Source organism: Ranitomeya imitator, chromosome 4, assembly GCF_032444005.1.
Source record: "Ranitomeya imitator isolate aRanImi1 chromosome 4, aRanImi1.pri, whole genome shotgun sequence".
Lineage (NCBI taxonomy): Eukaryota > Metazoa > Chordata > Amphibia > Anura > Dendrobatidae > Ranitomeya > Ranitomeya imitator.
In genome coordinates this window covers 143,092,561-143,164,649 of record NC_091285.1, presented here as the reverse complement: position 1 = coordinate 143,164,649, position 72,089 = coordinate 143,092,561, and the positions used below count along the sequence as shown (strand labels likewise).

General features: G+C 45.6%; 2 long non-coding RNA genes across 2 annotated transcripts; one reads left to right on the top strand and one right to left on the bottom strand.

Moving 5' to 3' along the window:
• Nucleotides 1-30,650: 30,650 nt before the first annotated feature.
• On the bottom strand, nt 30,651-32,086 carry LOC138673985 (uncharacterized). The gene is made up of 3 exons (XR_011320408.1): nt 31,979-32,086; nt 31,834-31,888; nt 30,651-31,451 (listed from the first exon to the last, which is right to left on the bottom strand). It is a non-coding gene; the product is annotated as an uncharacterized lncRNA (long non-coding RNA).
• Nucleotides 32,087-35,080: 2,994 nt separating this feature from the next.
• LOC138673984 (uncharacterized) lies at nt 35,081-35,870 on the top strand. The gene is made up of 3 exons (XR_011320407.1): nt 35,081-35,203; nt 35,294-35,348; nt 35,725-35,870. It is a non-coding gene; the product is annotated as an uncharacterized lncRNA (long non-coding RNA).
• Nucleotides 35,871-72,089: the final 36,219 nt, after the last annotated feature.

Sequence of the window (72,089 nt, the reverse complement as noted above, 5' to 3'; positions counted from 1 at the left end):
TCCAATCTCGGAAGCATCAACCTCAACCTGAAAAGGGAGCGAAACATCTGGCTGACGCAACACAGGAGCAGAAGAAAACCGGCGCTTAAGTTCCTGAAAGGCCTCCACAGCCGCAGGAGACCAATTAGCAACATCAGCACCCTTCTTAGTCAAATCCGTCAAAGGCTTAACAACACTAGAAAAATTAGTTATAAAACGACGATAGAAATTAGCAAAGCCCAAGAACTTCTGTAGACTCTTAAGAGATGTAGGCTGCGTCCAGTCACAAATAGCCTGAACCTTGACGGGATCCATCTCAATAGTAGAAGGGGAAAAAATATACCCCAAGAAAGAAATCTTCTGGACTCCAAAGAGACACTTTGAGCCTTTTACAAACAAGGAATTGGCCCGCAGGACCTGAAACACCTTCCTGACCTGCTGAACATGAGACTCCCAGTCATCAGAAAAAACCAAAATATCATCCAAATACACAATCATAAATTTATCCAGATATTCACGGAAAATATCGTGCATAAAGGACTGGAAGACTGAAGGAGCATTAGAAAGTCCGAAAGGCATTACCAAATACTCAAAATGGCCCTCAGGTGTATTAAATGCGGTTTTCCACTCATCACCTTGCTTTATTCGTATAAGATTATACGCACCCCGAAGATCAATCTTAGTGAACCATTTAGCCCCCTTAATGCGAGCAAACAAATCAGTCAACAATGGCAAAGGATACTGATATTTTACGGTAATCTTATTCAAAAGACGATAATCTATACAAGGCCTCAAGGAACCATCTTTTTTGGCCACGAAAAAAAAACCTGCTCCCAAAGGGGACAAAGATGGACGGATATGTCCCTTTTCCAAGGACTCCTTAACATAATCCCGCATAGCAGTATGCTCTGGCACTGACAGATTGAACAAACGACCTTTAGGAAATTTACTGCCTGGAATTAAATTTATAGCACAATCGCAATCCCTGTGAGGAGGAAGCGAACTGAGCTTAGGCTCCTCAAAAACATCCCGATAGTCAGACAAAAACACAGGAATCTCAGAAGGAGTAGATGAAGCGATAGAAATCGGAGGTGCATCATCATGAACCCCCTGACAACCCCAGCTTAACACAGACATCGATTTCCAGTCAAGGACTGGATTATGAGTTTGTAACCATGGCAGACCAAGCACTAGGACATCATGCAAATTATACAGTACCAGGAAGCGAATCACCTCCTGATGAACAGGAGTCATACGCATGGTCACTTGTGTCCAATACTGAGGTTTATTCATAGCCAAAGGTGTAGAGTCAATTCCCTTCAAAGGAATAGGGACTTCCAGAGGCTCCAGACTAAACCCACAGCGATTGGCAAATGACCAATCCATAAGACTCAGGGCAGCGCCTGAATCCACATAGGCATCGACGGAAATGGATGATAATGAACAAATCAGAGTCACAGACAGAATGAACTTAGACTGTAAAGTACTAATGGCAACAGACTTATCAACCTTTTTTGTGCGTTTAGAGCATGCTGATACAGTGGGGCAAAAAAGTATTTAGTCAGTCAGCAATAGTGCAAGTTCCACCACTTAAAAAGATGAGAGGCGTCTGTAATTTACATCATAGGTAGACCTCAACTATGGGAGACAAACTGAGAAAAAAAAATCCAGAAAATCACATTGTCTGTTTTATTAACATTTTATTTGCATATTATGGTGGAAAATAAGTATTTGGTCAGAAACAAAATTTCATCTCAATACTTTGTAATATATTCTTTGTTGGCAATGACAGAGGTCAAACGTTTTCTGTAAGTCTTCACAAGGTTGCCACACACTGTTGTTGGTGTGTTAGCCCATTCCTCCATGCAGATCTCTTCTAGAGCAGTGATGTTTTTGGCTTTTCGCTTGGCAACACGGACTTTCAACTCCCTCCAAAGGTTTTCTATAGGATTGAGATCTGGAGATTGGCTAGGCCACTCCAGGACCTTGAAATGCTTCTTACGAAGCCACTCCTTCGTTGCCCTGGCAGTGTGCTTTGGATCATTGTCATGTTGAAAGACCCAGCCACGTTTCATCTTCAATGCCCTTGCTGATGGAAGGAGGTTTGCACTCAAAATCTCACGATACATGGCCCCATTCATTCTTTCATGTACCCAGATCAGTCGTCCTGGCCCCTTTGCAGAGAAACAGCCCCAAAGCATGATGTTTCCACCACCATGCTTTACAGTAGGTATGGTGTTTGATGGATGCAACTCAGTATTCTTTTTCCTCCAAACACGACAAGTTGTGTTTCTACCAAACAGTTCCAGTTTGGTTTCATCAGACCATAGGACATTCTCCCAAAACTCCTCTGGATCATCCAAATGCTCCCTAGCAAACTTCAGACGGGCCCGGACATGTACGGGCTTAAGCAGTGGGACACGTCTGGCACTGCAGGATCTGAGTCCATGGTGGCGTAGTGTGTTACTTATGGTAGGCCTTGTTACATTGGTCCCAGCTCTCTGCAGTTCATTCACTAGGTCCCCCCGCGTGGTTCTGGGATTTTTGCTCACCGTTCTTGTGATCATTCTGACCCCACGGGGTGGGATTTTGCGTGGAGCCCCAGATCGAGGGAGATTATCAGTGGTCTTGTATGTCTTCCATTTTCTAATTATTGCTCCCACTGTTGATTTCTTCACTCCAAGCTGGTTGGCTATTGCAGATTCAGTCTTCCCAGCCTGGTGCAGGGCTACAATTTTGTTTCTGGTGTCCTTTGACAGCTCTTTGGTCTTCACCATAGTGGAGTTTGGAGTCAGACTGTTTGAGGGTGTGCACAGGTGTCTTTTTATACTGATAATAAGTTTAAACAGGTGCCATTACTACAGGTAATGAGTGGAGGAAAGAGGAGACTCTTAAAGAAGAAGTTACAGGTCTGTGAGAACCAGTAATCTTGATTGTTTGTTTCTGACCAAATACTTATTTTCCACCATAATATGCAAAAAAAAAAGATAAAAAAACAGACAATGTGATTTTCTGGATTTTTTTTTCTCAGTTTGTCTCCCATAGTTGAGGTCTACCTATTATGTAAATTACAGACGCCTCTCATCTTTTTAAGTGGTGGAACTTGCACTATTGCTGACTGACTAAATACTTTTTTGCCCCACTGTATAACATGAGCTGAATCACCACAATAAAAGCACAACCTTTTTTTCCGCCTATAATTTTGCCGTTCACTTCTGGACTGAATTTTATCACATTGCATTATCTCAGGTGACGGTTCAGACGACACCGCCAAATGGTGCACAGGTTTGCGCTCCCGTAAACACCGATCAATCTGAATAGCCATAGTCATAGACTCATTCAGACCAGTAGGCGCAGGGAACCCAACCATAACATCTTTAATGGCCTCAGAAAGGCCATCTCTGAACCTTGCAGCCAGGGCGCACTCATTCCACTGAGTAAGCACCGACCACTTCCGAAATTTTTGACAATAAATTTCTGCTTCATCTTGCCCCTGAGAGAGGGCCAACAAAGCTTTTTCAGCCTGAATCTCTTGGTTAGGTTCCTCATAGAGCAAACCCAATGCCAGAAAAAACGCAGCCGCATTAAGCAACGCAGGGTCCCCTGGTGCCAATGCAAATGCCCAATCCTGAGGGTCACCCCGCAGGAAAGATATAATAATCTTTACTTGCTGAGCAGGGTCTCCAGAGGAGCGAGATGTCAAAGAAAGAAACAACTTGCAATTGTTCCTAAAATTCAAAAAACGAGATCTATCTCCAGAAAAAAACTCTGGGACAGGAATTCTAGGTTCAGACATAGGAGCATATACAACAAAATCCTGTATATTTTGAACCTTAGCGGCAAGGTTATTCAGGCTGGAAGCCAAACTCTGGACGTCCATGATAAACAGCTGGGATCAGAGCCATTCAAAGATTAAGAGGAGGAGGAAGTAGCCAGGCTGCAATAAGGCTAGGCAGCAAACTCTGAGGGAAAAAAAAAAAAAAAAACTTCCTCAGACTACTTATCCTCCTACTTCAGCCAATACAATTAACACTTTGTGGGCCGGTTATACTGTCATGATCCCAATGGCAGGGGATCACTAAAGGACAAGCACAGATACAAACAAGCTCTAGGGCGATGGAACCTGAGCTGACCGCGACCCTGAACCTAACACACAAATAAAAGTAGCCGGGGAACGTGCCTACGATGATCCTAGACGTCTCGCTCCAGCCGAAGATCTAACTTCCCCTATCAGAAGAAACACAGACCTCTCTTGCCTCCAGAGAAATACCCCACAGAAATAGCAGCCCCCCACATATAATGACGGTGAAATGAGAGGAAAGCACATACGCAGTATGAAAACAGTTTCAGCAAAATGAGGCCCGCTAAAGCTAGATAGCAGAGGATACAAAAGTGAACTGCGCGGTCAGCGAAAAACCCTTCAAAAAACCATCCTGAAATTACTTGAACTCATGTGCCAACTCATGGTACATGAGGAGCAATTTCAGCCCACTAGAGCAACCAGCAGCAATAATCACATATCTGCAGGCTGGACTAAAAACCAAATAAAGCAAAACACCAAAACAGGAAAATCCAAACTTAGCTTGACCAGAAGATTCTAGGAGCAGGGAGCAGAGGTAACAAGACACACTGGATACATTGATAACCGGCGAGGAAATGCCAGCAAAGCCAGGTTAAATAGGAAACTCCCATATCCTGATGGAACAGGTGGAACCCAGAGACCCAGGAAAGACAAGTCACCCAGTACCATCAGTAACCACCAGAGGGAGCCCAAAAACAGAACTCACAACACAACCCACGCCAAGGGTCCTTACGTATTGCCAGTCCTACTCTAACATGAAAAACACCAAAAAAGGACACATTCAAGAAAAAACACCAAAAAACAGGCAAAGATGCTTACCTGTCTAAATAGGCCTCAATACAAATGCACAAGCAGGGTGCAGCGGACCCAAACAAAATAGCAAGTGCACAGGTGCAATACCTAATGAAACAGCCAGCCTTCAATAAGGGTTTGGCCGTGTGGTACACCAATGCACTAAGATAAAATACTCTGTATGTGGCGTGTTCACACAAGGAATACAAAGTGTCTGGTTACAGCCTATTAATGACGCCATACTGGCACTACAGAACCAGCCTTGATTGCCAATTCCCGCAGCCCACATAGGACGCTCCTAAACTGGAGGCACCATGGAGTTGGCTAACCCGACCGCAACACGACGGGGCAACGCATAGGCGTCTCAGTGAGCTTGACACTATCCGGAACCAGCTGACGGTGCTGGAACCAGGCTGGGCACGAGGGAGTACCCGTGACAAAGACACTGCCGAGAACCAGCTGACGGTACTGGAACCCGGATGCGTTGCCCAAGTGTGCAAGGGCCAATGGCACCGAGGACCAGCTGACGGTGCTGGAACCCGGTTACTAAGCTGTAGGTACCCCCGCTTAAAAGCACTACCAAGGACCGCCTGGCGTTGGCGGAACTCGGATACCCAGAAGGAGGCACCAAAGCCAAAGGCTCTGCCCGGAACCAGCTGATGGTGCTGGAACCAGGATGTGGACCAGAAGGTCCACAGGAGAGGAGAGAACAGCTAGGCCGCGAGGCTGCCGCAGTTACCGAACACCAACAGTCCTACAGGGGGAGCTTGGCCTACTGGCACTACAGAACCAGCCTTGATTGCCAATTCCCGCAGCCCACATAGGACGCTCCTAAACTGGAGGCACCATGGAGTTGGCTAACCCGACCGCAACACGACGGGGCAACGTATAGGCGTCTAAGTGACCTTGACACTACCTGGAACCAGCTGACGGTACTGGACCCAGGCTGGGCACGAGGGAGTACCCGTGACAAAGACACTGCCGAGAACCAGCTGACGGTGCTGGAACCTGGATGCGTTGCCTATTCAAGATTGTCTTTCTAGAGCCCCAACTAGCGGTGTTGGAGCAAAGGGTAAGCAGGGGGAGCAGAGTGTAGGCCGAAGCCTGCACTGGAGGCAGCTTTGTGTCTGCGTTGCGTTTGCAGGACACGTTGCCGGCTACAAAGCGGGGGAACAGCTGGCGTTGCTGAACCCCACTGACACAATGGCGGGTGTTTTTCTCTGTGCAGCCTGCACTTCCAGGCACCAACTGGCGGTATTAGAGCCCAGGGTCTGCAGGAGGAGCAGAGTGTAGGCTGAAGCCTAGTAGAACCAATTTCAAAGGTAACCTTTAACCCACCCTCAGGTGTTACAATGTAGAAGAGCCACACCTTGTGCAGCAGTAATGCTCCACAAGTGAAAGGTTGCTCTTTAAATTTTGCTCATTGCACACGCTGAATGAAAGACGTACACAATTTTGCCCATTGTACAGTAAAACTGTATTGGAGGCGTGACTTGTCTTTTTAAGGAGACGCAGCACAGGTGTCCAAAAATTACTCCTTGGTGCTGGGCGCAGCCTCCTGAGCGTTGTTATTTGCTGTACAGGAGTATGCGCTCTTGTTATCCCTTGGCCATGCCCTGTTAGCGCTGCCCGTCTTATGACCTCATTTCATGTTGGCTGGTGCGGTTAACGATGGCCATGAATCCCAGACCAGCAGTGTCTTTTCATAAAGTCACAGTGCGGGGCTGGGATTCGTGGCTTTGTGCAGTAAATATGTTCGCCGCTCACACATGTCCTTACACCTGCTTCAGACTGGGCGGCCTCAGCTGATCCCTTATCGCATGCCACGGCCATGAGGCCGCACAGTCTGAAGAAGGTGGAAGGAGGGGAGTGAAGACAGGCGAAGATATGCACTGCTCGTGCCCATCAATCACACCCTCGCAGTCAAAATAAGTAAGACAACGAGGGGCGTTGTGTCGGGCAGGGCGGACGCACTGGCACAGGCAGCCAACCAACGATGTCAGAAGACGGGCAGCGCTACCAATGGGGGTGCTGCGTGTCATTAAAAAGGAAAGTCACACCTCAGGGACACTGTAATGGTCTCTAATGAGACACATTTTGTACGTGTTTGTTGAGTTCGACGTGGGCAAGGAGAAAAAGTCAGCCACCTTGTACAAAGGCAGCATTACTGCTGTACAAGGTGGCTGTTATACATAAAAACCCCCGGGAGAGCAGGGTTTCTTTAATTTCAGTTCAGGTGCCTGCGTGGCGTTTGCAGGACACGTTGCCGGCTACACAGCAGGGGAACAGCTGGCGGTGCTGAACCCCACTAACACATTGGCTGGTGTTTTTCTCTGTGCAGCTAGCACTTCCGGGCAAAAACTGGCGGTGTTAGAGCCCAGGGTCAGCAGGAGGAGGAGAGGAGCAGAGTGTAGGCCGAAGCCTAATTGAACCAATTTCAAAGGTAACCATTAACCCACCCTCAGGTGTTACAATGTAGAAGAGCCACACCTTGTGCAGCAGTAATGCTCCACAAGTGAAAGGTTGCTCTTTAAATTTTGCTCATTGCACACGCTGAATGAAAGACGTACACAATTTTGCCCATTATACAGTAAAACTGTATTGGAGGCGTGACTTGTCTTTTTAAGGAGACACAGCACAGGTGTCCAAAAATAACGCCTTGGTGCTGGGCGCAGCCTCCTGAGCGTTGTTATTTGCTGTACAGGAGTCTGCGCTCTTGTTAGCCCTTGGCCATGCCCTGTTAGCGCTGCCCGTCTTATGACCTCATTTCATGTTGGCCGGTGCGGTTAACGATGGCCATGAATCCCAGACCAGCAGTGTCTTTTCATAAAGTCACACTGCAGGGCTGGGATTCATTGCCTTGCGCAGTAAATATGTTTGCCGCTCACTCATGTCCTTGCACCTGCTTCAGACTGGGTGGTCTCAGCTGATCCCTTATCGCATGCCGCGGCCATGAGGCCGCACAGTCTGAAGAAGGCGGAAGGAGGGGAGTGAAGACAGGCGAATATATGCACTGCTCGTGCCCATCAATCACACCCTCGCAGTCAAAATAAGTAATACAATGGGGGGCGTTGTGTCGGGCAGGGCGGACGCACAGGCACAGGCAGCCAACCAACGTTGTCAGAAGACGGCCAGCGTTACCAAGGGGGATGCTGCGTGTCATTAAAAAGGAAAGTCACACCTCAGGGACACTGTAATGGTCTCTAATGAGACACATTTTGTACGTGTTTGTTGAGTTCGACGTGGGCAAGGAGAAAGTCAGCCACCTTGTACAAATGCAGCATTACTGCTGTACAAGGTGGCTGTTATACATAAAAACCCCTGGGGGGGCAGGGTCCCGTTAATTTCAGTTCAGGTGCCAGCGTGGCTTGTGCTGGACACGTTGCCGACTACACAGCAGGGGAATAGCTGGCGGTGCTGAACCCCACTAACACATTGGCTGGTGTTTTACTCTGTGCAGCTAGAACATCCGGGCAAAAACTGGCGGTGTTAGAACCCAGGGTCAGCAGGAGGAGGAGAGGAGCAGAGTGTAGGCCGAAGCCTGCACTGGTGGTAGCTTTTGTTCTGTTGTGCCAGCGTGGCTTGTGCTGGACACGTTGCCGACTACACAGCAGGGGAACAGCTGGCGGTGCTGAACCCCACTAACACATTGGCTGGTGTTTTTCTCTGTGCAACTAGCACGTCCGGGCAAAAACTGGCGGTGTTAGAGCCCAGGGTCAGCAGGAGGAGGAGAGAAGCAGAGTGTAGGCCAAAGCCTGCACTGGTGGCAGCCTTTGGTGTGTTGTGCCAGCGTGGCTTGTGCTGGACACATTGCCGACTACACAGCAGGGGAACAGCTGGCGTTGCGGAACCCCACTGACACATCAGCGAGTGTTTTTTCTGTGTAGACAACACTTCCAGGTGACAACTGACAGTGTTGAAACCCAGGGAATCAATGAGGCGCAGAGTATAGGCCGAAGCCTGCACTGGTGGCAGCTTTTGGCCTGTTGTGCCAGCGTGGCTTGTGCTGGACACGTTGCCGGCTACACAGCAGGGGAACAGCTGGCGTTGCTGAACCCCACTGACACAAAGGCGGGTGTTTTTCTCTGTGCAGCCAGCACTTCCGGGCCCCAACTGGCGTAGTTAGAGCCCAGGGTCTGCAGGAGGAGCAGAGTGTAGGCCTAAGCCTAGTAGAACCAATTTCAAAGGTAATCTTTAACCCCCCTCAGGTGTTGCAAAGTACAAGAGCCACACCTTGTGCAGCATTAATGCTGCACAAGTCAAAGGTTGCTCTATGAATTTTTCTACTTGCACACGCTGAATGAAACACGTACACAATTTTGCCCATTATACAGTCAAACTGTATTGGAGGCGTGACTGACTTGCCTTTTTAAGGAGACGCAGCAGAGGTGTCAAAGTTTACACCTAGGTGGTGGGCGCAGACTCATAAGCGTCGTTATTTGCTGTACAGGAGTCTGCGCTCTTGTGTTATCCTTTGGCAATGCCCTGTTAGCGCTGCCCGTCTTCTGACCTCATTTCATGTTGACCATTGCGGTTAGCGATGCCCATGAATCCCAGACCCGCAGTGTCTTTTTAAAAAACTCACACTGCGGGCATTGGAATCACGGCCCTGTGCAGTAAATATTTTCGCCGCTCGCACATGTCCTTACACCTGCTTCAGTACTCAACTTCAGTAACCGTAGACACAATCATAACCGTGAAAACGATTTATTAGTAGCACCAGAAACGTTTCAGTCCCTTAGGACTTTCATCAGTCGCTACAACAAAAAAAGAGTGAAATAACAAAAAAGAAGTACAACCTGTACAAAAATAACTAAAGTATATACAAAAAATACTAATGAATAGACAGACAAGGTACACATGAAGTTCAGGTCAAACATAATATATAGCATAATGCATAGGAGTAATCAGGGAAACTAATATCCAGGCCAAGTGTTACTCCAATGAAAAAGGCGTGATGAAGCCAGTGGACGAGACCAAGGTAAGAATGAGGTGGATCAAGCCGACATGCAAATCATGCTCATGAAGAGACTATCTAGAAAGTCGAATAAATAGTGGCTAAGAGTGGATAAACTAGCCAAGTGTGGTATAGCTATTATGGACAAGCGTGTAGATACGTTGTACCAGGAGGGGATAAAGGGTGGTGTCCGAGTAGATAGAAAGAAGAGAAGAAGAAAAAAGAAAAAACAAGCACAAAATAGATCAAAATTAAGCAGACACACATACCGTGCCTATAAAGATCCAAGCAGGCAAATATAGAATAGCTGGAAAATTATGAGAATAACCAGCGCCTGAATGAGAGGGGAGCAATCAAAAATAGATATGAGACTCCAAGCTCCAGAGAATGAAGGGGCAAAAGAGAATATTACAGATACTCACATATAGGTGAAAGCGCCCCAATGTAAAGGGGATGTACTAGAAAGATAATGTAAAAAGGGGGAGGGAAGATTAGACACGAACAATACACCCCGCCAGTCCCAGAGTGAATAATGAAATAGGTACCTTAAAATGTATATGAAAACGATATATAAGTAGCACCAGATGGTGGAAGCTGTCCACCTGACGGGTGAATCACCCGTGACTATGGGAGAGAAAGAGACCATAATCAAATATATAGGACCAGGGAGAGAGGTATGAAATTCCGGAACAGATACCCCCGAAAACAGATTACCTTGAGAATGCTGGGGAGAGGGAGAGGAGAGCCACCTCTGGACACGGCGTCCACCGCAAGTCTGTGAAGCGGTGGTAAACGCCGGTTTAAATGGCGCCAGACGCCGGCCCTGAGACTAGGGGGCGGAGACGCCAAACCGGAAGTGACGTAGCGTGGCGTCAGCCGAGGTGGAACGGAAACAAGATGGTGAAGCGGTTCACCTAGTCTGTGCGTTCCACCTGGCAGCCATACACATACAGAAAACAGAGGAGCTAACAAAGAATGAGGACTAGATGAAAGAAAAAAGAGAAAAGAGGAAATGGCATAACGAAACGGACATCCCTAGGTGTAATATAAGGGGAACATATGGAGAAATTATAAAAAAAGAAGAAATATATAAGGGAGAAAAAAAAGGGGGGATCTGTCGCATAAGGGTAGGGATCCAGGGCTAACCTGGATAACAAGAGCCATAACCCAAGAGGGTAATATGGTTAGAGAACATCAATGATAAGCCAGAAAAGAAGAGGAAAGGGGATATAGAAATATGCAGATAAATGGGGAGTATAGTAACAAGTGATGTATGTGCCCCTCTTACCCAGGTCAAATTAAGACCAGCATGCAGGCCATAGTAAACTATACAGATATTAACAGTCGTGAGATGAGTGAGCTGTTGAATTATAGAGAGAGCCGTGATGAGGGGTCCTCCGGTGGGTGTTGGTAGTTGACGTGAGAGGTATACAGTGCCCATCATTTAATAGAGACGATTCTATGAGAAATAGAAACACGTGTTAATATGGGATACACTAAATACAGTTAACAAGCAGCATACATATATTTTACTAAGTAAAAACCGACAACTCGTATTCTCTATTAAGACCCTTCGGTGTCAATGTGTCCAGTGTGTGGATCCAGTATGCCTCGCGTTTTTTTAGGGTGAGAATCCTATTTCCACCTCAACGTGGTGGTGGTATCTGTTCAAGAATTAGAAATTTGAGCTGTGAGATGTTATGACCTACAGCAGCAAAATGGTGGGGTACAGGTAGGAGGAGGTTATTGCATCGAATGGTGGATTTATGCTTCGATATTCTGTCACGGATGGGTTGCGACGTTTCACCTACATAGAGAAGGCCACAAGGGCACTTGAGGACATAGACTACATAGGACGAGTTACACGTGAAGAAGCCATGAATTTTGTGGACTTTACCCGAGTGTGGGTGTGCAATGGTGTCACCTTTCTGGACATTATTGCACTGTGCGCAATGAAGGCACGGGAAGGTGCCTTTTCTCGGGGTATTTAAAAAGAGTTGCCGTGTAACAGTGCTAGAACCTATGTCAGCTTTAACCAAGGTATCACGGAGGTTCGGAGCCCGTTTAAAACAGGGTAGGAACGGTTGTTTGAACTCAGGGACATCTGGATGGGCCGTAGTGAGCAATGGCCAATGTCTGCGTATGGCTTTATGTAAGATATATACAGATGGATGAAACCCATGTACAAATGGGATGCGTTTCGTGTTGTCCATCCTAAAGGTGTTGGTTACCGTTCGAGAATTTTCCAGCAGAGCAGGAGGATAGCCCCTAGCCAAAAATTTCTTTGTCATGCCATCAATACGCGACTCTCTAATCTCGGTATTGGATACAATCCTTTGCACTCTTTGGTATTGTGCTCGTGGAATAGATTTTTTGGTTGAGGGAGGGTGTAAGCTGTCATAGTGTAACAGACTATTACGGTCTGTATCCTTAAAGTATAAATCAGTGCTCAACCTGCCATCACTATCCTTAATAACAAGTGTGTCTAGGAAGTTAATCTTGTCTTGACTAGTGTTGATAGTGAATTCAATGCCAGGCCATGAGACATTAAGAATTTTTCAAGAGTGTCAGGTGACCCGTGCCAGATACAAAACACGCTCTAGATCCCTACCTCGGGTTTCCCGTGGTGGTATAGAGAGGAAATCACTGGACAATTTAGACTGGGCGAGGATATTTGCAGTTTCCTCTGCATTATATGAGAAGGTCGGAAGGGTGGACATGACCTAGTGGCGTGCCACACGTATAGGAATACGTATAGGATTTCCTCTCTATACCACCACGGGAAACCCGAGGTAGGGATCTAGAGCGTGAACTTAGATCTCTGGTCAACCTCGAATTACATTGCGCCACCCTAACTGAATATCTTCGGGTGCAACGCATCCCTAGAGGTTTACGGGTTCCTCTGCGCCCCACTTTGTTTAGAGATTCACCTGAATTTTGTGTTAAATTTGAACATATTCTTAACAAGTGTTCTTTGGATCTGATCACGTTGACAGTGGAACATCTCCAGCGGGCTATCTCTGATAACTCAGAGAAAATTAAATCGATAGAGGCCCAGCTATCCACGACAGGCACACCTGAAGAACTCGTCTCCCTGAAAACCGAGATACAGGACCGCATCAATCGACATAAAAGGGACATCGAAACAAGAAAGCGTAATAAATTTGCAAGGGACGCGGAGGACTACAGAAATAACCGAGTGTATCGATGGCAGGACAATTCATGGCGCACCAGCACACGAGGAACTCAACCCATCTCATCAGATGTCTCCACCTCGGGTTCGGACCACGAACTAGGATCCTCCTCTTCTCTTCCTCCTCCTTCTTCTTTTTTAGGCCCTCGCCGTTACCCAAGAAGAAAACTCGACGGGGACAGGGATCCAAGAAGAACTCAAGACCTAAACCGGACAACCAGATCCAAGGTACGGACAATTTGGTGATTAACATCTCTTCCAGGACTTTGAGTGTGGCGGAACATTCCCTCTTACAAAAGGGACTCTCATTTTGTCCGTCTTATCGCTGTCGAACATTTGATCTGGACATGGATCTCCAGCGGTTTTTCCGTCAGATTAGATTAAAAGCCTATTTTGCCACCACACCACCCCTTAGTGAGAAGGGCACTGAAGTTAGTAATCCGAAAGTTTTGTCTTCCACTTCTCTGGGGTTGCGCCAGAAGAGCCACTTTAGGCCCCCACAGTCATCACACGCGGTTGAAACCTTTATCGGGTTCATACAGGACTCATTTTCCTCTTTTAAGGAGGATGTAGTGAGAGGCACTCTGTTCTATCCATCAAACCTTTCAGTGGAGGAGAGACATTCCCTTAGGAACCTACAGGAGGATAAATCCATCATATTTAAACCAGCTGATAAAGGGGGGGGCTTTAGTCATAATGGATAAAACTAAATACCTATCTGAGATAACTCGCCAACTGAGTGACACTTCAATTTATAAGATACTGGATAGGGATCCCTCACACCGTATTTATCAGGAGATTGTTGATATTCTACACAAATATACGAGTCTGGGGGTCCTGGACCAAAAAACGTGCGAGTTTTTGACGAACCCCAACCCTATCACACCGGTCTTCTACACATTACCCAAAATCCATAAAAATCTCGAAAACCCTCCAGGTAGGCCTATTGTGGCCTCCACTGATTCTCTGCTATCCCCCATAGCGAGATATCTTGAAAAAATATTAACACCACTCATCAAGGGATCTAAGTCCTTCCTCCTTGATACAGGTTCTTTTCTCCATCTCATCCGGGAAATACATCAGATACCCTCAGAAGCCCTTTTGGTGACGCTCGACGTTAGGGACCTATACACTTCTATTCCACACATAGAAGGTGTGGACTCCACTCGCCGCCTCTTGGAGGGCGCTGGGATGGACCCAGTCCAAGTATCACTTTGCATTGAATTACTGAGATTAATTCTAACTTCGAATTTTTTCTTATTTCAAGACACCTTCTATCTACAGGTAAGGGGGACAGCCATGGGGTCACACGTAGCGCCTCCATACGCTAACGCCTACATGATAGATTTCGAAGAGAATGTGATTTACAAGAGTTCCCTCTTTCAGGATCATGTAATCATCTGGAAAAGATACATCGACGACGTGTTTTGTATCTGGCACGGGTCACCTGACACTCTTGAAAAATTCTTTGGGTTCCTTAATGTCTCATGGCCTGGCATTGAATTCACTATCAACACTAGTCAAGACAAGATTAACTTCCTAGACACACTTGTTATTAAGGATAGTGATGGCAGGTTGAGCACTGATTTATACTTTAAGGATACAGACCGTAATAGTCTGTTACACTATGACAGCTTACACCCTCCCTCAACCAAAAAATCTATTCCACGAGCACAATACCAAAGAGTGCAAAGGGTTGTATCCAATACCGAGATTAGAGAGTCGCGTATTGATGGCATGACAAAGAAATTTTTGGCTAGGGGCTATCCTCCTGCTCTGCTGGAAAATTCTCGAACGGTAACCAACACCTTTAGGATGGACAACACGAAACGCATCCCATTTGTACATGGGTTTCATCCATCTGTATATATCTTACATAAAGCCATACGCAGACATTGGCCATTGCTCACTACGGCCCATCCAGATGTCCCTGAGTTCAAACAACCGTTCCTACCCTGTTTTAAACGGGCTCCGAACCTCCGTGATACCTTGGTTAAAGCTGACATATGTTCTAGCACTGTTACACGGCAACTCTTTTTAAATACCCCGAGAAAAGGCACCTTCCCGTGCCTTCATTGCGCACAGTGCAATAATGTCCAGAAAGGTGACACCATTGCACACCCACACTCGGGTAAAGTCCACAAAATTCATGGCTTCTTCACGTGTAACTCGTCCTATGTAGTCTATGTCCTCAAGTGCCCTTGTGGCCTTCTCTATGTAGGTGAAACGTCGCAACCCATCCGTGACAGAATATCGAAGCATAAATCCACCATTCGATGCAATAACCTCCTCCTACCTGTACCCCACCATTTTGCTGCTGTAGGTCATAACATCTCACAGCTCAAATTTCTAATTCTTGAACAGATACCACCACCACGTCGAGGTGGAAATAGGATTCTCACCCTAAAAAAACGCGAGGCATACTGGATCCACACACTGGACACATTGACACCGAAGGGTCTTAATAGAGAATACGAGTTGTTGGTTTTTACTTAGTAAAATATATGTATGCTGCTTGTTAACTGTATTTAGTGTATCCCATATTAACACGTGTTTCTATTTCTCATAGAATCGTCCCTATTAAATGATGGGCACTGTATACCTCTCACGTCAACTACCAACACCCACCGGAGGACCCCTCATCACGGCTCTCTCTATAATTCAACAGCTCACTCATCTCACGACTGTTAATATCTGTATAGTTTACTATGGCCTGCATGCTGGTCTTAATTTGACCTGGGTAAGAGGGGCACATACATCACTTGTTACTATACTCCCCATTTATCTGCATATTTCTATATCCCCTTTCCTCTTCTTTTCTGGCTTATCATTGATGTTCTCTAACCATATTACCCTCTTGGGTTATGGCTCTTGTTATCCAGGTTAGCCCTGGATCCCTACCCTTATGCGACAGATCCCCCCTTTTTTTTCTCCCTTATATATTTCTTCTTTTTTTATAATTTCTCCATATGTTCCCCTTATATTACACCTAGGGATGTCCGTTTCGTTATGCCATTTCCTCTTTTCTCTTTTTTCTTTCATCTAGTCCTCATTCTTTGTTAGCTCCTCTGTTTTCTGTATGTGTATGGCTGCCAGGTGGAACGCACAGACTAGGTGAACCGCTTCACCATCTTGTTTCCGTTCCACCTCGGCTGACGCCACGCTACGTCACTTCCGGTTTGGCGTCTCCGCCCCCTAGTCTCAGGGCCGGCGTCTGGCGCCATTTAAACCGGCGTTTACCACCGCTTCACAGACTTGCGGTGGACGCCGTGTCCAGAGGTGGCTCTCCTCTCCCTCTCCCCAGCATTCTCAAGGTAATCTGTTTTCGGGGGTATCTGTTCCGGAATTTCATACCTCTCTCCCTGGTCCTATATATTTGATTATGGTCTCTTTCTCTCCCATAGTCACGGGTGATTCACCCGTCAGGTGGACAGCTTCCACCATCTGGTGCTACTTATATATCGTTTTCATATACATTTTAAGGTACCTATTTCATTATTCACTCTGGGACTGGCGGGGTGTATTGTTCGTGTCTAATCTTCCCTCCCCCTTTTTACATTATCTTTCTAGTACATCCCCTTTACATTGGGGCGCTTTCACCTATATGTGAGTATCTGTAATATTCTCTTTTGCCCCTTCATTCTCTGGAGCTTGGAGTCTCATATCTATTTTTGATTGCTCCCCTCTCATTCAGGCGCTGGTTATTCTCATAATTTTCCAGCTATTCTATATTTGCCTGCTTGGATCTTTATAGGCACGGTATGTGTGTCTGCTTAATTTTGATCTATTTTGTGCTTGTTTTTTCTTTTTTCTTCTTCTCTTCTTTCTATCTACTCGGACACCACCCTTTATCCCCTCCTGGTACAACGTATCTACACGCTTGTCCATAATAGCTATACCACACTTGGCTAGTTTATCCACTCTTAGCCACTATTTATTCGACTTTCTAGATAGTCTCTTCATGAGCATGATTTGCATGTCGGCTTGATCCACCTCATTCTTACCTTGGTCTCGTCCACTGGCTTCATCACGCCTTTTTCATTGGAGCAACACTTGGCCTGGATATTAGTTTCCCTGATTACTCCTATGCATTATGCTATATATTATGTTTGACCTGAACTTCATGTGTACCTTGTCTGTCTATTCATTAGTATTTTTTGGATATACTTTAGTTATTTTTGTACAGGTTGTACTTCTTTTTTGTTATTTCACTCTTTTTTTGTTGTAGCGACTGATGAAAGTCCTAAGGGACTGAAACGTTTCTGGTGCTACTAATAAATCGTTTTCACGGTTATGATTGTGTCTACGGTTACTGAAGTTGAGTGCTAAACTTTTACATTACATGTATTGACGGTTTGGGAACCTAAGTTTTAGCACCAATTTGTGAGCTGTGCACACGGTGTTTTTCTTCTCACGTGTATTCCTATACGTGTGGCACGCCACTAGGTCATGTCCACCCTTCCGACCTTCTCATATAATGCAGAGGAAACTGCAAATATCCTCGCCCAGTCTAAATTGTCCAGTGATTTCCTCTCTATACCACCACGGGAAACCCGAGGTAGGGATCTAGAGCGTGAACTTAGATCTCTGGTCAACCTCGAATTACATTGCGCCACCCTAACTGAATATCTTCGGGTGCAACGCATCCCTAGAGGTTTACGGGTTCCTCTGCGCCCCACTTTGTTTAGAGATTCACCTGAATTTTGTGTTAAATTTGAACATATTCTTAACAAGTGTTCTTTGGATCTGATCACGTTGACAGTGGAACATCTCCAGCGGGCTATCTCTGATAACTCAGAGAAAATTAAATCGATAGAGGCCCAGCTATCCACGACAGGCACACCTGAAGAACTCGTCTCCCTGAAAACCGAGATACAGGACCGCATCAATCGACATGAAAGGGACATCGAAACAAGAAAGCGTAATAAATTTGCAAGGGACGCGGAGGACTACAGAAATAACCGAGTGTATCGATGGCAGGACAATTCATGGCGCACCAGCACACGAGGAACTCAACCCATCTCATCAGATGTCTCCACCTCGGGTTCGGACCACGAACTAGGATCCTCCTCTTCTCTTCCTCCTCCTTCTTCTTTTTTAGGCCCTCGCCGTTACCCAAGAAGAAAACTCGACGGGGACAGGGATCCAAGAAGAACTCAAGACCTAAACCGGACAACCAGATCCAAGGTACGGACAATTTGGTGATTAACATCTCTTCCAGGACTTTGAGTGTGGCGGAACATTCCCTCTTACAAAAGGGACTCTCATTTTGTCCGTCTTATCGCTGTCGAACATTTGATCTGGACATGGATCTCCAGCGGTTTTTCCGTCAGATTAGATTAAAAGCCTATTTTGCCACCACACCACCCCTTAGTGAGAAGGGCACTGAAGTTAGTAATCCGAAAGTTTTGTCTTCCACTTCTCTGGGGTTGCGCCAGAAGAGCCACTTTAGGCCCCCACAGTCATCACACGCGGTTGAAACCTTTATCGGGTTCATACAGGACTCATTTTCCTCTTTTAAGGAGGATGTAGTGAGAGGCACTCTGTTCTATCCATCAAACCTTTCAGTGGAGGAGAGACATTCCCTTAGGAACCTACAGGAGGATAAATCCATCATATTTAAACCAGCTGATAAAGGGGGGGGCTTTAGTCATAATGGATAAAACTAAATACCTATCTGAGATAACTCGCCAACTGAGTGACACTTCAATTTATAAGATACTGGATAGGGATCCCTCACACCGTATTTATCAGGAGATTGTTGATATTCTACACAAATATACGAGTCTGGGGGTCCTGGACCAAAAAACGTGCGAGTTTTTGACGAACCCCAACCCTATCACACCGGTCTTCTACACATTACCCAAAATCCATAAAAATCTCGAAAACCCTCCAGGTAGGCCTATTGTGGCCTCCACTGATTCTCTGCTATCACCCATAGCGAGATATCTTGAAAAAATATTAACACCACTCATCAAGGGATCTAAGTCCTTCCTCCTTGATACAGGTTCTTTTCTCCATCTCATCCGGGAAATACATCAGATACCCTCAGAAGCCCTTTTGGTGACGCTCGACGTTAGGGACCTATACACTTCTATTCCACACATAGAAGGTGTGGACTCCACTCACCGCCTCTTGGAGGGCGCTGGGATGGACCCAGTCCAAGTATCACTTTGCATTGAATTACTGAGATTAATTCTAACTTCGAATTTTTTCTTATTTCAAGACACCTTCTATCTACAGGTAAGGGGGACAGCCATGGGGTCACACGTAGCGCCTCCATACGCTAACGCCTACATGATAGATTTCGAAGAGAATGTGATTTACAAGAGTTCCCTCTTTCAGGATCATGTAATCATCTGGAAAAGATACATCGACGACGTGTTTTGTATCTGGCACGGGTCACCTGACACTCTTGAAAAATTCTTTGGGTTCCTTAATGTCTCATGGCCTGGCATTGAATTCACTATCAACACTAGTCAAGACAAGATTAACTTCCTAGACACACTTGTTATTAAGGATAGTGATGGCAGGTTGAGCACTGATTTATACTTTAAGGATACAGACCGTAATAGTCTGTTACACTATGACAGCTTACACCCTCCCTCAACCAAAAAATCTATTCCACGAGCACAATACCAAAGAGTGCAAAGGATTGTATCCAATACCGAGATTAGAGAGTCGCGTATTGATGGCATGACAAAGAAATTTTTGGCTAGGGGCTATCCTCCTGCTCTGCTGGAAAATTCTCGAACGGTAACCAACACCTTTAGGATGGACAACACGAAACGCATCCCATTTGTACATGGGTTTCATCCATCTGTATATATCTTACATAAAGCCATACGCAGACATTGGCCATTGCTCACTACGGCCCATCCAGATGTCCCTGAGTTCAAACAACCGTTCCTACCCTGTTTTAAACGGGCTCCGAACCTCCGTGATACCTTGGTTAAAGCTGACATATGTTCTAGCACTGTTACACGGCAACTCTTTTTAAATACCCCGAGAAAAGGCACCTTCCCGTGCCTTCATTGCGCACAGTGCAATAATGTCCAGAAAGGTGACACCATTGCACACCCACACTCGGGTAAAGTCCACAAAATTCATGGCTTCTTCACGTGTAACTCGTCCTATGTAGTCTATGTCCTCAAGTGCCCTTGTGGCCTTCTCTATGTAGGTGAAACGTCGCAACCCATCCGTGACAGAATATCGAAGCATAAATCCACCATTCGATGCAATAACCTCCTCCTACCTGTACCCCACCATTTTGCTGCTGTAGGTCATAACATCTCACAGCTCAAATTTCTAATTCTTGAACAGATACCACCACCACGTCGAGGTGGAAATAGGATTCTCACCCTAAAAAAACGCGAGGCATACTGGATCCACACACTGGACACATTGACACCGAAGGGTCTTAATAGAGAATACGAGTTGTTGGTTTTTACTTAGTAAAATATATGTATGCTGCTTGTTAACTGTATTTAGTGTATCCCATATTAACACGTGTTTCTATTTCTCATAGAATCGTCCCTATTAAATGATGGGCACTGTATACCTCTCACGTCAACTACCAACACCCACCGGAGGACCCCTCATCACGGCTCTCTCTATAATTCAACAGCTCACTCATCTCACGACTGTTAATATCTGTATAGTTTACTATGGCCTGCATGCTGGTCTTAATTTGACCTGGGTAAGAGGGGCACATACATCACTTGTTACTATACTCCCCATTTATCTGCATATTTCTATATCCCCTTTCCTCTTCTTTTCTGGCTTATCATTGATGTTCTCTAACCATATTACCCTCTTGGGTTATGGCTCTTGTTATCCAGGTTAGCCCTGGATCCCTACCCTTATGCGACAGATCCCCCCTTTTTTTTCTCCCTTATATATTTCTTCTTTTTTTATAATTTCTCCATATGTTCCCCTTATATTACACCTAGGGATGTCCGTTTCGTTATGCCATTTCCTCTTTTCTCTTTTTTCTTTCATCTAGTCCTCATTCTTTGTTAGCTCCTCTGTTTTCTGTATGTGTATGGCTGCCAGGTGGAACGCACAGACTAGGTGAACCGCTTCACCATCTTGTTTCCGTTCCACCTCGGCTGACGCCACGCTACGTCACTTCCGGTTTGGCGTCTCCGCCCCCTAGTCTCAGGGCCGGCGTCTGGCGCCATTTAAACCGGCGTTTACCACCGCTTCACAGACTTGCGGTGGACGCCGTGTCCAGAGGTGGCTCTCCTCTCCCTCTCCCCAGCATTCTCAAGGTAATCTGTTTTCGGGGGTATCTGTTCCGGAATTTCATACCTCTCTCCCTGGTCCTATATATTTGATTATGGTCTCTTTCTCTCCCATAGTCACGGGTGATTCACCCGTCAGGTGGACAGCTTCCACCATCTGGTGCTACTTATATATCGTTTTCATATACATTTTAAGGTACCTATTTCATTATTCACTCTGGGACTGGCGGGGTGTATTGTTCGTGTCTAATCTTCCCTCCCCCTTTTTACATTATCTTTCTAGTACATCCCCTTTACATTGGGGCGCTTTCACCTATATGTGAGTATCTGTAATATTCTCTTTTGCCCCTTCATTCTCTGGAGCTTGGAGTCTCATATCTATTTTTGATTGCTCCCCTCTCATTCAGGCGCTGGTTATTCTCATAATTTTCCAGCTATTCTATATTTGCCTGCTTGGATCTTTATAGGCACGGTATGTGTGTCTGCTTAATTTTGATCTATTTTGTGCTTGTTTTTTCTTTTTTCTTCTTCTCTTCTTTCTATCTACTCGGACACCACCCTTTATCCCCTCCTGGTACAACGTATCTACACGCTTGTCCATAATAGCTATACCACACTTGGCTAGTTTATCCACTCTTAGCCACTATTTATTCGACTTTCTAGATAGTCTCTTCATGAGCATGATTTGCATGTCGGCTTGATCCACCTCATTCTTACCTTGGTCTCGTCCACTGGCTTCATCACGCCTTTTTCATTGGAGCAACACTTGGCCTGGATATTAGTTTCCCTGATTACTCCTATGCATTATGCTATATATTATGTTTGACCTGAACTTCATGTGTACCTTGTCTGTCTATTCATTAGTATTTTTTGGATATACTTTAGTTATTTTTGTACAGGTTGTACTTCTTTTTTGTTATTTCACTCTTTTTTTGTTGTAGCGACTGATGAAAGTCCTAAGGGACTGAAACGTTTCTGGTGCTACTAATAAATCGTTTTCACGGTTATGATTGTGTCTACGGTTACTGAAGTTGAGTGCTAAACTTTTACATTACATGTATTGACGGTTTGGGAACCTAAGTTTTAGCACCAATTTGTGAGCTGTGCACACGGTGTTTTTCTTCTTACACCTGCTTCAGACTGGGTGGCCTCCGCTGATCCCTTATCGCACGGCGCGGCCATGAGGCCGCACAGTCTGAAGAAGGCGGAAGGAGATGAGTCAAGTCAGGCAAACATATGCACTGCACATGCCCATCAATCACACCCTTGCAGTCAAAATATATCAGACAACGAGGGTCATTGTGTTGGGCAGGGCGGACGCACAGGCACAGCCAGCCAATCAATGATGTCAGAAGACGGGCAGCGCTACCAAGGGGGGTGCTGCGTGTCATTAAAAAGGAAAGTCACACCTCAGGGACAATGTAATGGTCTGTAATGAGACACATTTTGTAAGTGTTGCGTTCGACGTGGGCAAGGAGAAAAAGTTAGCCACCTTGTACAAATGCAGCATTACTGCTGTACAAGGTGGCTGTTATACATAGAAACACCTGGGGGGGCAGGTTCCCTTTAATTTCAGTTCAGGTGCCTGCATGGCGTTTGCAGGACACGTTGCCGGCTACACAGCAGGGGAACAGCTGGCGGTGCTGAACCCCACTGACACATCAGCGAGTGTTTTTTCTGTGTAGACAACACTTCCAGGTGACAACTGACAGTGTTGAAACCCAGGGCATCAAAGAGGAGCAAAGTGTAGGCCGAAGCCTGCACTGGAGGCAGGAAAATGTCTGTTATTGTGCCAGCATGGCTTGTGCTGGACACGTTGCCGGCTACACAGCAGAGGAACAGCTGGCGTTGCTGAACCCCACTGACACATTGGCAGGTGTTTTTCTCTGTGCAGCTAGCACTTCTGGGCAACAACTGGCGGTGTTAGAGCCCAGGGTCTGCAGTAGGAGCAGAGTGTAAGCCGAAGCCTGCAGTGGAGCAAGTTGAAAGGGAACCTTTAACCCCCCCCCCCAGGCATTTGTTGCTGAAAGAGCCATCTTGTACAGCAGTAATACTGCACATGGAAAATGGTGGCTCTTTAAATTATGCTTCTTGCAAACGCTGAAGTACACACTCATATAATGTGTCCCCTCACACCGTTAAACCGTCCCGGAGGTGGGACTTTCCTTTGTAATGTGACACAGCACAGCCGTCATTCCAACCCCCTTGGTGCAGTGCGCCACCTCCTCAACGTTGTTTGATTCTGTCACGGAGCCCGCGCTCTAATGTTATCCCTTGGCCATGCACACTTAGCGGTGCCCGTCTTCTGACATCATTTAGGTGTCAGGCTGGCAGTGCCTGTGCGTCCAAGCTGCCCGAGATCCAACCTCGCAGTGTCATCTAATGTAATCCCACTGCGGGCCTGGGAACCATAGGTATGCGCAGTGCATATCATCGCCTCTCACTCCCCTCCTTCCTGCTTCTTCAGACTGTGCGGCGTCACGGCCGTGGCATGCTATTAGGGATCAGCTGACGCCGCCTAGTCTGAAGAAGCGTGAAGAAGGGGAGTGAGAGGCTAGTATATGCACTGCGCATGGCCATGGATACCAGGCCCACTGTGGGATCACATTAGACGACACTGCGAGGTGGAATTTCGGGCAGCGTGGACGCACAGGCGCAGCCAGGACGACAACAAATGATGTCAGAGGACGGGCAGCACAAACTGTGCATGGCCAAGGGAGAACATAACAGCGCAGGGTCCGTGACAGAATCAAACAACGCTAAGGAGGTGGAGCACGGAGCCAAGGGGGTAGGAATGACGGCTGTGCTGCATCACATTACAAAGGAAAGTCCCACCTCCGGGACGGTTTGACGGTGTGAGGGGACACATTACATGAGTGTGTAGTTCAGCGTTTCCAAGGAGCATAATTTAAAGAGCGACCTTTTCCTTGTGCAGTATTAGTGCTGCACAAGGTGGCTCTTTCAGTAACAAACGCCTAGGGATGGGGGGTGGACAGGTTCCCTTACATTTTTGTTGTGCCAGCGTGGCGGTCGCATGACACGTTGCTGGATACACAGCTGGGGATCAGCTGACGTTACTGAACCCCAATAACAGAGGAGCGACTGTTGACTGTGCAAACAGCACTTCCAGGCACCAACTGGCGGTGTTAGAGCCCAGGGACCGCAGGAGGAGCAGATTGGAGGTATTGCCGCACACACAGCTGGGGATCAGCTGACGTTACTGAACCCCAATAACAGAGGAGCGACTGTTGACTGTGCAGACAGCACTTCCAGGCACCAACTGGCGGTGTTAGAGCTCAGGGAGAGCAGGAGGAGCAGATTGGAGGTATTGCCGCACACACAGCTGGGGATCAGCTGACGTTACTAAACCCCAATAACAGAGGAGCGACTGTTGACTGTGCAGACAGCACTTCCAGGCACCAACTGGCGGTGTTAGAGCCCAGGGACAGCAGGAGGAGCAGATTGGAGGTATTGCCGCACACACAGCTGGGGATCAGCTGACGTTACTAAACCCCAAAAACAGAGGAGCGACTGTTGACTGTGCAGACAGCACTTCCAGGCACCAACTGGCGGTGTTAGAGCCCAGGGACCGCAGGAGGAGCAGATTGGAGGTATTGCCGCACACACAGCTGGGGATCAGCTGACGTTACTGAACCCCAATAACAGAGGAGCGACTGTTGACTGTGCGGACAGCACTTCCAGGCACCAACTGGCGGTGTTAGAGCCCAGGGACAGCACGAGTAGCAGAGGAAGAGAGTGTAGGCCGAAGCCTGATTGGAGCAAGTTGAAAGGGAACCTTTAACCCCCCCCCCCCAAGATGTTTGTAGCTGAAAGAGCCATCTTGTGCAGCACTAAGGATGCAAAAGGAAAAGGTTGCTCTTTTAATTATGCTCCTTGCAAACACAGAAGTAAACACTTAAAATGTGTCCCCTGATACCGTAAAACCGTCCCGGAGGTGGGAATTTCCTTCGTAATGGGACGCAGCACAGCTGTCATTCCTATCCCCTTGGTGCCGTGCGCTGCCTCATCAGCGTTGTTTTAAGCTGTCACTGAGCCTGCGCTGTTATGTTATCCCTTGGCCATGCACACTTAGCAGTGCCCGTCTTCTGACATCATTTAGGTGTCAGGCTGTCAGTGCCTGTGCGTCCACGCTGCACGAGATCCAACCTCGCAGTGTCATCTAATGTAATCCCACTGCGGGCCTTGGATCCATGGGCATGCACAGTGCATATCCTCGACTCTCACTCCCCTCCTTCCCTCTTCTTCAGACTGTGCGGCGCCACGGCCGTGGCATGCTATTAGGGATCAGCTGACGGCGCACAGTCTGAAGAAGGCGGAGGGAGATGAGCGAGAGCCTGAGGGGAAGATATGTACTGTGCATGCCCATGGATCCCAGGCCCGCAGTGTGATTCAATCAGAAGACACTGCGAGGCGGGATCTCGGGCAGCGCGGCCGCACAGGCGCAGCCAGCCTGACACCAAATTATGTCAGAAGACAGGCAGCGCAAATTGGGCATGGCCAAGGGATAACAGAACAGCGTAGGGTCCGGGACAGCTTAAAACAACGCTGAGGAGGCAGCGCACGGCACCAAGGGGGTATGAATGACGGCTGTGCTGCGTCACATTACGAAGGAAAGTCCCAGCTCCGGGACGTTATAACAGTATCAGTGAACACATTTTATAAGTGTTAAGTTCTGCGTGTGCAAGGAGCTAAACTAAAAGAGCTACCTTTTCCTTGTGCAGCATTACTGCTGCACAAGGTGGCTCTTTCAGTAACAAATGCCGGGGAGGGGGGAAAGGTTCCCTTACATTTAGGTTGTTGTGCCAGCGTGGCGGTCGCAGGACACATTGCCGGCTACACAGCTGGGGATCAGCTGACGTTACTGAAACCCAATAACACTGGGTCGTATGTTTTGACTGTGCAACCTGCACTTCTGAGCCGCAACTGGCGGTGTTGGAGCCCAGGAATAGCAGTTCAGGTGGTAGAAAGATGAACACATCAGGAGACCTGGATGACACCCAATTACTTAATCAGGCAGAGGAGTGGCAAATTCCTGCGAGATCCAGGCCTGGTTCATTTTCAGAAAAGTAAGCCGGTCAACGTTATCGGAGGATAGTCGCATGCGACGGTCTGTTAGTACACCAACTGCGGCACTAAAGACACGTTCCGATAAGACACTAGCCGCAGGGCAAGCCAGCACCTCCAATGTATACTGGCTTAGCTCTGGCCATGTATCCAGCTTAGAGACCCAAAACTTGAATGGGGAAGAGCCGTCTGGGAGTACAGTAAGAGGGCAAGACATGTAGTCTGTCACCATCTGACGGAACCGTTGCCTCCTGCTGACTGGAGCCGCCAGTGATGGTGTAGACATTTGGGGCGGGCACACAAAAGTTTGCCACAGTTGTGCCATACTGGTCTTGCCTTGGTCGATGCGGCGGTCGTTTCTCAGGCACTGCAGCATAAAATCAACCATGTGCTGCAGACTGCCAACTGGCCCAGAAACGCTGTCCCCTGCTTGAGACATGATCTCTGCCCGCTCGTCATCACCCCACCCTCGCTGTACATACTGACCACTGGACAATTGTGTAACTCCCTCCTCTGGACAGAACTCTTCCTCCTCCATTGACTCCTCCTCATCCTCCTCACAAAGTGGCCCCTGCCTACCCCTTTGTGAGGAAGCACGTGGCGCTGACTCTCCAGAAGCTGATGGAAAAGGTGACTCCTCATCCTCCACCTCTTCCACAGCATCATCCCTTAACCCCTTCGCGACATGCGCCGTACTAGTACTGCGCTGCCGGCACTGCACTTGTGCCAGCAGCAGTACTAGTACGGCGCACCGATCACCGCGGTCTCGCGCTGAGCGCCGCGGTGATCGGGTGCGGGTGTCAGCTGTATATGACAGCTGACACCCCGCAGCAATGCCCACGATCGGCGGTAGCGCCGATCGCGGGCATTTAACCCCTCTGATGCCGCTGTCAGTAGTGACAGCGGCATAGAGGGGAATCGCGCACGGACGGGGGCTCCCTGCGCTCTCCCACCGGAGAAACGCGATGAGATCGCGTTGCTCCAGTGACCCGGAAGGAGTCCCCGGATCCAAGATGGCCGCCGGACTCCTTCCGGGTCATGAAATGGCATGGCTAGCCGGCGCCTGCTGAGAGTTGCTGAGAGCAGGCGCCGGAAAGCCACCTAAGCTTGTCTGTCAGATCGTTGATCTGACAGAGTGCTATGCACACTGTAAGATCAATGATCTGATCTAATACAGTGATGTCCCACCCTGGGACAATGGTAGAAAGTAAAAAAAAAAAATAGAATGTATAAAAAAAAATAAAAAAATCGCCAAATAAAGAAAGAAAAAAAATTCCCAGTAAATCCATTTATTTATGTAAATTAAAAAAATAAATAAAAGTACACATATTTTGTATCGCCGCGTCCGTAACGACCCGCTCTATAAAACTATCCCACTAGTTAACCCCTTCAGTGAACACCGCAAAAAAAAAAAAAACAAGGCAAAAAACATTGCTTTATTATCATACAGGCGAACAAAAAGTGGAATAACACGCGATCAAAACGACGGATATAAATAACCATGGTACTGCTGAAAACGTCATCTTGTCCCGCAAAAAAAAAAGCCGCCATGCAGCGTCATCAGCAGAAAAATAAAAAAGTTATAGCTCTCAGAATAAAGCGATGCAAAAACAATTATTTTTTTATATAAAATAGTTTTTATTGTGTAAAAGCGCCAAAACATAAAAAATGATATAAATGAGGTATCGCTGTAATCGTACTGACCTGAGGAATAAAGCTTCTTTATCAATTTTACCACACGTGGAACGGTATAAACGCCCCCCCTAAAAGAATTTCAGGAATTGCTGGTTTTTGTTCATTCCGCCTCATAAAAATCGGAATAAAAAGCGATCAAAAAATGTCATCTGCCCGAAAATGATACCAATAAAAACGTCAACTCGTCCCGCAAAAAACAAGATCTCACATGACTCTGTGGGCCAAAATATGGATAAATTATAGCTCTCAAAATATGGTGATGCAAAAACTATTTTTTGCAATAAAAAGCGTCTTTTAGTGTGTGACAGCTGCCAACCCTAAAAATCCGCCAAAAAAACACTATAAAAGTAAATCAAACCCCCCTTCATCACCCCCTTAGTTAGGGAAAAATAATAAAATGTAAAAAAAATGTATTTATTTCCATTTTCCCATTAGGGTTAGGGCTAGGGTTAGGACTAGGGTTAGGGCTAGGGTTAGGGTTGGGGTTGGGGTTGGGGCTAGGGTTAGGGTTACCATTGGGATTAGGGTTAGGGGTGTGTTTGGATTAGGGTTTCAGTTAGAATTGGGGGGTTTCCACTGTTTCGGCACATCAGGGGCTCTCCAAACACGACATGGCGTCCGATCTCAATTCCAGCCAATTCTGCTTTGAAAAACTAAAACACTGCTCCTTCCCTTCCGAGTTCTCCTGTGCGCCCAAACAGTGGTTCCCCCCAACATATGGGGTATCAGCGTTCTCAGGACAAGTTGGACAACAACTTTTGGGGTCCAATTTGTCCTGTTACCCTTGGGAAAAAAAAACCTGGGGGCTAAAATATCATTTTCGTGGAAAAAAAAAATATTTTTTATTTAAACGGCTCTGCGTTATAAACTGTAGTGAAACACTTGTAGGTTCAAAGCTCTCACAACACATCTAGATAAGTTCCTTGGGGGGTCTAGTTTCCAATATGGGGTCACTTGTGGGGGGTTTCTACTGTTTAGGTACATCAGGGGCTCTGCAAATGCAACATGACGCCTGCAGACCAATCCATCTAAGTCTGCATTTCAAACAGCGCTCCTTCCCTTCCGAGCTCTGCCGTGCACCCAAACAGTGGTTCCCCCCAACATATGGGGTATCAGCGTTCTCAGGACAAGTTTGACAACAACTTTTGGGGTCTAATTTGTCCTGTTACCCTTGGGAAAATAAAAACGTGAGGCCTAAAATATCATTTTCGTGGAAAAAAAATATTTTTTATTTTCACGGCTCTGCGTTATAAACTGTAGTGAAACACTTGTTGGTTCAAAGCTCTCACAACACATCTAGATAAGTTCCTTGGGGGGTCTTGTTTCCAATATGGGGTCACTTGTGGGGGGTTTCTACTGTTTAGGTACATCAGGGGCTCTGCAAATCAACATGACGCCTGCAGACCAATCCATCTAAGTCTGCATTTCAAATGGCGCTCCTTCCCTTCCGAGCTCTGCCATGCACTCAAACGGTGGTTCCCCCCAACATATGGGGTATCAGCGTGCTCAGGACAAATTGGACAATAACTTTTGTGGTCCAATTTCTCCTGTTACCCTTGGCGAAAAAAAAAATTGCGAGCTAAAACATCATTTTGTGGAAAGAAAAAATGATTTTTTAATTTTCACACCGCTACATTCTAAACTTTAGTGAAACAATTGGGGGTTAAAAGTGCTCACCACACATCTAGATAAGTTCCTTAGGGGGGTCTTCTTTCCAAAATGGGGTCACTTGTGGGGGGTTTCCACTGTTAAGGCACGTCAGGGGCTCTCCAAATGCGACATGGGTTCCGATCTCAATTCCAGCCAATTTTGCATTGAAAAGTCAAATGGCGCTCCTTCCCTTCCGAGCTCTCCTGTGTGCCCAAACAGTGGTTTACCCCCACATATGGGGTATCAGCGTACTCAGGACAAATTGTACAACGACTTTTGTGGTCCAATTTCTCCTGTTACCCTTGGTAAAATGAAACAAATTGGACCTGAAGTAAAAATTTTGTGAAAAAAAAGTTAAATGTTAAATTTTTTTTAAACATTCAAAAAATTCCTGTGAAGCACCTGAAGGGTTAATAAACTTTTTGAATGTGGTTTTGAGTACCTTGAGGGGTGCAGTTTTTAGAATGGTGTCACTTTGGGGCATTTTCTGTCATATAGACCCCTCAAAGTCACTTCAAGTGTGAGGTGGTCCGTAAAAAAAATGGTTTTGCAAATTTTGTTGCAAAAATGAGAAATCGCTGGTCAAATTTTAACCCTTATAACTCCCTAACAAAAAAAAAATTATGTTTCCAAAATTGTGCTGATGTACAGCAGACATGTGGGAAATGTTGTTTATTAACTACTAGATTGTGGCCCGATTCTAACGCATCGGGTATTCTAGAATATGCATGTCCCCGTAGTATATGGACAATGATGATTCCAGAATTCGCGGCAGACTGTGCCCATCGCTGATTGGTCGAGGCAACCTTTATGACATCATCGTCGCCATGGCAACCATTATGACATCTACGTCGATACTGTGCCCGTCGCTGAATCAGATACGTGGGATTTCTACGTCCTTTATGACATCATCGTCGCTGTGCCCGTTGCTGATTGGTCGAGGCCTGGCGGCCTCGACCAATCAGAGAGGCAGGATTTCCAGGACAGACAGACAGACAGACAGAAAGACAGACAGACGGAAAAACCCTTAGACAATTATATATATAGATATTGTGTGATATAACTCTAATTTAAGTTTGAAAATTGCTAATATTTCATAATTTCTGACAAATTTTTGTTTTTTTCACAAATAAATGCAAGTCATATCGAAGAAGTTTTACCACTTTCATGAAGTACAATATTTCACGAGAAAACAATGTCAGAATCACCAAGATCCGTTGAAGCGTTTCAGAGTTATGACCTCATAAAGTGACAGTGGTCAGAATTGTAAAAATTGGCCCTGTCACTTAGGTGAAAACAGGCTTTGGGGTAAAGGGGTTAATGCTTGCAGTGTTTGTTGAAGCAGGCAGATAAGGGGGACAGTCATGCTGACTAGTGCATCATCTGCACTTGTCATCCGCGTGGAATAATCGAAAGGATGCAAAACCTGGCAGACGTCCTTCATAGTGGCCCACTCTGTGGTTGTGAAGTCTGATCGGCGCTGACTGCGACTTTTTTGCGCCTGATGCAGCTGGTACTCCATTACTGCTTGCTGCTGCTCCAGAGAGTAAGATGGGCACACTGTATAGTTCAGTGAGAAAGGTGCTGGCTGGACATCCAACGTCACATATACAAAAAACAGCCGCACTCAAGTCTTGGTTTCAACGTAGAAAGTTTTTTTGTTTTTATTCAAGTGCACAGGCACCACCAAATAATTTTTAAAGAGAACAAAACAAGTGATTGCGGACAACACGGTTAACGTTTCGACCTGGCACGGTCTTTTTCAAAACCCCACTGCAAAGATAAATATAACATGTGAGTGTGCTGTACAAATATACATGTGTAAATGAAACAACGCACAATATACAAAGAAAAAAGAATCAACTTCCTATAAAAAACTACAGAGGATATAACCCTACAAAAATTCCTTTGGTCTCTATACATATATACATATACATATACACGCACGGCTAGCGATACATAAAATACGGACACACCCGTATTCAAGGGCAATGAATTGTAGTATACAGGGTGCTCATTGGAGAAATACCCTGAGATAAGGTGACGTGCGAGGACTATTGATAGGAACGATGCTGTACTGAAGCATGATTCTGGGCTAGAAAGGGACGCATAAATGCAGATAAAGCTGTTCAAGACGCCATAGTCATATACTAACCTTAAATGGGAGGAGTGGTAAGGAAGAGAGGGTATGAGCAGAGAGTCCCCAAGGACTAGAGGAAAGCAGAGAGGACATAATTAAGTATACAGTAAACAAGGAGGGGCAATGAGTATTGAAACCCCATGGAAGCGCATTTCATTACCAGTTCCAAGTAGAATCCAGGAGTAAGATGTCCGTATCATTGGTGGTGCAGTGGCTGGTATGGGCGCTATGAGCGCTTTAAATATACCGCTAACGCGGTCATATCCGGTACCTGGTAGTGTGCTTTCCTGTGAGGTGGAAGCGAGGCCAGCACCGCAGAGAGGTATGCGTGTCAGCTCACACCTGCGCAGTGAATGCCTGATAGATGTAATGAGGGAGAGGTCTGACCCGCAGAGCGGTGTGCGCGTCAGTCCCGCGCCTGCGCAGTAGACGTCCGGTTAGGGAATAGGATTAGCAGCTGCGTGTCTAGTGTGAGGGGGCCGGAGCATGCGCAGTGTGCTAGAGGCGATCGGAACCAGCAGCGCTTGCGCAGGGGGAGCATTGGAGTCTCCCCTATGGAGAGTGGTAACGCCAAGCATCAGGCTGGAGCTGAGTGTAGGGCGGACCTACATGTAGGGGGTCTCTACCGTGGATTGAGGTAGCGGCGTTCAGGAGGTATAGATTGGACATTCTAGAGAATATAATAAAGAAAAGACTATAGTAGAAGCGGAAGGAGCACGGGAGGAAGGAGAGGGGGGAAGGGGAGATGAAGTCACAGAGATACAAAATATACTACCACCTATGGGAACTGTGGGAAACAAAATTGTAAAAGATAACGGCATACAATAAGCACAATGAGGGTACGTTCCACAGAAAATAAAAAATTAAAATTAAAGAATAAGAAATAAGAAATACGAAATAAGAAAAATAAAAAATAATAAAAATAAATAAAAATTAAATAAAAAATGAAATAAAAAATGAAAAAAAAGGGGGGAAAAAAGGAAGAAAGAAAAAAATGCAAAAAATGCAAAAAAGAAAAAAAGAAAAAAATATATAAAAGAAAAAATACATCACAAAATAAGAAATAAAAATACAAACTAAATAAGAAAAAAGGGGGGGAAAAAATAAATAAAAAAATAAAAAATAAAATAAATAAATAAATAAAAAAAATAGAAAAATAAAAAAAATAAATAGAAAAATGAAATCATGGTAAACTTACCAAGAATGGTGGACTGTAGTGAAAAAAAAGGGAGGGGAAGGGGTATCCTGTGCTGCCTTCCTAGGAAGTCTAGAGAAGGACAAACAAGAGAGAAAAAGTGGTTAGAGAGGCGGTCATGAAACAGCGACACTGTAGAAAAAGTTATTTAAAATACATTCTGTCCATATATAATTGCTCTAAAAGGTGAAGTCCAATTCCCTATTGAGGCCTTTGGGGGCCAGAGTCTGTAACGTATAAATCCAGAATGATTCTCGTTCCTTGAGAAGTTTTATATGATCACCGCCCCGTCTTGGTCGTTCCACTCTTTCAATTACCTGGTACCGGAGTTGAGACACGGAATGGTTGGCTGTGACAAAGTGATGGGGGAGCGGAAGCCAGGTTTTCTTAAGTCTAATGGTAGACTTGTGGCTGGAGATCCTGTCGCGCACGTGTTGTATGGTCTCCCCCACGTACATAAGACCACAGGGGCACTTGACTAGGTACACAACAAAGTTAGTCCCACAGATGTAAAATCCCTTGATGCTGAACTTCTTACCCGTATGTGGATGTGTAAACTCGTTTGATTTAATCACGTTGGCGCAGCAGGCACAACCTAAACAGGGGAATGTACCCGTCCTTTGGGTCCCAAGGAATTGTTGTCTTGGTTGTTTGGTGAGGCTTCCGATGTCGGCCTTGACCAAGCTGTCCCTAAAGTTCTTTGGTCTGCGTTTGCACATAAGTGCCAGGGCTTGAAAGGCTGTTACCTGTGGGTAGGCTTCTTTGAGCAGGGGCCAGTGTTTCTTAATGGTCTTATAGATCAGAGGCATAGTGGGATGGTGGGTATGTATGAACGGGATTCGTTCCTGCTTAGGGGATTGTGATCTAGAAGGGAGGTACTCAAGGGCCATTGTTTTCTCTTTCTGGAGGATCCTGTCAGGATAATCCCTGTCCCTAAATTTTTGTACCATGTCGTCTAGTCGAGACTCTGTTAGATTAGTATTAGACACTTTTTCTACAGTGTCGCTGTTTCATGACCGCCTCTCTAACCACTTTTTCTCTCTTGTTTGTCCTTCTCTAGACTTCCTAGGAAGGCAGCACAGGATACCCCTTCCCCTCCCTTTTTTTTCACTACAGTCCACCACTCTTGGTAAGTTTACCATGATTTCATTTTTCTATTTATTTTTTATTTTTTATTTTTTTTATTTTTCTATTTTTTTATTTATTTATTTTTTTTATTTATTTATTTTTTTTATTTATTTTTCCCCCCTTTTTTCTTATTTAGTTTGTATTTTTATTTCTTATTTTGTGTTGTATTTTTTCTTTTATATATTTTTTTCTTTTTTTCTTTTTTGCATTTTTTGCATTTTTTTCTTTCTTCCTTTTTTCTCTTTTTCCCCCCCTTTTTTTTTCATTTTTTATTTAATTTTTTATTTAATTTTCATTTATTTTTATTATTTTTTATTTTTTATTTTTCTTATTTCGTATTTCTTATTCTTTAATTTTTATTTTTTATTTTCTGTGGAACGTACCCTCATTGTGCTTATTGTATGCCGTTATATTTTACAATTTTGTTTCCCACAGTTCCCATAGGTGGTAGTATATTTTGTATCTCCGTGACTTCATCTCCCCGTCCCCCCTCTCCTTCCTCCTGTGCTCCTTCCGCTTCTACTATAGTCTTTTCTTTATTATATTCTCTAGAATGTCCAATCTATACCTCCTTGACGCCGCTACCTCAATCCACGGTAGAGACCCCCTACATGTAGGTCCGCCCTACACTCAGCTCCAGCCTGATGCTTGCCGTTACCACTCTCCATAGGGGAGACTCCAATGCTCCCCCTGCGCAAGCGCTGCTGGCTCCGATCGCCTCTAGCACACTGCGCATGCTCCGGCCCCCTCACACTAGACACGCAGCTGCTAATCCTATTCCCTAACCGGACGTCTACTGCGCAGGCGCGGGACTGACGCGCACACCGCTCTGCGGGTCAGACCTCTCCCTCATTACATCTATCAGGCATTCACTGCGCAGGCGTGAGCTGACACGCATACCACTCTGCGGTGCTGGCCTCGCTTCCACCTCACAGGAAAGCACACTACCAGGTACCGGATATGACCGTGTTAGCGGTATATTTAAAGCGCTCATAGCGCCCATACCAGCCACTGCACCACCAATGATACGGACATCTTACTCCTGGATTCTACTTGGAACTGGTAATGAAATGCGCTTCCATGGGGTTTCAATACTCATTGCCCCTCCTTGTTTACTGTATACTTAATTATGTCCTCTCTGCTTTCCTCTAGTCCTTGGGGACTCTCTGCTCATACCCTCTCTTCCTTACCACTCCTCCCATTTAAGGTTAGTATATGACTATGGCGTCTTGAACAGCTTTATCTGCATTTATGCGTCCCTTTCTAGCCCAGAATCATGCTTCAGTACAGCATCGTTCCTATCAATAGTCCTCGCACGTCACCTTATCTCAGGGTATTTCTCCAATGAGCACCCTGTATACTACAATTCATTGCCCTTGAATACGGGTGTGTCCATATTTTATGTATCGCTAGCCGTGCGTGTATATGTATATATGTATAGAGACCAAAGGAATTTTTGTAGGGTTATATCCGCTGTAGTTTTTTATAGGAAGTTGATTCTTTTTTCTTTGTATATTGTGCGTTGTTTCATTTACACATGTATATTTGTACAGAACACTCACATGTTATATTTATCTTTGCAGTGGGGTTTTGAAAAAGACCGTGCCAGGTCGAAACGTTAACCGTGTTGTCCGCAATCACTTGTTTTGTTCTCTTTAAAAATTATTTGGTGGTGCCTGTGCACTTGAATAAAAACAAAAAAACTTTCTACGTTGAAACCAAGACTTGAGTGCGGCTGTTTTTTGTATATGCTTGCTGCTGCTCACACAACCGCTCCAACATATGTAACGTGGAATTCCACCTGGTAGGTAGGTCACATATGATGCGGTGTTCCGGATGGCGGAATCGGCGCTGCAGAGCAGCAATGCGGGATCTTGCCAAGCTGGAACGCCGCAAGTGAGCACACTCTAGGCGGACCTTGTGCAGCAGTGCATCAAGATCCGGATAGTCCCTCAGAAAACTCTGCACAACCAAATTGAGCACATGTGCCAGACATGGGATGTGAGTGAGGTTGCCAATGGCCAAAGCTGCCACCAGATTTCGGCCATTGTCACACACTACCATGCCTGGCTGGAGATTCGCTGGCACAAACCACACATCGCTCTCCTGCTTGATGGCATTCCAGAGCTCCTGCGCTGTGTGGCTTCGATTCCCCAAAGAAACTAGTTTCAAGACGGCCTGTTGACGTTTGGCCATGGCTGTGCTCATGTCGGTCGTAACAGGTAAACGTTCACGGGTCCATGTCGAGGTGGACTGTGACGGCTCCTGCAGCGACTATTCTGAGGAACTTGTGTATGAGGAAGAGTCAATGCGTACAGACTGGATTCCTGCAATCCTTGGAGTGGGCAGGACACGTCCTGCGCCACTCGCACGAACTGTATCTGGCTCAACAACATTAACCCAATGGGCAGTGAGGGAAAGGTATCGACCCTGTCCATGTTGACTGGTCCACGCATCGGTGGTGAGGTGGACCTTGCTACTGACGGCGTTCAGTAGCGCGTGTTTTATGTGTCCCTCCACATGCTTGTGCAGGGCAGGGACAGCTTGCCTGCTGAAGTAAAAGTGGCTGGGCACCTTGTACTGTGGGACTGCCAATGCCATCAAGTCACGGAAGATGTCAGTCTCCACCAGCCTGAATGAGAGCATTTCCAGTGACAGAAGTTTGGCAATGCCTGCATTCAGAGCCTGTGCTCGGGGGTGGTTGGCCGAGAATGCCCGCCTTTTCTCCCATGCCTGTACTACCGATGGCTGTAGACTAGGCTAGGAGTGTGAGGATGACTGGGAACGTGGTGCTGTGGGTGGAATTACACTAGGTCTCTGGACAACAGTGCCAGAGGTTCTTCCATGTCGATCCTGGGAGGAAGCCGAACCAGCTGTGCGTGAGCTGGAGGAAGAGGCAACACGAGCTGAAAAGGTGGTAGCTGCCGCTGTTGGTTGGCCTAGGTCTTCAGTGTGTTTTTGTAACTCCACCGCGTGCCTGGTCCGCACATGTTTCCACATATTTGTGGTATTGAGGTTGCTGACACTTTTACCTCTTTTGACTTTCTGATGACACAGCTTGCATTTGACAAAACAAATGTCATCTGCAACTGTGTCAAAAAAGGACCAGGCACTGCAAGTCTTGGGAGCGCCCTTTTTGGCTTTTGGAAGAGACAGGCTCCTAACGGGTGCCAAAGTGGAGGCTACAGGCTCCGCAGTCTTCCCCCTCCCTCTCCCTCTTTGGCCCGTTAGGGGAATCTCTTCCTCAGAGCTGCTCCCACCACCTTCCTGTTCCTCACGCCACGATGGGTCAAGGACCTCATCATCTCCACTACCCTCTGCCACCAACTGCTCCTCCTGGGTAGTCTCGGCAGCACAGTACGCACCAGAAAGCGGCACCTGAGTTTCATCATCAGATGCGTACTGTCCTGTGGTCACCGCAGGCACTGGCCCACCCGCCTCTTCAGAGTCAGAGAGACAAAGCTGTTGGGCATCACTGCACACTGCCTCTTCTTCCATTTCTCCAATGCTGCTTGGCTGGCCCCCTGTTTCCAAGCCAAGAGATTCAGAGAACAGAAGTAGAAACGGCTCCTGTCCTGTGCTCTCTGACTGCCTGGCCAATTTGGCAGGTGGTGAAGAGACAGATGGCTGCTCTCCAGTGGTCTGTGCCTGAGAGGATGTGGCACTAATTGAAGTCGATGCCGATGCTTTAGCTGCCATCCATCCGACAACGGCTTCAATTTGATCTTCACGCAGCAGCAGTGCACGGCGCTCTGCGACAAAGCTGCGCATGAAGGACTGTTCCCTGCTGAAACTGAGTGATGATGAGTCACCGGTGCCCGCAGCAGGCACAGAATCACCACGTCCTCTCCCTGCTCCTCTCCCTGCTCCGCGCCCATGCCCACGTGCCTTACTCCCTGCCTTCTTCATCTTGGTTGACAGATAAAGATAAGCAGAAAAGTACTAAGGCTTATTCCTGAAATGCTCCTCCTAACAGGTGTAAGAAACACTAATTTTGTAAAGTGTGGACTAGACTTTATTATTGATAAAATGTGGCCTACACAAGTGTTAAGTGGTGTTTGGTGAACTTTAGTTTTTTTTTTTCTGCAGATCGGGCTACAGAGCGACTTTAACTCACACGGGGACCGTGCAGACAGCCGTAAACGGCGCTGCAAGGCCCAAAAACCCTCCTCTAGGTTATCCTATGTAGTGTTTTTCTACAATTTAGCTGGAGATGGGTGGAAAGACACTAATAGGAAATTTTAGAAAAAAAATTTGCAGCAGGCTGCACTATTTGAAAAAAAAGGAGAAGTTCTTTAATGGTATGAGACAGTGACGCACCCTGAGCTGAATACAACCGGCTGTGGCTGCACACAGACTACAGGGCAAGCTGCGCTCACACGGAGACTGTGCAGACAGCCGTAAACGGCGCTGCAAGGCCCAAAAACCCTCCTATAGGTTATGCTATGTAGTGTTTTTCCACAATTTAGCTAGAGACGGGTGGAAAGACACTAATAGGAAATTTTAGAAAAAATGTGCAGAAGGCTGCACTATGAGCAAAAAAGGACAATGGATAGAACAGTATGAGGCAGTGTGAACCCCCCTGAGCTGAATACAACCTGGTATATGGCTGCACACACACTACAGAGTGAGCTGCACACACACACTGAGAGAGACCTTGCAGAACGCTGTTAAAACAGCGCTGCAAGGCAAGAGCAAGGTGAACACACAGCGTTTGCTAAATTAGCCTGGGAAAAGCGCAATGAAGCAATTAGCTATCTCAACTGGCCCTCAGTTAGAACACAGCGTCCTGTCCCTAACTGAAATCACAGCAGAGTGAGTGCAAAATGGCGGCAGCGTTTTTTTTATAGTGCATAGTGACATCATTTCAGCAGCCAATCACAGCCTTGCCAGTAGTTACATACCCACCATGCTAAACAGGATGTGCCCACACTTCCATTCATTCCTCATTGGCTGCTGCGTGCAGTTTTGAATTCTGGGAACTTCCGATTCCGGTATCCGATACGCGGGAAATATTGGAATTCGGTATCGGAATTCCGATACCGCAAATATTGGCCAATACCCGATACTTCCGGTATCGGAATGCTCAACACTATTCATGACCAAAGATCGGCCTATATGGCAATTATGGCTCAGATGTCAGATGTCCAGTGGAAATGGGGGACTATTTTTTCTAGATGAATCAGGAGGTACTGGTAAAACATTTTTAATTAATTTGCTGCTTGCAGAAATTCGCTCAAACAATGACATTGCCTTGGCTGTTGCATCATCTGGGATTGAGGCCACTTTTAGGCTGCCGTCACACTAGCAGTATTTGGTCAGTATTTTACATCAGTATTTGTAAGCCAAAACCAGGAGTGGGTGATAAATGCAGAATTGGTGCATATGTTTCTATTATACTTTTCCTCTATTTGTTCCACTCCTGGCTTTGGCTTACAAATACTGATGTAAAATGCTGACCAAATACTGCTAGTGTGACGGCAGCCTTAGGCTGGGATCACACACAGCGAGATACGGCCGAGTCTCGCTGGTTAAAACCAAGCTCTGGCACCGGCACTCCAGAGCGGAGCGTGCGGCCGCACAGCAATACATGGAGCCACATGCTCCGCTCCGGAGTGCCGGTGCCAGAGCTTGGTTTTAACAAGCGAGACTCGGCCGTATCTCGCTGTAGTGTGACTCCAGCCTTAGATGGAGGGCACACAGCTCATTCAGCACTAGGATTGCCCTATAATCTAGTGCTGTCAGAACCTCCTGTCTGTAATATCACTAAGGGCTTTGGGAAAGCTAAGGTATTAGAAACTTGCAGAGTAATTGTTTGGGATGAATGTACCATGGAGCACAAAAAAGTGGTCGAGGCCCTTGATCGCACCTTGAAAGATCTGCGGGGAACTGATCGTTTAATGAGGGGAATTTAAATTTTTGCAGGTGACTTCTGCCAGCCAGACATTACCTGTTCTTAAGGGAGCAACACCAGCGGATGAGCTGAATTCCTGTCTAAAATCATCTTATCTGATACAAGTTCAGAAGCAAACTCTTACTACTAATATGCGGGTTCATTTAGGGGAAATACAACTGCGGACAAATTTACACACCAGCTACTATGCCTTGGAAATGACAGGTTCCCTACTGACTCCAGTACTTGTCTCATTTCCTTTCCGGAAGATTTTTGTGAAATGACATCTTCGGTAATGGAACTTATTGACCATTGATATTTGTAACAATTTTAACAACTATCAATGGCTTTGTGAATGTGCAATCCTAGTACCTAAAAATTATAGCGTCAGCTCTATAAATCTACTAATTCAGGGAAGGCTCCCTCGTCTAGCGACCACATACATGTCCATTGATTCAGTTATGGAGCTTGAACAAGCCATAATGTATCCTTCGGAGTTCTTGAATTCTTTGGAGCCTCCTGGAATGCCAACGAATAAGCTCACTTTAAAAATAGGGGCCACAATAATTTTGCTTCAGAACCTTGACCCACCAAAAATGTGTAACGGCACAAGATTGTGCATTAAGAGTCTCAAGCCCAATTTTATTGAAGCCACTATTCTTATGGGAAACTCTAAGGGAGCAAATGTTTTCATTCCGTGTATGCCTTTGGTACCAAGCGACATGCCCTTCAATTATAAGCATTTGCAGTTCCCAATGCACCTTGCATTTGCTGTGACTATAAACAAAGCAAATGGTCAATCACTTAAAGTAGCCGGCATTAAATTGGAGAGCCCATGTTTTTCACATGGGCAGTTGTACGTTGCTTGCTCTAGAGTGGGTAACCCCAAAAATCTTTTCATATATGCACCTGAAGGTAAAACAAGAAACATTGCTTACCAAAAGACACTATAATAGATAGTTTTATAACTGGAAAAACAAGAGTAAAATAAATAGCCAATAAATTACAAAATAACCCAATTTATTGAAAAATATGTCACTAGCTTCCACATAAAAATACATGAAGTTATCAAAAAGTATATAGAATATGGTTTACAATAACATTGTGACTACATCCATGGATACACATTCAATGACCCAGGATTTTTTGACTCTTTTGTTTCTCCTGTTATAAAGCATTGCTTTTTTGAGTCGCCATTTTTATGGATGTATATGGCATAATTTATGACTGATATTCATTTGTCGATATGATTATTTCTGTATATTTTACAGCAACCAAAATCAGTTTCAACATGGATTATAAAGCCCGTGAGCAGATGTGGCTGACACAGTTAAATGATGTGTTTTGTGACGATCCTGGTACATCTCTGGTGGGAAATGGTAGAGACAAACAGGAACTCTTTAGACAACTAAAGGATAATCTCAATAAGCGTTTGAGAACCTGGTGGAAGCGGGCATTTTTAAATAATTATTTGGAAAAAAAGATTAATACCGAGAGGACTTAGGGTTCAAGTGTTTCCTTCATTTGAGATAGATGATGTTGTTTTCTGACAGAGGTGGGAGGATTTAGCCACAGGGTGTTCTAGAGGCTTCATGGAGCTTCTGGCTCAAAGCAATCAAACAAATTTGGAGGGCTTGGATAAAAAAAATTTAAGAACTTCAGAGTAAACTGAAACATGACTTATCTAGTGAAACTCTGGCCCAATTTAATGTGGAGTTGGAGAGTGAATTTGCAAAATGGGAGAAAAATATCTGTGAAAACAATTCAAACGTGACATGAGCGACCAGCAATCTAATGTGATTTATAGATGGAATAGGAAAGGTAATCCTCCCGTGCTAGATCTGCCTCTACAGTGTCAATTGCATCGAGTGAGGGGTCAAGTAAAGCACAACCAAGGTTTTATGAGTTACGTAATTCTGGCCATAATCGAGAGAGAAACGTTGTGAAATGCAAAAACCCTCAAAACAACCAAAAAAATAAAAAAGAGAGGAAGGGTTTAGAGGTAATTAACCTTTCCCATCATATTCTTACTAGCGATCAATTAATTGGATGTTTTACAAAGGGGTTTGACATTTTCCCCAACTAAAAAATTTGATCTTTTCACAGCTACAAAAGATTTATACCTATCCTCAAGGAAACTAATCCTTAAAAAACTGTTTGAGAAGGATGGTCATGTATCAATGAGTGATGATGCTGAGAGGGAGGCATTGATGGCACTGGAGGATCTTTTAGACGAACAGACATCCGATATAACAGATATGTTTCCGCGCAAGTCTACCAGGTTTCCCCCCTTGTTTTCAAGAAATATCTACAAGACGTAGACATGACAATTTAACATCTAAACAGAGATTAGCCTTGCAACAATTAAAGGGCTATGAAGATATAGTAATAAAACCAGCAGACAAGGGGGGAAATGTGGTTCTTTGGTCCAAGACCCTCTATGAAAAAGAGGCTTTTAAACATCTGAGGGACAAGGACACATACAGTAGACTTGACTGTAATCCGATGAATGATTTTTTTCATGAATTGGAGGGTATTCTGGTGGACGTTCATGAAAGAGGGATCATTCGAAAACAAGTTTTGGATGGTCTGCTCATTAAATTTCCTAGGGTTCCCACTTTGTACTTTATTCCCAAAATCCACAAAAGTTCCATTGTTCCCCTGGGCCGTCCGATAGTCTCGGGTATGGGAGGGTTGAGTGACCCCATATGTAAATTTGTGGACTATTACTTAAAACCCTTGGTTGAGTCACTTCGCTCTTATGCTAGGGACTCGTCGAATGTCCTGTGTAAGATCAATGGGATTCAATTGGAAGATAACATGTGTCTTGTCACTGCTGATATACAATCATTGTACACCTGTATCGGTCATAAGGACGGTTTCGAGGCGATCCGCTTCTTCCTCGATGCCAGCAACTGGGATGGTGCAATTTGTGATTTGGTCATGGAACTACTGACATTCATTTTGACAAAAAAAAATTTTGTATTCAAGGATGTTTTTTATTTACAGTGGCGCGGCACTGCCATGGGCGCGGCCTGTGCGCCTTCCTTCGCCAATCTCTTTCTGGGATATTGGGAGAGGGAGACATTTGGTGGAGGGGGGCCGCAGGCTGTGGACCATGTGCAGTGCTGGCTGTGTTATATTGATGACCTGTTCATTATATGAAAAAACAACATAAGAGGAAAAACCTCCACTATTCAAAAAAATACCAGTACACAGGCAGAAATGCTTACCTGTCCAGGGCCTCCAAACAATTGTACTAACCAAGGTGCAGCGGACCCAAATAAAGATGGCAAATACACAGGTGCAATAATACCGATAAGGCAGCCTGTTGTGAATTCTGTGGCAGAGCTCCCTCCTGTGGTCACAAGTGGTACTTCGGCTGATTCTCTCTGGGAGCTTCCGTTTGTGGAGGAAAGTGGTACTGCAGCTTCTGAGTTTCCTCCCTCAGGTGATCTGGTGAGGTCGTTAGGTGCTTCTCTACTTAACTCCACCTAATGCTTTGATCCATGCTTCCTGTCTATGTTCCAGTGTTGGACTTGTTTTTCCCTGGATCATTCCTGTGGCCTGCTGCTCTGCATAGCTAAGTTCTTCTTTGCTATTTGTTTGCTATTTTTTCTGTCCAGCTTGTCTAATTGTTTTGCTGGAAGCTCTGGGACGCAAAGGGTGTACCTCCGTGCCGTTAGTTCGGTACGGAGGGTGTTTTTGCCCCCTTTGCGTGGTTTTCTTTAGGGTTTTGTGTAGACCGCAAAGTTATCTTTCCTATCCTCGCTCTGTTAAGAAAGTCGGGCCTCACTTTGCTGAATCTATTTCATCCCTACGTTTGTCTTTTCATCTTAACTCACAGTCATTATATGTGGGGGGCTGCCTTTTCCTTTGGGGTATTTCTCTGAGGCAAGGTAGGCTTATTTTCTATCTTCAGGCTAGTTAGTTTCTCAAGCTGTGCCGAGTTGCATAGGCAGAGTTAGGCGCAATCCACGGCTGCCTCTAGTGTTGTTTGGAGAGGATTAGGGATTGCGGTCTGCAGAGTTCCCACGTCTCAGAGCTCGTTCTATTATTTTGGGTTATTGTCAGATCACTGTATGTGCTCTGACCGCTATGTCCATTGTGATACTGAATTGCCTATCACAACAGCAGCCACCCTACAATCAGAAATTGGCTGCTTGGTACACCTGTGCAAACAAATAATCTGTATGTGGCATGTCACATAGAAATGCAGAGCATATGTGTTGTGAATTCTGTGGCTGAATTCACTCCTGTGGTCACAAGTGGTACTGCAGCTTCTGAGCTTCCTCCCTCAGGTGTTCTGGTGAGCTCGTTAACTGCTTCATTACTTAACTCCGCCTGATGCTGCTATCCTTGCTCCTTGTCAATGTTTCAGTGTTGGATCTGAGCTTCTCCTGATTGTTCCTGTGACCTGCTGCTCTGTATAGCTAAGTGCTTTTTGCTTTTTTTGTTGCTTTTTTTCTGTCCAGCTTGTCTTTTGTTTTGCTGGAAGCTCTGAGACGCAAAGGGTGTACCGCCGTGCCGTTAGTTCGGCACGGTAGGTTTTTTTTTGCCCCCTTTGCGTGGTTTTGCTTTAGGGTTTTTTGTAGACTGCAAAGTTCGCTTTACTGTCCTCGCTCTGTCCTAGAATATCGGGCCCCACTTTGCTGAATCTATTTCATCCCTACGTTTTGTCTTTTCATCTTACTCACAGTCATTATATGTGGGGGGCTGCCTTTTCCTTTGGGGAATTTCTCTGGGGCAAGTCAGGCCTATTTTTCTATCTTCAGGCTAGCTAGTTTCTTAGGCTGTGCCGAGTTGCCTAGGTAGTTGTTAGGCGCAATCCACAGCCGCTTTTAGTTGTGTTTAGGATAGGATCAGGTGTGCAGTCTACAGAGTTTCCACGTCTCAGAGCTCGTTCTTGTATTTTTGGGTATTTGTCAGATCACTGTGTGCGCTCTGATCGCTAAGCACACTGTGTTTCTGGATTGCCTTCATAACACCTGTCATTAGCAAACATAACAGTACAAGGAGCCCAACTAATGATTCTCAATAGAGGGAAAGAAAAAGTTCTGACATCATTTTTTTTTTTTTCTGCTCTGTGTTCACTTTTTTTTTTTCCCCTAGACATTTGGGTGATTCTGGACACAGGTGTGGACATGGATATTCAGGGTCTGTGCTCTTCAATGGATAATCTCGTTATAAATGTACAAAAAATTCAAGATACTATTGATCAGAAATCTATGTTAGAACCAAGAATTCCTATTCCTGATTTGTTTTTTGGAGATAGAACTAAGTTTCTAAGTTTCAAAAATAATTGTAAGCTATTTCTGGCCTTGAAACCTCATTCTTCTGGTAATCCTATTCAACAGGTTTTGATTATTATTTCTTTTTTGCGCGGCGACCCTCAAGACTGGGCATTTTCTCTTGCGCCAGGAGACCCTGCATTGAGTAGTGTCGATGCGTTTTTCCTGGCGCTCGGATTGCTGTACGATGAGCCTAATTCAGTGGATCAGGCTGAGAAAATTTTGCTGGCTTTGTGCCAGGGTCAGGATGATATAGAAGTATATTGTCAGAAATTTAGGAAATGGTCAGTACTCACTCAGTGGAATGAATCTGCGCTGGCAGCTTTGTTCAGAAAGGGTCTCTCTGAGGCTCTTAAGGATGTCATGGTGGGATTTCCTATGCCTGCTGGTTTGAATGAGTCTTTGTCTTTGGCCATTCAGATCGGTCGACGCTTGCGCGAGCGTAAATCTGTGCACCATTTGGCGGTACTGCCTGAGGTTAAACCTGAGCCTATGCAGTGCGATAGGACTATGACTAGAGTTGAACGGCAGGAATACAGACGTCTGAATGGTCTGTGTTTCTACTGTGGTGATTCCACTCATGCTATTTCTGATTGTCCTAAGCGCACTAAGCGGTCCGCTAGGTCTGCCGTCATTGGTACTGTACAGTCCAAATTCCTTCTGTCCATTACCTTGATATGCTCTTTGTCGTCGTTTTCTGTCATGGCGTTTGTGGATTCGGGCGCTGCCCTGAATCTGATGGATTTGGATTATGCTAAACGTTGTGGGTTTTTCTTGGAGCCTTTGCGGTGTCCTATTCCATTGAGAGGAATTGATGCTACACCTTTGGCCAAGAATAAACCTCAATACTGGGCCCAGCTGACCATGTGCATGGCTCCTGCACATCAGGAAGTTATTCGCTTTCTGGTGTTGCATAATCTGCATGATGTGGTCGTGTTGGGGTTGCCATGGCTACAAGCCCATAATCCAGTATTGGATTGGAATTCCATGTCGGTATCCAGCTGGGGTTGTCAGGGGGTACATGGTGATGTTCCATTTTTGTCGATTTCGTCATCCACCCCTTCTGAGGTCCCAGAGTTCTTGTCTGATTATCAGGATGTATTTGAAGAGCCCAAGTCCGATGCTCTACCTCCGCATAGGGATTGTGATTGTGCTATCAATTTGATTCCTGGTAGTAAATTCCCTAAAGGTCGATTATTTAATTTATCCGTGCCCGAACACGCCGCTATGCGCAGTTATGTGAAGGAATCCCTGGAGAAGGGACATATTCACCCATCGTCATCACCACTGGGAGCAGGGTTCTTCTTTGTAGCCAAGAAGGATGGTTCGCTGAGACCGTGTATTGATTACCGCCTTCTTAATAAGATCACTGTTAAATTTCAGTATCCCTTGCCATTGTTATCTGACTTGTTTGCTCGGATTAAGGGGGCTAGTTGGTTCACTAAGATAGATCTTCGTGGTGCGCATAATCTGGTGAGAATCAGGCAAGGAGATGAATGGAAAACTGCATTCAATACGCCCGAGGGTCATTTTGAGTATCTAGTGATGCCGTTCGGACTTGCCAATGCTCCATCTGTGTTTCAGTCTTTTATGCATGACATCTTCCGTGAGTATCTGGATAAATTCCTGATTGTTTACTTGGATGACATTTTGATCTTCTCAGATGATTGGGAGTCTCATGTGAAGCAGGTCAGAATGGTTTTTCAGGTCCTGCGTGCTAACTCTTTGTTTGTGAAGGGATCAAAGTGTCTCTTCGGTGTGCAGAAAGTTTCATTTTTGGGGTTCATCTTTCCCCCTTCTACTATCGAGATGGATCCAGTTAAGGTCCAAGCCATCCAGGATTGGATTCAGCCGACATCTCTGAAAAGTCTGCAAAAGTTCCTGGGCTTTGCTAATTTTTATCGTCGCTTCATCTGTAATTTTTCTAGCATTGCCAAACCATTGACCGATTTGACCAAGAAGGGTGCTGATTTGGTTAATTGGTCTTCTGCTGCTGTGGAAGCTTTTCAGGAGTTGAAGCGTCGTTTTTGTTCTGCCCCTGTGTTGTGTCAGCCAGATGTTTCTCTTCCGTTCCAGGTCGAGGTTGATGCTTCTGAGATTGGAGCAGGGGCGGTTTTGTCACAGAGAGGTTCTGATTGCTCAGTGATGAAACCATGTGCTTTCTTTTCCAGGAAGTTTTCGCCCGCTGAGCGTAATTATGATGTGGGCAATCGAGAGTTGCTGGCCATGAAGTGGGCATTCGAGGAGTGGCGTCATTGGCTTGAAGGAGCTAAGCATCGCGTGGTGGTATTGACTGATCATAAGAACTTGACTTATCTCGAGTCTGCCAAGCGCTTGAATCCTAGACAGGCCCGTTGGTCGTTATTTTTTGCCCGCTTCGACTTTGTGATTTCGTACCTTCCGGGCTCTAAAAATGTGAAGGCGGATGCTCTGTCTAGGAGTTTTGTGCCCGACTCTCCGGGTTTATCTGAGCCAGCGGGTATCCTCAAGGAAGGAGTCATTGTGTCTGCCATCTCCCCTGATTTGCGGCGGGTGCTGCAAAAATTTCAGGCGAATAAACCTGATCGTTGTCCAGCAGAGAAACTGTTCGTCCCTGATAGGTGGACTAATAAACTTATCTCTGAACTTCATTGTTCGGTGTTGGCTGGTCATCCTGGAATCTTTGGTACCAGAGAGTTAGTGGCTAGATCCTTCTGGTGGCCATCTCTGTCACGGGATGTACGTACTTTTGTGCAGTCCTGTGGGATTTGTGCTAGGGCTAAGCCCTGCTGTTCTCGTGCCAGTGGGTTGCTTTTGCCCTTGCCGGTCCCAAAGAGGCCTTGGACACATATTTCGATGGATTTCATTTCTGACCTTCCCGTTTCTCAAAAGATGTCAGTCATTTGGGTGGTCTGTGATCGCTTTTCTAAAATGGTCCATCTGGTGCCCTTGGCTAAATTGCCTTCCTCCTCTAATTTGGTACCTTTGTTCTTTCAGCATGTGGTTCGGTTGCATGGCATTCCTGAGAATATTGTTTCTGACAGAGGTTCCCAGTTTGTTTCAAGGTTTTGGCGAGCCTTTTGTGGTAGGATGGGCATTGACCTATCCTTTTCCTCGGCTTTCCATCCTCAGACTAATGGCCAGACCGAACGAACCAATCAGACCTTGGAAACATATCTGAGATGTTTTGTTTCTGCAGACCAGGATGATTGGGTGTCCTTTTTGCCGTTGGCTGAGTTCGCCCTTAATAATCGGGCCAGCTCGGCTACCTTGGTTTCTCCATTTTTTTGCAATTCTGGGTTCCATCCTCGTTTCTCTTCAGGACAGGTTGAGTCTTCGGACTGTCCTGGTGTGGATTCTGTGGTGGATAGGTTGCAGCAGATCTGGACTCAGGTAGTGGACAATTTGATCTTGTCCCAGGAGAAAGCTCAACTTTTCGCTAATCGCAGACGCCGTGTGGGTCCCCGACTTCGTGTTGGGGATCTGGTTTGGTTATCTTCTCGTCATATTCCTATGAAGGTTTCCTCTCCTAAATTTAAACCTCGTTTTATTGGTCCGTATAGGATTTCTGAGGTTCTCAATCCTGTGTCTTTTCGTTTGACCCTCCCAGACTCCTTTTCCATACATAATGTATTCCATAGGTCGTTGTTGCGGAGATACGTGGCACCTATGGTTCCATCTGTTGAGCCTCCTGCCCCGGTTTTGGTGGAGGGGGAATTGGAGTATATTGTGGAGAAGATTTTGGATTCTCGTGTTTCTAGACGGAAACTCCAGTATCTGGTTAAATGGAAGGGTTATGCTCAGGAAGATAATTCCTGGGTTTTTGCCTCTGATGTTCATGCTTCCGATCTTGTTCGTGCCTTTCATGCGGCTCATCCTGGTCGGCCTGGGGGCTCTGGTGAGGGTTCGGTGACCCCTCCTCAAGGGGGGGGTACTGTTGTGAATTCTGTGGCTGAATTCACTCCTGTGGTCACAAGTGGTACTGCAGCTTCTGAGCTTCCTCCCTCAGGTGTTCTGGTGAGCTCGTTAACTGCTTCATTACTTAACTCCGCCTGATGCTGCTATCCTTGCTCCTTGTCAATGTTTCAGTGTTGGATCTGAGCTTCTCCTGATTGTTCCTGTGACCTGCTGCTCTGTATAGCTAAGTGCTTTTTGCTTTTTTGTTGCTTTTTTTCTGTCCAGCTTGTCTTTTGTTTTGCTGGAAGCTCTGAGACGCAAAGGGTGTACCGCCGTGCCGTTAGTTCGGCACGGTAGGTTTTTTTTGCCCCCTTTGCGTGGTTTTGCTTTAGGGTTTTTTGTAGACTGCAAAGTTCGCTTTACTGTCCTCGCTCTGTCCTAGAATATCGGGCCCCACTTTGCTGAATCTATTTCATCCCTACGTTTTGTCTTTTCATCTTACTCACAGTCATTATATGTGGGGGGCTGCCTTTTCCTTTGGGGAATTTCTCTGGGGCAAGTCAGGCCTATTTTTCTATCTTCAGGCTAGCTAGTTTCTTAGGCTGTGCCGAGTTGCCTAGGTAGTTGTTAGGCGCAATCCACAGCCGCTTTTAGTTGTGTTTAGGATAGGATCAGGTGTGCAGTCTACAGAGTTTCCACGTCTCAGAGCTCGTTCTTGTATTTTTGGGTATTTGTCAGATCACTGTGTGCGCTCTGATCGCTAAGCACACTGTGTTTCTGGATTGCCTTCATAACACCTGTCATTAGCAAACATAACACATATGGCTCAATTCCTATTAATGACGCCATATGGCGGGCCAACCAGTGCTGAATACAATGCATCCTGTGTGAACAGAGGCCACAGTTTACAGAGCCATCTAGGGCCCAGCTGCACCCTGAAAAAATATAAAGTGCACAAAAAACATAACAATGTATGCAAGGTATTGGTTGATATTATGGCCACAATACTTAGGCCGGAAACCCACGTCAAGGGTCCTTATATATTGCCGGTCCTAATCTAACAAAAAAACACCATAAGAGGAAAAACCTCCACTATTCTAGACAAAAAAAACCCCCGTACACATGCAGAGATCCTTACCTGTCCAGGGCCTCCAAACAATTGTACTAACCAAGGTGCAGCGGACCAAAATAAAGATGGCAAATACACAGGTGCAATATAAGGCAGCCAGCCTACAAGCAGGAATTGGCTGCTTGGTACACCTGTGCAAACAAATAATCTGTATGTGGCATGTTCACACAGAAATTCAGAGCATCTGGCAAAGCCTATTATTGACGCCATATAGCGGGCTAACCATTGCGGCCAATTCCTGATTGTAGGCCGGCTGCCTTATCGGTATTATTGCACCTGTGTATTTGCCATCTTTATTTGGGTCCGCTGCACCTTGATTAGTGCATTTGTTTGGAGGCCCTGGACAGGTACCCATCTCTGCCTGTGTACTGGTGTTTTTCTGTTCATTATATGGCAAGAGCCTGAAAATGCATTGCATGAATTTATACAGCAATTGAATGACAACAAATATAACATCAAATTGACGAATCAAACAAGTAATACTGAGGTGGATTTTCTTGACATTAAGATTGAGGCTGCCGTCACACTAGCAGTATTTGGTCAGTATTTTACATCAGTATTTGTAAGTCAAAATCAGGAGTGGAACAATTAGAGGAAAAGTATAACAGACACATATGCACCACGTCTGCATTTATCACCCACTCCTGGTTTTGGCTTACAAATACTGAGGTAAAATACTGACCAAATACTGCTAGTGTGACGGCAGCCTGAGGTTGATGATAACCGATATTTACTCACTGATGTCTTTAGGAAGTCCACCTTGGTCAATTCACTTTTGCATGCAGATTCAGGCCATCCATATAGCACCATTAAAGCCATCCCAGTTGGTCAGCATCTTAGGATGAGGCGGATCTGCTCTTCCACTGCCAAATTTGAGTCTCAGGCAGCGGATCTTAAAGCCAGGTTTCAATCAAGGGGAAACAGTAACAGGTTTATCAAGAAGGGGTACTTAAGGGCAAAATATGTAGCATGTGCCGAACTATTATGCCCACATAAAAAGACTTATGACAAAAGTGACATAGTCCGTTTCATCTCTATTTATAATGGCTAGTGGGCCACAATGAGGAATTGTCTCCAAAAACATTGGGGCATTCTCAGGATGGACCCACTTTTCTCCAAATGTCTGACTAAATATCCTTCAGTGACTGCTAGGAGAAGCAAAAATTTAAAGGACTTATTGGTATCAAGTCACTACGTTCCAAAATTGAATAAAAACATCTTTGGATCTGATGGTCCACCTAATGGCTGCTTTCCATGTGGGGACTGTAGTTCCTGTCAAAACATCTGTCGCATCACCATCTTTGATTCTGCTGATGACAACAATGTATTTTCCATCAACGATCATATAACCTGCAACACGACGCAGGTTATATATTATGCCAGATGTAATTGCCCTAAAATTTACATAGGATTGACATCACGACGTTTGGGCACACGCACACGTGAACATGTGCGTGATATAATGGTGGCAAAAAATTAGACTGACTTGACACAATTAAAAACAATACCAATAATATCACTTTAGACAGTTTCACAAATGTAACCCTAAGTTCCTCTCGGTTAGAGGGATTGATCATGTCCGGTGTGGTATTATGGGCGGCAACATCAAGTGCCTCCTTGCACAGAGAGAGCACCGTTGGATTACCACACTGGGCACGATGACCCCCATGGATCTCAATGAAGCGCAGGGATTTTCCTCTTTTCTATAATAATTTGTTGAAGGGCTCCTCCTAATATTCTATCTCTACTATGCACCATCAGATTTTAATTTTGTATCTCTGTTCTGTGTTTTTTAAACTTTTTAGTGTGCAGTACTGTTGACCCGTATTCATATGACTTTTGATGCTGGGGACATTCATATGAAATCAGAGGAAGATTGATGAATTATAGTATGAAATGAATTGTTCGTTGAGAGAGGAGACAAAAAGATCCATATGTGTATTCATTTGTTTATGCGGACTTTGACAAGTAATGAAATACCGTAATTGTGATATCAAATGAATCACTTGTCGACATATGGAGATCCACAATATGTGACTGACCTAATCGATGTGTTTATGTGGACCTTAAACTTGCAATTAATGAATTATTTATTAATGTGTTTGTATATTATAGCTACATATATTTCCCCATACATTATTTCTCATTCTCATTGTTTGTGGCAACAGTATTTATTCATGTAATTTTTTAATGTTACTCATTGGCTTATTTATATGGGCAGATGTTTTTTATTGCTACCCATGAAATTGCTAATATATTTAGTAAACTGCACTTTACTGCACATTTGAGCACTCAGTCACTTTACAGTCTAACATATTTCTGCATACACACATGCAGACATGCAAAATTCCTCCTGTCTCACTCCTTATTCAGCGGTGGCCCTGTATCGCGGTGTGTGGATGTGGCGCCAGCCCAATCACATGATCGAGGCTTTCTTGTCTGGGTTGAGGCTTGAGACACAGGGAGGAAGCTTGTCTGCGTTTCACACATGCGCACTGGCACTTTTTCTGATGATCACATGATCGGATGTAATCACTACTTAAACCAGACGGAGATCCTGATTAAGCCACGCCCCCTGAGGAAGCGGTAATAATCACACGGGAAACGCGCGTTGAGGTTAGGTGACCAGGATCCAGATGGGACTTTTGTACAGATGGGTAATTATCCCTTTTATCTAACTATATATTATTTTGTATTAACTGCACAGAGATGTATGGTGACTAAATTATCACTCACTTGATTGCACTGTTCTGCTAAATCACTTTATATCTGAGATATATACACTCATTTGGGGGCAATTTATAGATATGTTGTCCATCTGTGGAAATCTCTTGATCTTGTGACAATTACGTATGTCTCGTTCTGTAATCCTGGGTCATTGTGCAGCGCCCCAGAGATCTGGTCATTGCAGTATGACACTCTGCCGCTAAGGGGAGTGATGGTACGTCTGATGGCACTGAAGGAATTCTACTGACCAGGTATCACCAGCACACATTACACTTCACACTCCGGCCACTAGGGGGAGAAAAAGGCTTTATTTATTGGGCCACTCCTCACACTGGTAAAACTAGAGGTTGGATAGGAAGTTAGTCAGAAGCTGGGTTGCATTCAGGCAACATTTCGTGGCAGTGGGTGTTGCAGGGAGAAGATTCAGGGGGGTGCTTGTCAGGCGTGGGAACCTGGCAGGTACCTAGCGAACAGAACAGAACGTTACGGAACCGCGCCTGCACTACCTTGCGGCGGTATCCTAAGAAAGAGACACGAAGCGAAGGATATTGTGGAACAGTGAGAAACGAGATCAAGCACAAAGGAGAACCAGTAGGAGTCGTGCCCCGAGAATGGCAACATCCTACTGAGGCGCGTAGCCGGTGGCCGGAACACCGAGGAAGTAACTGACTCTATGCCTTACTTCAAACTCCGCAGGACAGTTAATTATAGGTTGGCTTTCTACCTTAAATTTCCTACGAAGACATAGGGGGCAACGCGTGGAGAGGGGCGTCTCTAGGGTCCCGGAAGAGCTCCGAGCCTTCCAGTCATACGGGTGCATCCAAGCCATAACATACCTGGGGGATGAGAAACTAGTAACATCTGGAACGAAATAGAAAAAAAGAAAGAACTAGAAAGAACGAACGAACGAACTAGAACAGAAGTTGTGAGGACTATACCGAATGCTCAGCAGGGTAGCACTACAACACACAGGCGCTATTGGTAGGCAATAATTTCCACCTGCAAAGGGAACTCTGGATGTGCCATCGGACCGGCCGGTCTCAGACAGCCCTGTTAACTGTGCTCTGGATTGACGATCCTGAAGTCTCCAATAAAGAGGTAAAGAGACTGCAACCTTGTGTCCTCGTTATTGTCTGCACCTCACACCATCGCCATCTACATCACTGGGAAGCCCTCGGGACATACTTCACCTGTGCGAAGGTATACCATCTAGCTGCCATTCCATCACCCCAGCGGACCCCAAGCAGCGTCGGTCATCCTGACCGAACACCACAGGTGGCATCACGAAACCTTGACAGACTCCTATCACCTTCTATTGGACGCCCCTTAGCAAGGTCACGGACCGGGTCCAGCCACCGTGACAACCCCAGAACTGAGACAGAAAGGACCGGTACCGAGTAACCTGTGGCCCTGTGTCTGGGGGCGCTCCAACTGCATGTATCCATGGATGTAGTCACAATGTTATTGTAAACCATATACTATATACTTTTTGATAACTTCATGTATTTTTATGTGGAAGCTAGTGACATATTTTTCAATAAATTGGGTTATTTTGTAATTTATTGGCTATTTTTTGACTCTTGTTTCTCCTGTTATAAAGCACTGCTTTTTTGAGTCACCATTTGTATATATGTATATGGCATAATTTATGACTGATATTCATTTGTCTATACAATAGATAGTTGTTTAACTGTAAACCAATTTTACTCTTTTGCCTGTGAACTACTTATAGATTACACTGGAGGGAGGGGGAAGGGTTGCACTATGTTGTTAATTGGGTGTAAATGTTTTATGTGTTTGTGTAAGGTGCATAGATTTTCATTTTGATAAAAAAAATAGTTGCAATAGTTTATATTACATAATATGTACTGAATATGCAAAATCTATAAAAAATGTTAAAATTAAAAAAAAAAAGTGGTTCACATCAATGTTACGACAAATTAGTAAAATGCCAAAATAATAAAAATTTAAAAAGGAAGAAAAAAATTCAGTTTCAGGGTGACACTGAAAATTTAACTTTAGCTACCATAACCAACAATTTAACATATTTTCCGAGAGCAAAGCCGCAAGTATTCTACTAGTTTTTTATATAGCACCATTGATTCCATGGTGCTGTACATGAAAAAGGGTTACATATAAATTACAGATATCACTTACAGTAAATAAACTAACAATCACAGACTGATATGGAGGGGAGATGTGTTGTGAATTCTGTGGCAGAGCTCCCTCCTGTGGTTACAAGTGGTACTTCGGCTGATTCTCTCTATGAGCTTCCGTTGGTGGAGGAGAGTGGTATTGCGGCTTCTGAGTTTCCTTCCTCAGGTGATGTGGGGAAGTCGTTAGGTGCTGCTCTATTTAACTCCACCTAGTGCTTTGATCCTGGCCTCCAGTCAATGTTCTAGTATAGGACTTGCTTCCTCCTGGATCGTTCCTGTGGCCTGCTGCTCTGCATAGCTAAGTTCCGCTTTTGTTATTTTGTTTGCTGTTTTTTTCTGTCCAGCTTGCTTATTTGGTTTTTCTTGCTTGCTGGAAGCTCTGGTACGCAGAGTGTGTACCTCTGTGCCGTTAGTCGGTACGGAGGGTCTTTTTGCCCCCTTTGCGTGGTTGTTTGTAGGGTTTTGTGTTGACCGCAAAGTTACCTTTCCTATCCTCGCTCTATTCAGAAAGTCGGGCCTCACTTTGCTAAATCTATTTCATCTCTACGTTTGTCTTTTCATCTTAACTCACAGTCATTATATGTGGGGGCTGCCTTTTCCTTTGGGGTATTTCTCTGAGGCAAGGTAGGCTTATTTTCTATCTTCAGGCTAGCTAGTTTCTCAGGCTGTGCCGAGTTGCATAGGGAGCGTTAGGCGCAATCCACGGCTGCCTCTAGTGTGGTTGGAGAGGATTAGGGATTGCGGTCAGCAGAGTTCCCACGTCTCAGAGTTCGTTCTATGTTTTTAGGTTATTGTCAGGTCACTGTATGTGCTCTGACTTCCATGTCCATTGTGGTACTGAATTACCTTATCATAACAGTACTGGAGGCCCAAAGTACTAATGATTCTCAATAGAGGGAAAAAAGAAGTTCTGAGAAAAAAATTTTTTCTCTGCACTGTGTTTTGCCTTTTTTTTCCCCTAGACATTTGGGTGGTTCAGGACACAGGTGTAGCGATGGACATTAAAGGTCTGTCTTCATGTGTGGATCAGCTCACGGCAAGTACAAAATATTCAAGACTTTGTGGTTCAGAATTCTATGTTAGAACCAAGAATTCCTATACCTGATTTGTTTTTTTGGAGATAGAACTAAATTTCTGAGTTTCAAAAATAATTGTAAACTATTTCTGGCTTTGAAACCTCGCTCCTCTGGTGACCCAGTTCAACAAGTTAGGATCATTATTTCTTTTTTACGTGGCGACCCTCAGGACTGGGCATTTTCTCTTGCACCAGGAGATCCTGCATTAAGTAATAGTGATGTGTTTTTCCTGGCGCTCGGATTGCTGTACGATGAACCTAATTCAGTGGATCAGGCAGAGAAAAATTTGCTGGCTCTGTGTCAGGGTCAGGATGAGATAGAGGTATATTGTCAGAAATTTAGAAAGTGGTCCGTACTCACTCAATGGAATGAAGGTGCGCTCGCAGCTATTTTCAGAAAGGGTATCTCTGAAGCCCTTAAGGATGTCATGGTGGGATTTCCTATGCCTGCTGGTCTGAATGAGTCATGTCTTTGGCCATTCAGATCGGTCGACGCTTGCGTGAGCGTAAATCTGTGCACCATTTGGCGGTATTATCTGAGCATAAACCTGAGCCTATGCAGTGCGATAGGACTTTGACCAGAGTTGAACGGCAAGAACACAGACGTCAGAATGGGCTGTGTTTCTACTGTGGTGATTCCACTCATGCTATCTCTGATTGTCCTAAGCGCACTAAGCGGTTCGCTAGGTCTGCCACCATTGGTACGGTACAGTCAAAATTTCTTTTATCCGTTACCTTGATCTGCTCTTTGTCATCTTATTCTGTCATGGCATTTGTGGATTCAGGCGCTGCCCTGAATTTGATGGACTTGGAGTATGCTAGGCGTTGTGGGTTTTTCTTGGAGCCCTTGCAGTGTCCTATTCCATTGAGAGGAATTGATGCTACGCCTTTGGCCAAGAATAAGCCTCAGTACTGGACCCAGCTGACCATGTGCATGGCTCCTGCACATCAGGAGGTTATTCGCTTTCTGGTGTTGCATAATCTGCATGATGTGGTCGTGTTGGGGTTGCCATGGCTACAAGTCCATAATCCAGTGTTAGATTGGAAATCCATGTCTGTGTCCAGCTGGGGTTGTCAGGGGGTACATGGTGATGTCCCATTTCTGTCTATTTCGTCATCCACCCCTTCTGAGGTTCCAGAGTTCTTGTCTGATTACCGGGATGTATTTGATGAGCCCAAGTCCGATACCTTACCTCCGCATAGGGATTGTGATTGTGCTATCGATTTGATTCCTGGTAGTAAATTCCCAAAAGGTCGACTGTTTAATTTATCTGTGCCTGAGCACGCTGCTATGCGGAGTTACGTAAAGGAGTCCTTGGAGAAGGGGCATATTCGCCTGTCACCATCGCCATTAGGAGCGGGGTTCTTTTTTGTGGCCAAAAAGGATGGTTCGCTGAGACCTTGTATAGATTACCGCCTTCTAAATAAGATCACGGTTAAATTTCAGTACCCCTTGCCGCTGTTATCTGATTTGTTTGCTCGGATTAAGGGGGCTAGTTGGTTCACCAAGATAGATCTTCGTGGTGCGTATAATCTTGTGCATATTAAGCGAGGCGATGAATGGAAAACTGCATTTAATACGCCCGAGGGCCATTTTGAGTACCTAGTGATGCCATTCGGACTTGCCAATGCTCCATCAGTGTTTCAGTCCTTTATGCATGACATCTTCCGAGAGTACCTGGATAAATTCCTGATTGTATACTTGGATGATATTTTGATCTTCTCGGATGATTGGGAGTCACATGTGAAGCAGGTCAGAACGGTGTTTCAGGTCCTGCGTGCTAATTCTTTGTTTGTGAAGGGATCAAAGTGTCTCTTTGGTGTTCAGAAGGTTTCATTTTTGGGGTTCATTTTTTCCCCTTCTACTATCGAGATGGACCCTGTTAAGGTCCAAGCCATCCATGATTGGACTCAGCCGACATCTCTGAAAAGTCTGCAAAAGTTCCTGGGCTTTGCTAATTTTTATCGTCGCTTCATCTGCAATTTTTCTAGTATTGCTAAACCATTGACCGATTTGACCAAGAAAGGTGCTGATGTGGTCAATTGGTCTTCTGCTGCTGTGGAAGCTTTTCAAGAGTTGAAGCGTCATTTTTCTTCTGCCCCTGTGTTGTGTCAACCAGATGTTTCGCTTCCATTCCAGGTCGAGGTTGATGCTTCTGAGATTGGAGCAGGGGCTGTTTTGTCGCAGAGATGTTCTGATTGCTCGGTGATGAAACCATGCGCCTTCTTTTCCAGGAAGTTTTCGCCTGCTGAGCGAAATTATGATGTTGGCAATCGAGAGTTGCTGGCCATGAAGTGGGCATTCGAGGAGTGGCGTCATTGGCTTGAAGGAGCTAAGCATCGCGTGGTGGTCTTGACTGATCATAAGAACTTGACTTATCTCGAGTCTGCCAAGCGGTTGAATCCTAGACAGGCTCGTTGGTCGCTGTTTTTTGCCCGTTTTGACTTTGTGGTTTCGTACCTTCCGGGCTCTAAAAATGTGAAGGCGGATGCCCTGTCTAGGAGTTTTGTGCCTGACTCTCCGGGTTTATCTGAGCCGGCGGGTATTCTCAAAGAGGGAGTAATTGTGTCTGCCATCTCCCCTGATTTGCGGCAGGTGCTGCAAAAATTTCAGGCTAATAAACCTGATCGTTGCCCAGCGGAGAAACTGTTTGTCCCTGATAGATGGACAAATAAAGTTATCTCTGAGGTTCATTGTTCGGTGTTGGCTGGTCATCCTGGAATCTTTGGTACCAGAGAGTTAGTGGCTAGATCCTTTTGGTGGCCATCTCTGTCGCGGGATGTGCGTTCTTTTGTGCAGTCCTGTGGGATTTGTGCTCGGGCTAAGCCCTGCTGTTCTCGTGCCAGTGGGTTGCTTTTGCCCTTGCCGGTCCTGAAGGGGCCTTGGACACATATCTCTATGGATTTTATTTCAGATCTTCCCGTCTCTCAAAAAATGTCAGTCATTTGGGTGGTTTGTGATCGCTTCTCTAAGATGGTCCATTTGGTGCCCTTGTCTAAATTACCTTCCTCCTCTGATTTGGTGCCATTGTTCTTCCAGCATGTGGTTCGTTTACATGGCATTCCAGAGAATATCGTTTCTGAAAGAGGTTCCCAGTTTGTTTCGAGGTTTTGGCGAGCCTTTTGTGGTAGGATGGGCATTGACTTGTCTTTTTCCTCGGCTTTCCATCCTCAGACTAATGGCCAGACCGAACGAACCAATCAGACCTTGGAAACATATCTGAGATGCTTTGTTTCTGCTGATCAGGAAGACTGGGTGTCCTTTTTGCCTTTGGCTGAGTTCGCCCTTAATAATCGGGCCAGCTCGGCTACCTTGGTTTCGCCGTTTTTCTACAACTCTGGGTTCCATCCTCGTTTCTCTTCAGGGCAGGTTGAGTCTTCGGACTGTCCTGGTGTGGATACTGTGGTGGACAGGTTGCAGCAGATTTGGACTCATGTGGTGGACAATTTGACCTTGTCCCAGGAGAAGGCTCAGCGTTTCGCTAATCGCAGACGCTGTGTGGGTCCCCGGCTTCGTGTTGGGGATTTGGTTTGGTTATCTTCTCGTCATATTCCTATGAAGGTTTCCTCTCCTAAGTTTAAGCCTCGTTTCATTGGTCCGTATAGGATTTCTGAGGTTCTTAATCCTGTGTCTTTTCGTTTGACCCTTCCAGATTCTTTTTCCATCCATAACGTATTCCATAGGTCATTGTTGCGGAGATACGTGGCACCTATGGTTCCATCTGTTGATCCTCCTGCCCCGGTTTTGGTGGAGGGGGAGTTGGAGTATGTTGTGGAGAAGATTTTGGATTCTCGTGTTTCAAGACGGAAACTCCAGTATCTGGTTAAGTGGAAGGGTTATGCTCAGGAAGATAATTCCTGGGTCTTTGCCTCTGATGTCCATGCTCCCGATCTTGTTCATGCCTTTCATGTGGCTCATCCTGGTCGTCCTGGGGGCTCTGGTGAGGGTTCGGTGACCCCTCCTCAAGGGGGGGTACTGTTGTGAATTCTGTGGCAGAACTCCCTCCTGTGGTTACAAGTGGTACTTCGACTGATTCTCTCTATGAGCTTCCGTTGGTGGAGGAGAGTGGTATTGCGGCTTCTGAGTTTCCTTCCTCAGGTGATGTGGGGAAGTCGTTAGGTGCTGCTCTATTTAACTCCACCTAGTGCTTTGATCCTGGCCTCCAGTCAATGTTCTAGTATAGGACTTGCTTCCTCCTGGATCGTTCCTGTGGCCTGCTGCTCTGCATAGCTAAGTTCTGCTTTTGTTATTTTGTTTGCTGTTTTTTTCTGTCCAGCTTGCTTATTTGGTTTTTCTTGCTTGCTGGAAGCTCTGGGACGCAGAGGGTGTACCTCCGTGCCGTTAGTTCGGTACGGAGGGTCTTTTTGCCCCCTTTGCGTGGTTGTTTGTAGGGTTTTGTGTTGACCGCAAAGTTACCTTTCCTATCCTCACTCTGTTCAGAAAGTCGGGCCTCACTTTGCTAAATCTATTTCATCTCTACGTTTGTCTTTTCATCTTAACTCACAGTCATTATATGTGGGGGCTGCCTTTTCCTTTGGTGTATTTCTCTGAGGCAAGGTAGGCTTATTTTCTATCTTCAGGCTAGCTAGTTTCTCAGGCTGTGCCGAGTTGCATAGGGAGCGTTAGGCGCAATCCACGGCTGCCTCTAGTGTGGTTGGAGAGGATTAGGGATTGCGGTCAGCAGAGTTCCCACGTCTCAGAGCTCGTTCTATGTTTTTGGGTTATTGTCAGGTCACTGTATGTGCTCTGACTTCCATGTCCATTGTGGTACTGAATTACCTTATCATAACAGAGATGACCCTGCCCTTGTGGGCTTACATTCTACAGCACTGTTCCCCAACTCCAGTCCAGGTCATGTTTTCAGGATTTCCTTAGCATTGCACAGGTGACGGAATTATTGCCTGTGCAGGTGATGCAATTATCACCTGCACAATACTAAGGAAATCCTGAAAACATGACCTGTTGGTGGCTCTTGAGGACTGGAGTTGTTGAACACTGTTCTACAGGATTGTGGAGAAAGAGACATTAGTGTGGGGGTTTGCAGCAGCTCTGGTGTTGGTGAGGCAGTAGCTCCGGGAATGGTGAGGAGGCAGCGGGGTCATTGCAGGCTGTTAGCTTCCCTGAAGAGGTGAGTTTTCAGGTTCCGTCTGAAGGATCTGAATGTGGTTGATAGTCAGACGTGTTGGGACAAAGAATTCCAGAGGATGGGGGATATTCGGGAGAAGTCTTGGAGGTGGTTGGGTGAGGAGGGAATAAGTGTGAGAAGAGAAGGAGGCCTTGGGAAGACCGGAGATTATGTGAGGGAAGATATTGGGAGATTAGTTCAGAGATATATGAAGGAGACAGGTTATAGATGGCCTTGTAGATCAGTGTTACTAATTTGAACTGGATACACTGAGGCAATGGGAGCCAGTGAAGAGATGTGCAGAGGGGAGAAGGAGAGTAGAGAGTAGAGAAATTAATTAGGTGGGCAGCAGAATTAAGTATGGACTGGAGAGGTGCGAGGGTGTTAGCAGGGAGGCCACAGAAAAGGATGCTGCAGTAGTCAAGGCGAGAGAGGATGAGGGCACAAGCATTTTAGTAGATTGAGGGTTGAGGAAAGGACGGAATCTGGAAATATTTTGGACCTGAAGGCGACAGGAGGTGGAAAGAGTATGTGTATGTGCAGAGCCAAGAGTTACTCTGAGGCAGTGAACTTTTAGTACGAGGGAAAGCGTGATGTCCTTAATTTTGATAGATAGGTCAGGTAAGTGAGATGGAGGAAAGATGATGAGCTCAGATTTGTACACATTGAGATTGAAGAAGTGGAAGGAGAAGAAGGAGGATATGGTTGATAGACACTCCGGGATTCTGGACAGCAGAGAGGTGACGTCTGGGCCAAAGAGGTAGATCTGAATGTCAGCAGCATAAAGGTGGTACTGGAATCTATGGAACTTTATGAGTTGGTCCAGGCCAAGTGTATAGATTCAGAAGAGTAGGGGTCCTAGAACAGAGCCTTGGGGACTCCAACAGAGAGAGGGTGAGATGAGGAGGTAGTGTGGGAGTGGGTGACGCTGAATGTACGGTTGGAAAAGTATGAGGAGATTCAGGATAGGGTGAGGTCTTTGATGCCGGAGGATAGGATCTGTAGTAGGAGGCAGTGGTCAACAGTGTCGAAAGCAGAGGACTGGTGTAGAAGGAGGAGTATAGCGTATTGTCTGTTAGCTGTAAGTAGGTAGTTAGTAATTTTGGTCAGGGCTGTCTCAGTGGACTAATAGGGGCAGAAACCAGATTGTAAATTGTCAAAGAGCAAGCTAGATGAGAGGTGGGAGGAAAGTTCAGCATGAATGTGCTGCTCCAGGAGTTTGGAAGCGAATAGGAGCAGCAATATTGGGCGATAGCTGGACATAGCGGTTGGGTGGAGTGTTTACTTTTTAAGCATAGGTGTGATTGTGGCATGTTTGAAAGCAGAATGGAAGGTACTAGAAGTTAGTGATAGGTTGAAGAGGTGGGTTAGGGATGTGATAAGAAAATTGGTGAGGTGGGGGAGGAGGTGGGAATGGGTCGAGTGCACAGGTGCAGACTGAGGTGTGATTTAGAAAAGAGACAATTAAGCTCCCCTTCAGTGATGTTGGAGAGGGAGGTTATGGGATTTGGGCATTGGTCAGGTATACAAGGGAGTTGTAGTTGTTGAACAATGGAGATTTGCCTTGTTTGGTCGATCTTATTTTTGAAGTGTGTGGCAAAGTCCTCAGCAGAGATGAGGGAGGTTGGTGGGAGCAGTGGTGGGTGGAGGAGGGAGTTAAAAGTTTTGAATAACTGTTTGGGGTTGTAGGATAGGGAAAATACGAGGGTTGTGAAGTAGGCCTGTTTAGCAGAGGTGATTTGAAAGAGAGTGTTGCCTGTTTGAATGCAGTGACATCATCTTGCAAATTTGCTTTCTTCCAACGTCGCTCTGCAACCCTAGACACTTGCCAGAGCTTTTTAGTGGTGTTATTGTGCCAGGGGTGTTTGTTGATACGTCGCACTCTGCCATGAACGAGAGTGGCGACCACATCAATAGCTGATGCGAGAGTTGCATTATAGAAAGCAGTAGCTTTCCACTGTTGTGGAGTGAGGATATGGATGCTGTCAAGGCTAACAGGTGTAACTACTGCCGGGAGGCTACTCGCCGCAGTTAGGGAGCCCAGAGCAGAACGGTGGCGAACTCACCGGGTAACAATCAGGACCTGAACCATGTGACAGAGGGGGAGTGGCCAGGGGTGGAACCAGGCGCCGGGGTTCAAAGGACGCAAACGGCGCCAAAAAGTAGTCAAACGTGCCGAGGTCAATAGCTAGGGGACAAGCGAGGCACTGGAGGGTGAGACAGAAGGATAGTCAGGTGGAAGCTGGAGGTCAGAAAGCTGAGTAAGCGAATGAATAGAAACACAAAGCATGGAAGTCGAGAGGATCAAACAGACCAGATAAAACACGGAGAACAAACAAACAACACTGTATGCACATGCACACCAGGAGGTTAGGAACACAGACAAAACAAAAGTATAACTGACAGAGAATCCTAGTCCAGCCTGGGTATAAATATCCCTCCCAGATCCAAAAGGAGGCCACAACAATTATCCCTGAGAGGGCAGGGCATTAACCCTGTCCAAACCATGACAGATGCCAGTGGTAAAGAGTCAGAGAGTGAATGGGTGTCTAGGTGTGCGAGGTTTCTGCAGGGGTGCGCATGTTGCTGGACATGGGTGACAGGTGAGGAGGACAGGGATGAGAAAGTAAGTAGATGGTGGTCGGATAGAGGGAGAGGGGAGGTGGTGAAGTTAGATAGAGAGCAGAGATGGGTGAAGACCAGGTCTAATGTATGTCTGTCTGTGTGGGTGGCTGATGAGGACCACTGAGCAAGTCCAAAAGATGAAGTAAGGGACAGGAGATTGGAGGCTGTTGACTGAAGGGTATCAGTAGGGATGTTGAAGTCACCCATGATGATAGTGGGGATGGGGATGGAGTTGATAGTGGGGATGATAGTGACCTAGCGGGGGGTCGTAGCGGACAGCACAACAAACTCACAATGGGATGGAAAAGGTGAGAGGAGGGCCCTATCAATAGGAAAATGAAGGAATGGTCACTTCCTGCTCAAACCATAGCCTTTCCCTACACTCCACTAATGCCCTACATGGGCCCTTTCCCTCGTCCCTAGTAGTCACCTCACACTGCCCTGGCTAGCGCACTGGCCAGCAAGGAGCACTAGCCTAACCACTGCTGATGGTTTCACACAGGGGATAGTCACAAACACAAAAGGGACGAGGAAGAAACACCATACTTAGCTTGCAGAATCACCTGCCAAGCACCACATCGCAGATGACACTGAAGCCGGACTCCAAACTCCACTCAGTGTAAGATACGACACCAGGACCTCAAGCAGCAGATACATGCTCGCACCAGAGAGCTCCTCACACATTGGCTGGTCTCCAGAGAAACTCTATCACCAACAGCCAGCTGATGCATCAGGTGACCATTTAAAAGATGATGGGAGTGGTGTTATGACCTGGTGGTTAGGAGCACCCGACCTGATAGTTAAACTCATACAGGACAAGCTCTGGGATGTGGGAGCTCTGCTGACCGCAAGCCCTAATCCTATACCACACACTAAAAATAGCCGTGGAGCGCTCCTGACGCTCCCTAGGCGCCTCGTCACAGCCTAAGGACTAGCTAGCCCTAGAGATAGAAAATAAAGCCTACCTTGCCTCAGAGAAATTCCCCAAAGGAAAAGGCAGCCCCCCACATATAATGACTGTGAGTAAAGATGAAAGTCACAAACGCAGAAATGAAACAGGTTTCAGCAAAGGGAGGCCAGACTTACTAAATAGACAGAGGATAGGAAAGGTAACTTTGCGATCAGCACAAAAACCTACAAAAGACCACGCAGAGTGTGCAAAAAAGACCTCCGCACCGACTCACGGTGCGGAGGGGCCACTCTGCATCCCAGAGCTTCCAGCTAGCAAGACAAAATCATGATAACCAGCTGGACAAGAAAACAGTGAACAAATAATGACTATCAGGAACTTAGCTTCTGCAGGAGAAGGCAGGTCACCAGAGAGATCCAGGAGCGAACTGAACCAATGCAAAAACATTGACAGCTGGCATGGAGTAACGATCTGAGAGGAGTTAAATAGAGCAGCCAACCAAAGGATAAACCACGTCACCTGTGTAAGGAACCTCAGAAGCAGCAGCTTCACTCATAGCCACCAGAGGGAGCCCATAGACAGAACTCGCCGAAGTACCGTTCATGACCACAGGAGGGAGTTCGGCAACAGAATTCACAACAGAGTGGTCACCATCCACATCAGGTGACCCAGCAGCACTGCTGTTGCCAGCAGGGAGGAAACTGCCATTAACCCCCGATGGTCCTGAAAGGAAAAAAGCTACTTTTAAAACAGAGTAGAACCATAGCTGCCACGAATCCAAAAATGGATCGTGACACAGTGTTTACTAAGAACCTTATGTGATTTAAATGCACTATTGCTTTTTACTTATGAGCAGGATATATACCGTATGCTCATTTTTTTTCTCTTAGGTTTTGTCTCCTTAATGGCCAATGTGAACATGCGTTTATGTATTGCATATATAGCAACGCAAACTTCAGTGTTATGATCTGGTGGCCTAGGAGCAGCATGAGACGTACTCTGGAGAAGGTGGTACCTGTACTGACCGCAAACCCTGAACTTAGCATCGCAACTAGAAGTAGCCGTGGGGAGTACCTAACACTCCCTAGACCCCTCGACACAGCCTAAGAACTAACTTCCCCTAAAGACAGAAACGGGGAAACTATCTTGCCTCAGAGAAAATCCCCAAAGGATAGACAGCCCCCCACAAATATTGACTGTGAGAGGAGAGGGAAATAACATATGCAGACTTGAAATCAGGATTTAGCATAGGAGGCCATTCTAGCTAAAAAGAAAGAATAGGACAGAGTACTATGCGGTCAGTATTAAAACACTAGAAAATATCCACCACAGAAAATACAAATCTCCACATCTGACTAAAGACATGGAGGGTATATCTGCATCTCCAGAGACACAGCTTGGCTGCAAAAAAATCCTTCACAGACAAAGCTGGACAAGACAAAACATGAAAATGCACAGAACTATAAGGTCCACAGCAGGTGGACAGCAAAAACAAAGCCAGAACTTATCTTTGTTGAAATGAACAGCAAAACAGGAGAGACCAGGTATGGATGTGAATCCTCCAAAAACAATGGACAACTGGCACTGACTAAAGGATCAAGCAAGACTAAATAGCCAGTCCAAATAGCAATTAAGTGGACACACCTGATAAATGCTGCGATCCAAAGACAGCAGCACTACCACTCATAACCACCGGAGGGAGCCCAAGAGCAGAATTCACAACAGTACCCCCCCCTTGAGGAGGGGTCACCGAACCCTCACCAGAGCCCCCAGGCCGATCAGGATGAGCCAAATGAAAGGCACGAACCAAATTGTAAGCATGAACATCGGAGGCAACAACCCAAGAATTATCCTCCTGGTCATAACCCTTCCATTTGACCAGATACTGAAGCTTCCGCCTCGAAAAACGAGAATCCAAAATCTTCTCAACCACATACTCCAACTCCCCATCAATCAACACCGGGGCCGGAGGATCAACCGAGGGAACAACGGGCACCACATACTTCCGCAACAAAGATCTATGGAAAACATTATGGATGGAAAAAGAGGCTGGAAGGGCCAAACGAAAAAACACTGGATTGATAATCTCAGAAATCCTATAAGGACCAATAAACCGAGGCTTGAACTTAGGGGAAGAAATCTTCATAGGAACATGACGGGAAGACAACCAGACCAAATCCCCAACCTGAAGCCGGGAACCAACACACCGACGACGGTTAGCAAAACGCTCAGCCTCCTCCTGAGCAAAAACCAAATTGTCCACCACATGAGCCCAAATTTGCTGCAGTCTGTCAACCACAGAATCCACACCAGGACAATCAGAAGGCTCAACCTGCCCTGAAGAAAAACGAGGATGAAAACCAAAATTACAAAAAAAAGGTGAAACCAAGGTAGCAGAACTAGCCCGATTATTAAGGGCAAACTCGGCCAATGGCAAGAAAGCCACCCAATCATCCTGATCAGCAGACACAAAGCATCTCAAATAAGTTTCCAAAGTCTGATTAGTTCGCTCGATTTGGCCATTTGTCTGAGGATGAAATGCGGAAGAAAAAGACAAATCAATGCCCAGCCTAGCACAAAAGGCCCGCCAAAACCTAGAAACAAACTGGGAACCTCTATCGGACACAATATTCTCCGGAATGCCATGCAAACGAACCACATGCTGAAAAAACAATGTAACCAAATCAGAAGAGGAAGGCAATTTAGGCAAAGGTACCAAATGAACCATCTTAGAAAACCGGTCACAAACCACCCAGATAACCGACATCCTCTGGGAAACCGGAAGATCTGAAATAAAATCCATAGAAATATGCGTCCAAGGTCTTTCAGGGACCGGCAAAGGCAGAAGCAACCCACTAGCACGGGAACAGCAAGGCTTAGCCCGCGCACAAATCCCACAGGACTGCACAAAAGAACGCACATCCCGCGACAAAGAAGGCCACCAAAAGGACCTACCAACCAAATCTCTGGTACCAAAAATCCCAGGATGGCCAGCCAACACAGAACAATGAACCTCAGAAATCACTTTACTAGTCCATCTATCAGGAACAAACAGTTTCCCCACTGGACAACGGTCAGGTTTATTAGCCTGAAATTCCTGAAGAACCCGTCGCAAATCAGGGGAGTTGGCAGAAAGAATCACCCCTTCCTTCAGAATGCCGACCAGCTCAAGAACCCCAGGGGAATCAGGAAAAAAACTCCTAGAGAGGGCATCAGCCTTAACATTCTTAGTACCAGGAAGGTACGAGACCACAAAATCAAAATGGGAGAAAAACCGGGACCATCGAGCCTGTCTAGGATTCAGTCGTTTGGCAGACTCGAGGTAAATCAGATTCTTATGATCGGTCAGGACCACAATACGGTGCTTGGCCCCCTCAAGCCAATGTCGCCACTCCTCAAATGCCCACTTCATAGCCAACAACTCCCGATTGCCGACATCATAATTGCGTTCCGCAGGCGAAAACTTCCGAGAAAAGAAGGCACACGGTTTCATCAAGGAACCAACAGGATCCCTCTGAGACAAAATGGCCCCTGCCCCAATCTCAGACGCGTCAACCTCAACCTGAAATGGAAGAAAAACATCCGGCTGACGCAACACAGGGGCAGAAGTAAATCGGCGTTTAAGCTCCTGAAAGGCAGAAACAGCCGCAGAGGACCAATTCGTCACATCAGCGCCTTTCTTCGTCAAATCGGTCAGAGGTTTAACCACACTGGAGAAGTTGGCAATGAAACGACGATAAAAATTAGCAAAGCCCAAGAATTTCTGAAGGCTCTTCACAGATGTGGGCTGAATCCAATCATAAATGGCCTGAACCTTAACTGGATCCATTTCTATAGATGAGGGAGAAAAAATGAAGCCCAAAAAAGAAACCTTCTGCACTCCAAAGAGGCACTTCGACCCCTTCACAAATAAAGCATTATTACGGAGGATCTGAAATACCATCCTGACCTGTTTCACATGAGACTCCCAATCATCGGAAAAAATCAAAATATCATCCAAATATACAACCATGAATTTATCAAGATAACTCCGAAAGATATCATGCATGAAGGATTGGAACACAGATGGGGCATTAGAGAGTCCGAATGGCATCACAAGGTATTCAAAATGGCCTTTGGGCGTATTAAATGCAGTTTTCCATTCGTCACCCTGCTTAATACGAATAAGATTATATGCCCCTCGAAGGTCAATCTTAGTAAACCAGCTAGCCCCCTTAATCCTAGCAAATAAATCAGTAAGCAAAGGCAAAGGATATTGAAATTTGACCGTGATCTTATTCAAGAGGCGATAATCAATGCACGGTCTCAAGGAGCCATCCTTCTTGGCAACGAAAAAAAAACCTGCTCCCAATGGTGAAGAAGATGGCCGAATATGCCCCTTCTCCAAAGACTCCTTAATATAGCTCCGCATGGCGGCATGTTCTGGAACAGACAGGTTGAAAAGTCAGCCCTTAGGGAACTTACAACCTGGAATCAAGTCAATAGCACAATCACAGTCCCTATGAGGTGGAAGGGAACTGGATTTGGGCTCATCGAATACATCCTGGAAATCTGACAAAAACTCAGGAATTTCAGAAGAGGGGGAAGAGGAAATTGACATCAAAGGAACGTGACCATGAACCCCCTGACAACCCCAACTAGTCACAGACATAGATTTCCAATCTAACACCGGATTATGTAGCTGTAACCATGGAAAACCCAGCACAATATCATCATGCAAATTATGCAACACCAGAAAACGACAATCTTCCTGATGGGCTGGCGCCATGCGCATGGTCAGCTGTGTCCAAAACTGAGGTTTATTTATAGCCAACGGTGTAGCATCAATCCCCCTTAAAGGAATAGGGTTCTGCAAAGGCTGCAAGGGGAAACCACAACGTCTGGCAAATTCTAAGTCCATTAAGTTCAGAGCGGCGCCTGAATCCACAAATGCCATGACAGAAAATGACGATAATGAGCAGATCAAGGTCACAGATAACAGAAATTTAGGTTGTACAGTACTGATGGTAACAGAACTAGCGATTCTCTTTGTACGCTTAGGGCAATCAGAAATAACATGAGCAGAATCGCCGCAGTAAAAACACAACCTATTCTGATGCCTGAATCCTTGTCGTTCAGCTCTAGACAAAATCTTATCACACTGCATAGGCTCAGGGCTCCGCTCGGAGGACAACGCCACAGTGTGCACAACTCTGCGCTCGCGCAAGCGCCGATCAATCTGAATGGCCAGAGACATAGAATCACTCAGACCAGCAGGCGTGGGGAACCCCACCATAACATCTTTAATGGATTCAGAAAGACCCTTTCTGAAAATTGCCACCAAGGCATCCTTATTCCATTTAGTCAGTACAGACCATTTTCTAAATTTCTGGCAATACGATTCTGCCGCTTCTTGACCCTGACACAGGGCCAACAAGATCTTCTCAGCTTGATCCACAAAATTAGGCTCATCATACAATAACTCCAATGCTTGAAAGAAAGAATCAACATTAAGCAAAGCAGGATTGCCAGATTCCAGGGAAAATGCCCAATCCTGTTGGTCACCACGCAGCAGGGATATGATGATTTAACCTGCTGAATGGGATCACCAGAGGACCGGGGTCTCAATGCAAAAAACAGTTTATAGTTATTTTTGAAACTCAAAAATTTGGATCTGTCACCAAAAAATAAATCAGGAGTGGGAATCTTAGGTTCTAAGGCAGGAGTCTGAATAATATAATCTGAAATACCCTGTACCCTAGCAGCAAGCTGATCCACCCGAGAAACTAACTCCTGAACATTCATGTTATTACTAGGTTCCGTAGCCACCCAGAGATTAAGAGGGAGGAAAAGACAAAACAGGCTAAGGAAAAAAAATGGCTCAAAACCTTTCCTCCCTTCTTCTGAGATGCAATTAACTCATTGTTGGCCAGTTGTACTGTTATGATCTGGTGGCCTAGGAGCAGCATGAGATGTACTCTGGACAAGGTGGTACCTGTACTGACCGCAAACCCTGAACTTAGCACCGCAACTAGAAGTAGCCGTGGGGAGTACCTAACACTCCCTAGACCCCTCGACACAGCCTAAGAACTAATTTCCCCTATAGACAGAAACGGGAAAACTATCTTGCCTCAGAGAAAATCCCCAAAGGATAGACAGCCCCCCACAAATATTGACTGTGAGAGGAGAGGGAAATAACATACGCAGACTTGAAATCAGGATTTTGCATAGGAGGCCATTCTAGCTAAAAAGAAAGAATAGGACAGAGTACTATGCGGTCAGTATTAAAACACTAGAAAATATCCACCACAGAAAATACAAATCTCCACATCTGACTAAAGACATGGAGGGTATATCTGCATCTCCAGAGACACAGCTTGGCTGCAAAAAAATCCTTCACAGACAAAGCTGGACAAGACAAAACATGAAAATGCACAGAACTATAAGGTCCTTTGTTGAAATGAACAGCAAAACAGGAGAGACCAGGTATGGATGTGAATCCTCCAAAAACAATGGACAACTGGCACTGACTAAAGGATCAAGCAAGACTAAATAGCCCAGTCCAAATAGCAATTAAGTGGACACACCTGATAAATGCTGCGATCCAAAGACAGCAGCACTACCACTCATGTGCGCAGCGTAGACCTGCACATAGATCCGCATGGGTCTTGCGTACCTATGCTGCGCACAGAAACGCTAATGTGAAACCGCCCTTAGTCACATTGAGGTCACTCTGACACATGATAAGGTTTTAATATTAGACAGTGTAGGACTGTCCCGAATAGGGTCACCTTGCCATGGTGGGGTGGCTTTTATACTTTTTTATCAAAAACAATGTTTACTAAGAACCCTGTGTTATTTAAATGCATTATTGCTTTTTTACTTATTTAGTTACAGCAGGGTCTATATGCTCATTTTGTTTCTATTAGGTTTTGTCTGTTTAATGACCAATGCAAAAATTCGCTTATGTGTTGCATGTATACCAACTCAAACCCCAGCTCAACTTTTATGTTTTTGTTATTGTGGCTGCAATACAGACAAATACACAAACACTATGTATTCTGCAATTAATGTAATACATGAACTCTACTCTGAGAGCTGACATAAAAAAATGTAATGTATATAGTTAACAGTTCTGATCAATGTACTGTGAATCCATTC